The sequence below is a fragment of the Canis aureus genome, chromosome 26, assembly GCF_053574225.1.
Source record: "Canis aureus isolate CA01 chromosome 26, VMU_Caureus_v.1.0, whole genome shotgun sequence".
In the NCBI taxonomy this organism is placed as follows: domain Eukaryota; kingdom Metazoa; phylum Chordata; class Mammalia; order Carnivora; family Canidae; genus Canis; species Canis aureus.
In genome coordinates, this window is record NC_135636.1 from 49,538,614 (window position 1) to 49,608,413 (window position 69,800).

The 69,800-nt window shown below is 54.5% G+C and overlaps 1 protein-coding gene and 1 long non-coding RNA gene across 6 annotated transcripts; one reads left to right on the forward strand and one right to left on the reverse strand.

Moving 5' to 3' along the window:
- The first annotated feature begins 496 nt into the window (after positions 1-496).
- EDN3 (endothelin 3) lies at positions 497-30,903 on the forward strand. Of its 5 annotated transcripts, none has more exons than XM_077873769.1 (6): positions 497-638; positions 6,881-7,036; positions 10,090-10,378; positions 25,728-25,901; positions 26,865-26,942; positions 29,251-30,903. In XM_077873769.1, the coding sequence occupies exons 2-6, from the start codon at positions 7,030-7,032 to the stop codon at positions 29,285-29,287; spliced, it is 585 nt and encodes a 194-aa protein (XP_077729895.1). In that variant the 5' UTR covers positions 497-638; positions 6,881-7,029; the 3' UTR covers positions 29,288-30,903. The 5 variants fall into 5 exon arrangements, with proteins under 5 accessions (XP_077729895.1, XP_077729896.1, XP_077729891.1 ...); XM_077873770.1 differs by lacking the exon at positions 497-638 and adding an exon at positions 899-958; XM_077873765.1 differs by lacking the exons at positions 497-638; positions 6,881-7,036 and adding an exon at positions 9,277-9,465.
- Positions 1,390-8,053, reverse strand: LOC144298624 (uncharacterized). Its single transcript, XR_013365573.1, has 3 exons — positions 7,775-8,053; positions 7,076-7,212; positions 1,390-4,229 (listed from the first exon to the last, which is right to left on the reverse strand). It is a non-coding gene; the product is annotated as an uncharacterized LOC144298624 (long non-coding RNA).
- Positions 30,904-69,800: the final 38,897 nt, after the last annotated feature.

The window sequence follows — 69,800 nt, forward strand, 5'->3', positions numbered from 1 at the left end:
GCTCCTGACGGGGGCCCAATGGAAAGTCATTGAGTGAGTAAAGGAACACACTTAGAACCCTTTTAAATGTATTTTCACTGAGCTACTGGTTGACATCCCTGGAAACTAAGAGTTGAATCCTAAGGTTAAAAAAAAAAAAAAAGTCACGTTATTTCTCTTCCTTTCCCCTGATCCATCAGCACATTCGGGCAGGAGAGCTTGCTGCTCTCCAGCTCTGGGAAGATATCAGGTCAAATCCTGCCCTCTGTGCATTTCTGAACTTGAGTTATGACTTCCAGACTCCACAGCATTGCTCTTTTGTTTAACTGGCGTCCTGCTGAGGGTCTTCTCTTGTCTTTTAGAAAGAAATCTTGCCTACACAAGAAAATGTGGAGCTCATTAAAAACCCAGATTGTGAAACTTCTTTCAGAAGGAAATGCGTCTGTGCTATAACCCAAGAGGTTCTGAGGAATCTCTTCCTTGTCTTCTGAAAGTTCTGGAATTGGGGAATCCTGTGGCCCTTAGGACTCTGTCCTGCCTCTCCCCACTCCTTGACCAGTGTTCCTCCCTCACCCCTCGTTTCTCTCCCGAGTCCGGATGGTCCCCAGGTGTGAGGGAGACCGAGATGAGGAGGAACAGTGAGCGACACACCCCAAAAGGTAGGGTCGGCCAGCCTACACATATATTTTTCCTCTGACCCTAGAAACAAAAGCTTATGTATTTCCATGTAAGGGAATGAAGCTAAAAAAAAAAAAAAAAAAAGGGAATGAAGCTAGCTGTGTGAGGAAACCCTCCACAAACTTCAGTGACAATGAATCACCTGTGGTCTACAAATTCCTCTGATTTGATTCCCTCAGATTCTGATGCTTTGTGACTTGTTTGGGACCTAAATTCCTATTCTAGTCAGTTAAGGCATATAGATTCCTCAGGAGCAATGTGCCATCTTATACCTGTTGTAGGATTTCAGTCCCTGCCTATGGTAGGTTTTCACGGGCCCACTTCTTTACAGCTCCCTTACCAGGCCCTCAACCCCATAACCTGGCTGTGCCCCCCAAGGCCCAAGAGCAGAAGTTGCTTTGGCCTCTGGGATGTCCTCAGATGTGGTATGGACAGAGACCTGAGAGGGGTTGGTGTGTTGGGTATTCTCTCTCTGCGACCGTGGAAAGGACACACCTGATGACCTGGGGAGGATGAGAAATGGAGCCAAGCTGAGTCATTTCTTTGTCCCGCCCAAAGTCAACCCAGATCCCCAGACAGCCAGCTGAGTGCCAGCATGTCCAGCAAGACCTCAGAGCTGCCTAGCCAGCAAATGCTCTCGTTTCACTGTCCTTATGATCAGGGGGATGTTTGTGATACAGATAACAAATACACCCCCCCGCCAAAGACTTCTGATCTATCAGGAGAGAAAAGTATCTATACAACAACAACCACAACCACTATGACAGCTGGGTAACATTTATTCAGTGCGTATTGATTTTGTGTTAGGCCAACATGCAATATTTACCTACATTCTCTCATTTAACCCACACAGTGACCCTAGTAGGTAGTCTACCTACTACCATTACTACCATTATCCCCATTTCAAAGATTTAAAAAAAAGTAAGTCTCAGAGAGGTGAAGTGACTTGGCCAAGATCACTCAGCTAGCAAGGGTTGGGGTAGTCAGGCTTTCTATCCAGGTCCATTTGGCTCCAAAGCCCATGAGTGTTACTGTTATGCTTTACTACAAGTCCACAGAGGCCATAAGCAGTTGTAAGGGGGTCAGAAGGTGTTTCCTTTAAACAAGCAAATTAGGTAGAACTTTCCAGAAGGGGCAGCATTTGGGTTCTGAAGTGGCTTTGGATAGGATTCATGCAGTGAGGTGGAGGGTGGAGGGAATGGAGGAGTGCCTTGATGCATATTTTTATTCTGCAAACAGATCAAGCTAGCATTTGATAGCTTCTGGAACCAAGTTTCCCAAATCCAGGGACTGGTTGCATTTGGTGGACACAGGAACTCACCAGGTTAAGAGCTTTAGCAGGATACAGTTTGTAAAAAAATTTCTGTGATAAGAGTCAAGGCTACTTCACGGTGGCTAAAACCAGCAGGTGTGTTGTGGTGTGTTGACTTAACTTGCTCAAAAGCATCTCTGCCACGAATCTGCTAGGATGCCTGACATTCCCACCTTAGGGAGACGCACAGGTGCCCAGTGAAAGCGCACATGTTGGAGATAAGTGGAGAGGGTGTGTGTGTCTGAGTGGCCTGGGTGGGAGCTCTGGGGGAGGGGGGCGGTGGGAGCGGCTGGGACAGGTATGAGTTGGAGGCATCTGAAGAAAAACCTGAAATGCAGGCCCTGGAGTATAGGACAGATTCCTAAACTAAATCTGCCTCTGCCGAGGGCTGGTGCTGTTGAAGATGGAGTCCCTGTGCACCTCCCTCAGGAACTGGTCCCTCCGTGGTGCGTCACTCGGCCAGACAGCCGCGAGGCTCCGGGCTGGCATCCCATCTGATGGCCGTCTAACGTGCCGCTTCAAGGTTGGCACAACCCTTCCTCCCCTCCACACTGCACCGTATCTGCTGGCACAAGAAATGGTTTAGAAAGAGCACTCATGTCTTGTCTGCTAAAAGTGTGGAACCTCAGATCTTCTGGACAAGTTTTAAATATTTATCTTGGTAGCACTTCCCATCCCCTGACCAGGTCAACCGGCACGCCGTCCTGCTGGTGCTCTTGAGACGACCACCAGCAGGTGCATCCATCGCCAGCTGATACCATGACCCCTTACCTCTGCGCCAGCCACCGTCACAGTAAGTTGAGCTGAAACATCGGGATGCTTTTGCCTGTAAGTACCAGAAACCTCATTTGAACTGGCTCAAAGATGGGAACGTACTGGTGGATGGAGGTGAAAAGTCCGGGGTGTCGTGTTGGATCCAGGGGCTCAACGCTTAATCTCAGCTCCCTGCTCGTGTTTTCTACCTCAGTTCTTTCTGTGTTGGATGGATGTTTCCCTCCTGGTGACAAGATGGCTGCCAGCACCTGCAAGCTCCCCTCTGGTCCTCTCAGCAGCTCCATGGAAAGAATTCAGAGTCCCAGGACTGAATCTCATTGGCTCCCACGGGGCCAGGCTTGGCTCACAGCACCGTGTCCCCAACCAATCATTGTAGTCTAGGTTGTGTTAATTTCCTTCAGCTGCTATAATTAATTATGACACACTCAATGGCTTAAAACCACACAAATGTATTATAATTCTGGAGGTCTGCCTATCTTAAAAGTGACGTGATGCTCTGGTCAGTCCACAGACATAACCCCAGCCCTGGAGCCCCACACAAGCTACACAAACTGTGGGGAGAGGTGGTTTCTCAAGGGAAGATATAGTCCAGACCTGAAGGAACAGGATATGGAAGGGGTAGCCATGGAAAACACAGGAGGAACTCTGGAGTTCTTTTAAACAGTTTTTGCTAGACTCATTGTTAGATTATTTTTTTTCTTTTTCTTTTTCTTTTTCTTTTTCTTTTTTTTTTTTTTTTTGAGGTGAGGGGGATCAAACCAATTTCTTTTAGCCCTTCAACACATGTAATTGGCAGGGCTGAAGTTTGGAATACATTGTGATAATTTTATTTCATTGGGAACTTTATATACAATTTATGTCACTCAAAGCAGGGAATTTGGAGCCTCATACCTCCTGCAGTGCATCTCACAATGAGCCTCATGCTGACGAGGAGGCGCACAACTAGGACTTGGATAACATAGAAAAGCACTTAATTATCTGGTTTCTGAGCAAGTCCAGGGTTCTGCTGGGTAGGTTGGGTGGGAGGAAGAAACTCCAGGACAATGGAATAGTACATAATGTATTATGTTACTCTCACTTAAATCCTCTAAATTTAAAAGAAAACAATCTTCAAAAGAGTCACAAAGCACATGAAGAGGCAACTTGAGGCGATGCTTATCCAGATACATCACAATATTCTTAGCGGTTGGATTTTGATTCAAAAGTGAAGTGAGAGGTACAGTCTTAAAGATACAGCCGCACATCTGCCAGCTTGGAAGAGGTGGCTGGAAAGTCCACAGAACGACCCTGCCACGCACTTGGCCAAGGCCCACGACCGGCCCGAGAAATCACTCTGCTGTGGGGTGCATTTGATGGCAGAGGCGGCGAAAGGTGATCATGGAGGGTTGGCAGACCCTGGAGGAGGAGAGAGGCCACTCAGTGTCTGCTGCAGAGGAGACAGGGTCCTTCAGGCGACCTTGCATCAGAGAGCGTGGGAACAAGGAAGCTAGACAGATGGAGAGGTGAGCGCTCATCAGTGGTACACAGGAGAAAACAAGTATCATTACTGACCCCAGGTGTGCGTTTGAGAGGCAGCTGCCTAGTGGTTATGAACCCTGCCCCTGGAACTGGATAATACTGAATCTGAATCCTGGCTTTGTCACTTTAATAGCTGTGTGACCATGGACCAGTCATTGTGACCTTTTTGAGCCTCTAACCATTAACCTTTCTTCATCGGGAAAATGAGAGTAATGATAGCTCAGGGTTTTTTGAGTTGTTACAAGGGCAAAACCCTCACCATTGGCTCACGGTCGAATCAAGTGAACTGTTCCCTTTGCATGCTGTGTAGCCTGAAGCCCACAAGGGCTGGTACTGTTCTAGCCAGGATTTTTTTTTTCCATTGCAAATGACAGAATCCCAAGTAAGCTTAAACAAAAAAGAAATTATGAGCTATTACAAATGCAAAGTGTAGGGAAAGCATGGATTTCAGGCCCAGATGGATCCAGGGGCTAGAAAGAGAACACCAACCCAGTCTCTCCAGCTCTTGAGTCCACATTGCTCCATACTGGGTCCATTCTCACAGGGTCTTTTCTTTCTTCGTGGTGGCAAGGTGGCTACCAGTAGCTTCAGATACATTTCCTTTCTTCTCCACAGTCCCAGGGAATACATTCTCAAGCATTTTAGCTAAAGTTCTGAGACTGACTTGCTGGTCCAGCCTTGCCCAGCCCTGAACTGATGGCTGTAGCCAAACAGACAGGATCTCTGGATTGGCCAGATCTCAGTCACAAGTCACTACCTTTGAGTCCTAGACCCACTGACCATGTGGACAAAGGATGGGTGGGTCCTAAAAGAAGAACCAAAGTGCTGTGACCAAAAGTCAGGGAGGGGATGCTGGGTGGAAAAAAGTAACCAATATTTCCCACAGGAACCTTCAAAGTCATGACTAAGGCATCAATCAATGCACCATTAAGTGGCCAAACAATCCAACAGAAACAGGACTCCCAGACCACTCCTGATTTTCTCAGGTCCTCCTTTCTCCACATACCAAACAGCTGGATCAAACCACAAGAGCCCAGAGAGAAAGCCCTTGGATTTCCCAAGGCAGCATCAATGATGTGGAGAGGGGCATTGTCCTGTGCCTTTTCCTTATTATAGGACAAGTGATTTGGATTTCCAGAGTTCCTCTGTACCTTCAATTTGACAAAACATATATATGTGTTTTATTAATTTCCACAGATTTTTTTAAGAGTAATTTTCAAGAATGATGAGATTTCCCCTTAACAGGGCAAGGAACAGTTCCCTGCTGTTGTCCACTGTTCTCTACGGATTTTGCAGTCAAAGTGCTCTGCTCCTCATCCTCCTTCCCCTGTCCTCCCTCCCCTTCCTGGCTACCCCCACCCCTCCATCTTGTCCCTCCTCCTTGCCTAGTTTAATGAGATCTTTCCAGACCTCCATTATGAGCAAACCAGCTCTGGGATTTTCTAAGTCTCCAAACCACCTATACAATGACTACTTCATATTTTAATTCAGGTTACTTTTTTAAATTTAATTAATTAATAAGTTAATTTAGAAAGGAATTCTATTCACCATCACACATGGAAAACCAGTATCGCTTGCCATAAATAAAAGATAAATGTAAAATTAAATGAAATACTGATGAATTATTGAAAACCACATCTGAAACTAGTGATGTACTATAGGTTGGCAAATTGAATTAAATTTTAAAAAATAATAAATTGGGTAGTAAACAAAAAAATTAAATGCAATTAAAACAATGTTACCAAATCCCAACTACAACAACAAGAACAACCAGATTCAATACTGGGTGAAGAACTTGAATAGACATTTCTCAGAGTAAGACATACAAAAGGCCAATAGACACATGAAGAGATGTTGGACATCATTAATCATTTGGGAAATGCAAACCAAAACTACAATGAGATACCACCTCACCTCATGCTCATTAGCATAGCTACTATCAAAAATCAGAAAAATTTAAAAAATAAGTTCTGGTGAGAATATGGGGAAAAAGGAACCCGTATGCACTGTTGGCAGGAATGCAAAATGGGACCTCTGTGGTAAACGGTATGGAGGTTCATGCAAAAATCAAAGCCAGAGTCACCATGTCATCCAGTAACTCCAGCCCTAAAGGATTGAAAGAATGCTCTGGAAGAGTATTCACACCGTCGTGTTCATAGCTGCATTCTTCACAACAGCTAAAACATGGAAGCCACCCAGCATCCGTCAGTGGATGGTAAAAGCCAAGTGTGGTCTATACCTACAAGGGAACACTATTCGGCCTTAAAAGGGAAGGACATTCTGACACCTGCCACAACCAGGATGAACCTTGAGGACATCATGCTCAGTGAAATAAGCCAGACACAAAAGGCTTGTCCTGCTGCGGGGAGGGGGAGACGGGGAGTTGGTGTTTTCAGAGGGATAGAGTTTCAGTTTTATAAGATGAAAGAGATGTCTATGGAGAGAGGTCGTGTTGGTGGCTGCACAGCGATGTGAATATATTTAATATCCCTGAGCTGTGCACTGAAAATGCTAAAGAGGGTAAATTTTATGGAATACATATTTTACCACAATGTAAAGAAAGAAAGAGAGAGAGAGAGAGAGTAAGAAATCCTGTCTGGATTCTGTGTCCTGCCCGAGGTCTCCAAGCCTGTGGCCTCTGTCTCTCAGCACGAAAAGGAAGATTATATGAGACATTCTTGATGGAGGTGTTCTCCCGGGAGTGGTCAGAGGCCAGAGGAAGAGCGGAAAAGGGGAGAACATTCTCACAGGAGAGCGGGTGTTGCTGAATGTCAGGTGAGTACCCACTCCAATCATGGGGTTCAGGGGGCTGACCTGGTTGAAGACCAGTTAAAATTCTGCCCCCACTGACTGTCCACCTGGCTGTCAACTCTTGTCTCAGCTCTGCGTGGTGTCTTCTGGTCTCAGCAGCCTATATCCTTGGTTCTCTGGCCCAGACTCCCTGCTCTCACCTAGATTAGAAGACCCCAAGAGGTGGGCCAGTGCCAGGCTGGTCTCCTGCAGTGCAGGTGCCTCCCGAAGTGCTCACCCAGGTGTGCTGGTTTTGTCCAAGCTGTGGAAGGCAACGGACTCGGGGAGTGGTCCCAGCAGCTCAGACACCTCCTGTGTCTGGGCACACCCAAAGACCACCTCCTACCCCTTTCTCTTTTTAGCTCATTGGTTGATCTTTCTCTTTTTCCAGTCATCCCTCAGTCTAAGACATTTTATTTTGTAGGTGATTGATATGTTAATTCTAAGGGAAGGGATAATGATGAAGTGATCCAAGTTTGTAGCCCAGCAGGAACAGAAGATAATCCTAGTCTTGGGTTTTTCTAATTTTCAAAGCATGGAGCACCAAAAAATGAAGCCGAGCCCCCCCTACAGAGCTTGTGTCCTGCTTGGTGACAAATCACCCTAAAGGATACTGTCTTCCACATCCCACTCCTCTCCTTGACTTGGACTCAAGGACTGGGCAGGATGGAAGGGGTGGAGTGGGCTGGAGAAACTTCCCCAGCGTGGTAATGATTTACCCACCATTGACTGCAGCAAATGACCCTCCGTGGTGCTCCTGGGTTCTGTGGGCCACAGGGGAGGGGGCTGGCCTGTCCTCAGTGGCAAGTCTCAAGGCTGGGGCTCCAGTCACCTCTGGGCTCACTTCACGTGTCTGTGGTCGGCACTGCCTTTGCTGTGAGGCCTCGGGTTCTCTCCCTGTGATGGCTGCACATAGGCTCACTCAGGCTTTCTCCTAACATGGTGGCTGTGTTCAGAGGACCAGTGTCCCGAGGGAGGGAGCCAGGTGGAGGTTGTGGCACCTTTATGACTTCTGCTGCTTTCTATGGGAGGAGACAATGGGGAGAGCGTCAAAGGATTTGGGGACCTGTGTTAAGGTGACCACAGTGCCCTGAGACTTGCGCAACTCCAGGGCTGCAGGTCTGTTTACCACCCTCAGTGTGGCCTGGCGTGGGACCTGGCCGTGCCTGAGGTTCCCTGGGAAAGCCAACTCCAATCCAGCACAAGTTGACGGGCTTGGCAGTGGCCCTGCGGGGACTGCCCAGTGCCATCTGGAGCACTGCCTCTGTGTATTGTCCACCCTTCTGGTCAGAGAGCTCTGGTAAGGGCGGGGCTCTGAGGCTTTCCAGGTATTCTCAGAGGTCAGCAGTCCAGGGCCAAATCATTCGTTCATTCATCCGCTCACCCACAAATCTTCCTGGAGTGCTTCCTGTGTGCCCAGGCACCATTCACAGCTCAGATGGTATTGGTCACCACAAAATAAGGCAACCCCTGTCTTCTGTGCTGCTCAGGGCAGAGGACAAGACTCAGGTGAGCCTCCACACATCACACGTGGACACTTGGAAAGCCTTGAAGGGAACGGGGGTCGGGCGGGGGGGGGGGGGGGGACTTACTGAAGCCCCTCTTCTGTGCAGGGGGCCCAGGCCGCTAACCTGCTTCTGGCTTGACTTTGCTCCCCTGCCACTGCCCACACCCACTGGCTCTGAGCTCCTGGGAGAGGCAGGGAGACACTGCCCGTGCCCGTGAGTCACGAGTGTAAAGTACGCCCAGGGCCTTGGCAGGACGGTCTGTGCAAGGGCAAGGTGTCATTAGGCGAACATTGAGAAATGTTGCTTTCCCATGGCCCCTGAGATAAAAGCCAGCAGCCTCCGAAGCAGCCTGTTACCGCTGGCATTGCTGTGGGTGGGAGCTGCAGGTCCAGGGGCAGCGAGGCGGCCGGGTGAGAGTGGGAGCGCGCGTGTGCGTGTGCACACGTGTGCATGTGTGTGAGTGTGCGCGCGCGTGGCCTCGGGACAGCTGCCCCCGCCGCACGGCGCCCACCGCGCCCACCGCCCCCGGCGCGCCGCCCCCGCTCCCCCCCAGCGCGGGGAGGCGACCCCCGGCGCGCCCCGGGTTCAAAGGCCCCGCGCCGCGGCCCCAGCCCCTCCGGGGGGCGGGGAGCGAGGGGGTGGTGCGGGCGCCAGAAAAGCCCGAGCCCACAGCCGGCCCCGCGCAGGGATGGGCAGCGCGCGCTCAAGAGTGTGACCGCGGCCGGGACGCAGCGAGCGAGCGCCGGGCTCCGACCCCGCAGCCGGAGGGCGAGGCCGCTGGGCCGGCCCGGAGCCTTCTCTCGGCCACAGGCGTCCGCGCTCCCGGCCCGGTGCCCCGCGCCCCACCGGGGTTCATGGAGCCGGGGCTGTGGCTCCTCTTCGGGCTCACGGTGACCTCCGCCGCAGGTAAGCGGGCGGGCGGGGCGGCGCGCCTCTCCCGGCCGGGCGGGCGCACACAAAAGGACCCGGGGCCGGGGGCGCGCGGAGGGATGGATGCGTCGGGGGAGCAGCCGCGGCCGGGCTCGCCACCCCCGGAGGCGCCTGGGGGCGGGCCGAGGGGGCCGGCGGGAGCGCGACTGCCCGGGGGGGCTCTCGAGGTAGCAGCCCACCGGCAAGCCAGAGATGCTGCCCGCCCTGGTGGCCGCGGTGAAGGTTTCAGACAGTTGGGAGCTTTTCAAAGAAGTTTGCCAGCTCTTCCGAAACCGTGCGAAAATGATCGCGAAGTTTTCAACGGGGGCGAGTACCTTGCAGACTTTGCAGAAAGTGAAAATAGCTCGCAAGCTTTCCACCAAGTATGCACATAACTTGTGCAAAGTTTTCTTGGAAAACTGTGCAAATTTTTCAGAACGTATGGCAGAGGTTGCAGACGTAACAGAAAGTGCAACTGGCCCGCAAACTTTGCAGAAAGTTTGGTTGTCCCCTTCCCCCCGGGTTTTTGGGAAGGGTGGTGGTGGTGTGTGTGGGTGTGTGTGTGTGGGGGGGGGTCTGCACACCCAGGAGCTCAGGAGCCTCTCAATCTGCCTCCTGCAGGATTGGTACCTTGCCCCCAGCCTGGGGACGCTGGCAAAAGCGGCGTGCCCGGGACCCCCCCTACAGCCAGATCTGAGGGGGACATCCAGGAGCCTGTGGCCATGACTGCAGTGCAAGGTCCAAGTCCCAGAAGCCCCGAGCAGGAGCAAGAACCAGGTCGGTTTGGGGAGCAGGCATCCAAGGGGGGTCCTGTGCACGGCCGCGCCAGGCGCTGTACCTGCTTCACATACAAGGACAAGGAGTGTGTCTACTATTGCCACCTGGACATCATCTGGATCAACACTCCTGAGTGAGTCAGCCTAGCCCTGGGTGGTGGGAAGTGATTGGGAGGGCCGGCCCACATCTTCGCTCCTGGAGGTCCTCATCCCACCCCTGCCAGGTCAGCCCGGAGCCGACCCTGGCACAGCCTCCAGCTCTTGCTGGGGCCTCCTGCCAGCTCAGGCCTGGTCTGCAGGTCAGGGGTGTGGCTCCCAGCCCCTCTGAGGGCCTGGCCTGGGAGAAACCCAATCTCAGAATTTCTGATCCGGTGGAAGGGGGAGCCCTCCCTCTGAGACAAATGAGCTGGCCAGAGGGATTAGACACCTGAGAAGTCCTTCTTGGATGGAGGAAAGTTATCTCCTGCCCCAGGGGCTGAATGGGCCCCCTGCCCTCGACCCTACCAGGCTCCAAGGAGTTTCAAATTCCTTGAAAGCAGCCTGCTCTCCAGAGAGTGCAGGGGTGGGCTTGACAGGGCCTGGTGGAACCTTCCCAGGAAATGTGAAGTCCCACAGGGTACCAGGCTCCTATCCTCCCAGGGCTGGAGTGCTGACTGGTCCTGCCACCGGGCTGACCCCTGTCACCCATGTTGCCCACTGCCACCCACTGCCACCTGATGCCACAGACGGTCTCTCCTCCTCCCTTCCAGCCCCTGAGAACTCTTATTGTGGGACCAAGGCCAGTGCCACCTGGAGTCCTGGGGTCTGCCTCGCTGTAAAGTCAACCTTCTTCCAATACCAAGGGGTCGAGAGCGCTTGGTGGTGGGAGGATTTGACAGTGTCCCCCATTCACTTACTCCATCTGGGAACCTCCCTCTGCAGAAACATCACCTTACAAACAGGAAAGAGGGCTTGACCTTGCTCTGGTTACCTGCCCTCTGGGCTTTGCCATCCTGAACTCTAAAATCTGGGACTTGGACCAGATGTCTCCATGTTCCATTGGAGACACCAACAGGTGTTCCTGGGACCTCGTGGGACTCCTGCTGGTGCCCTACTAGGGATTCTTATGGAGGAGCTTTCCCTGGGAATGGCAGCTTTGCTGTTATGTTTGGAACCACCTTGATTCATGTCCCCATGGCTTCCTTCACCCTCAAACCTCTGAGCACAGTGGGTGACAGCTTCGACAGGCTCCCTTACCCACCTTGTTTCATGAACACCTGCAGAATGAGGGGCCAAGGAGGGTATCCCTGAAGGGTCAAGTAGCTTTCAGACCAGGTGACAGCATCTCGAAGCGCATCTGGGATAGATTTGGAAAGTGACCCAATTACACCAGAATGGCAGACAGGGCTGGCTTCACTAAACCACCTTGACACTTGCTCAGGGTCCAGGCTCAGAGGAACTCATGCTCAGTTTAACACTATCCTGGAATTCTTAACTCTTTTTGAACCGGAGGCTCCAGTTTGCATGTCCACGCAGAGTCAGCCCAGGGCCAAGAGGATGCAGCCTCACCTTTGTGAGGAAGAAGAGTGTGATGTGCAGTGGGGGTGGGGCTCCTTCTGTTCTCAGATAATGACCAGAGTCTCCTCTTCTTGCAGCCTCCATCACCCTGACACCTGTCCTTTCTGATTCCTAACCCCCTGGCCTTGTGACCTGACCAAAGTATCTTCTCAGAATCCAGGACGCAGGGATTGAGTCTCACCTTTGCTAGAGTCTCAAGCTGTCAATGTAGAAGGAGAAAGGAAAGCCAACTGAATTAGGGGCAGGGGGGCTGGGGCAGAGGAGAGAAGAGAGGAGGAAGGAGAGGGTTTGGAGTCTACTTCCATACTCTGCTTGTTGCCAGGCTCCTGGCACCAGCTGGAGGACTGACTGCTTGCCATGTGCCTGAGAAGCTCAGCAAATGCCCTCTGATCTGTTTGAAGCCCTAGCTCATAATTCCAAGTTGTCTTATATGAATCCACAGACCTTTGACTTTTTCTAGGGCAGCCAACTTGCTGACGTCCCCCTCACAGTTAGATTGACCTCCTCCCCTCCTTCCTGACCCTGATTCATTGTAGACACTAGGAAAGAAGGATTAAATATGGTGTTGAGAGTTCTGTGTGCAACAAAAATGACAACAGCCAGATGAACATTTTGAAGTTAGACAAGCAAAATAGTTTTAAAAGGAAGGTTTTTCCAGATGCTCTTTCTCTTTTCTTCCTCCCTCCCACCCCCTGCCCCATGGTTGCCTCCCTCCTTCCCTTTCTTCCTTTCCTTCCAAAACTCGATAGATTCATAGACAGATCCATTTGCTATCTTTAAACATCTTGGACAAGATTGTAATGTGAGAAAATGGGCTCTAGGGACGGAGAATGTGGGCCTTTGGAGAAATGGCAGGATGAAACATCGCTGAATTGGGCTGAAAGTGGAGAATAACGAGCTCTTTTCTGGGTTCCCGTCTGTTTCCCTACCCACTCCCTGTTGCAGACCCTCCTGGTCTGTGGAGACTTCTCGAGCGTGTAATATGCATCCAGGCCCTGTCTCACAGTCCTCCTCTGCCTGGGAAGGACACCTGCAGGGTTGCAGGTCACTTGCACTGCATGTAAGGACCTGCAAGCTGCAGGTGGGACATGCAAAGTACTGCCGAGACTCTTTATGTATCTTCTGTGGAAGGTCAATATCCAGTGAGGGCCTGAGAGACCAGGGACTCCTGAAGTGTCTTGTGGGTGTAAGAGCTGAGGTCGCTGGCTCTCTCTCATCCCCCTATGTGCTTACTTCTTCCAGACCTCAGCTTGGTCAACCGTCTCTGCACACATCCCGTGTTCAATAATGCTGGTTGGCTTTTGGTTAAGCCCTGCTGCCTGGAGGTTCGTCCTTTTCCTCAGTGTCACTGAGGTTCTGATCTGCATGCTTTCTCCCAGGAATGAGGCTTCTTGTTCCAGAGTGTGTGGATGCTAACCAGAGGCCCATACAGCCCAGCAGACACATGTGGGAATGTGCATTTTTTGAGGGGTGTTGCCCGTAACTTCCGCTGTAGCCTCCAGGAAGTCTGTGGCCCCAAAGAGGAACCAAATGTGTCTTGGACGGCTTGCACTTCCTAGGCCTGTGGAGGCGGCTGAGGCCACAGCTGGTCCGTGGCACCGTGTGGGTTTCATGACTTTCTTTAGCCATGTTAGGGAGCTCTCCCTCTCCCCCCCAAGCAATCCCACCACTGCCAACAAAAACAGAAACAAAACTCCAAATCAGAGAAACACAACCCATCTTATGATTGTGGAGAGTTTGCCAAGAATAAGATAACTAGGGAGAAGTAGTGAACAAGTAGTCCACGTGCTTACATGCTTGTACACCTGGGGCTGTTCGCCATGATGCTTGAACACCAGGAGTGTCCTAGGACACAGTGTGGGATTGTATTAGTCGGGTTCTCCGGAGAGACAGAACTCACAGGATGGCGTATGTGTGCATGTGTGTGTGCAGACATGCCTGTATAAATACACACACACATGTACACACACAGCAGGTGATGTTGCAGCCTCAACTCTGGAGGCAGAACTCCTCCCTCTTCAGGCACCACTGGGTTTTTCCATGAAAGCCTTTGACTGATTAGACAAGGCCCATCCACCTCCTGGAGGGTAATCTGCTTTACCCTAAGTCTACTGATTTAAATGTTAATCACATCTAAAAAAAAAAAAAAAAAAACTCAGCAACCTCTAGATTGGCATTTGACCAAATATCTGGCTCTGGTGGCCCAGCTAACTCGACACATAAAATTAATCCCTCTCTTCCCACCACCATCCACCTGGCTTGGGAGTGAGCCATCCATCAAATGGCCGGTGGAGCTGCAGGATACCCAGCAAGGAGCTCCTCTGTGTTCCTTCCACTTTGTTCCGGGAACTGAGAGAACCTGCCATCTGCTAATCCGGCCAAGCACATAATGAGGGAGAGGCATTGTGTACTGTGATGATGGTGACCATGTTTTCCAAACAAAACTCCAAGCCATGTGATCTCATGACCAGGAGGAATGTATTTATGAAAAGAATGGTGTGCATGTTTGCAGTCTCAACTGTGGTGGAAAATCTAGACTCTACAACCCCTACTCGTGGGAAGGCGCCAGACCCAGGCGCTCTGCTCTGTGTCCTGGCTAGCTGTGTCACCTGGATGTGTGGGGCCTTCTCTCAGTGTCCCCTGGGTGAGACTCCAATGCCAGTCTGACTCTGGGATAGTGATCTCACAAGATGACCAACCTGCCACCCTGGCTTCTTCAAAGCATGCTTCACTGACTCAGTCCAGCAAGAATGACATTTGTTTTGGGTTCTTTTACTCCCCAAAGAAGTAGAGTAAAAAAAGAAAAGAAAAGAAAATGGTAATTAAAAAAACATTGAAACTTGTATTTTAATGTATTTTGCCACAAAAGGCAGCAATACCACAGATTCATCTCTGTCCCTGTGTTGTTCAAGAAAGTCATGTTCACATTTCCAAGAAGAGGCATTCCAAATGTTAGAACGTTCCAGTGAAATGGATGGATCCAGAACCCCAGCCTCCTGCTGATGTGAGGCCAGCTGTCTCCCCTCTGTGATTCCCCCGACCCATGACCCATGCTGGAGATGCAGGTGTTCAGGCATGGAGACAAACTCTTCCTGGCCCTCTTCATAATCACAGTGCTAAGGAGGAGGAAGAGAAGGAGGAGGAGGAGGAGGAGGAGGAAGAAGAGAAGGAGGAAGAAGAGGAGGAGGATGGCCAACGTTGACACAGAGTGAGGATGTGTGAGGAGTACACCAGAAAGGAGATGGGACATGGAATCTATGAACACTCAATATAGTGAAGACATGACCATCAGGATAGCTGTGCCACGTGGGGACTGTAAACCCTGTTGGGGATGGTGGCCAGGGCCCATCCTGCCTGTCGTACCCCATTCTGTGGTTGGCCAGTGAGTACAAGGTTCTTTCTCTGGCACAGTGGAGGTCACCTCCATGGACCATCCATCCTGGGTCTTGCCCCAGCTCCTGAGTTGGAGCCGCACTGAGCGAGCTGCACCCTTGATGGCCAGGTAGGCTGTCTATTAGCATTCCATTAGAATAAGGTGTATGGACCTGGGGTAAAGGTGTGCCTGGCTGCCTCTGCTGCTGATAAGTAGCCTGATAAGGATGCTGGCCAAAGGTTGTTCCAGGCTCAGTGAGACTTGGTCCCGCCCTTTCTACCTCTCCTGTTTTCTATTGCTTCCCTCTACCCTGGAATGTTTGGGGCTTGGTGTCCTCTGGAGGCGCTGACCAGAGGCTCCCTCCGTTAGTGGGGTGGTGCGGGCGGCCACTGGGCTCTGGCCTTTCGGGATGATTTCACTGATGAGTTTAGAACCGGTTTGTTAAGTGCTTCCTGGTGAGGGGTCTGTCTGCATGCTCCTGTGCTCCCCGGAGCGAACATGGAGCCTTGGGGTTTGTGGACAGAGGACCCTGCCCAGGCCTGGAAGGCGCCGCCAGGAAGCGATTCCTGGAGACACTCTGCACACTGGTTTACAGAGAACCACTCTCGGTGCGCCAGTGAGCAGGACCCGTGAGAGAAGCTGCTGTTGGCCAGATTGGACGTGAGTTTGGACGTGGGGTTCTGACCCATGATGGCTTTGCTTGACTTTGTGTGAGTTTGTCTCCCCGTGTAACTATTTCTGCATCCTTTGAAATCTTGTAAATGTTTAGATCCTGGTTTTGAGTTCAAGTTGTGTATCTCTGAGGAGGCAAGATAGGTCTTTAGAAGTAGAGGGCCCTGGGGCTAAGTCTCAGTTTCTGGAAGAGGCTGGTGCACACCAGGCAAGCCTACCATAGGGGTCACAGAGACTGAGATCCCCCTTCTGTGCCCCAGGGGAGGTGTGAGGAGGCTAAGGTGGTGGGAGCAGAGATGGGGTAGGCCTAAACACAGCCAAACCCCACAACGAGGGAGTGACTTGAGGCGAGGGGCAATTTGCTTTGTAGCAAGAAGGTTTGGAACGAAGGGCTTGACCTGGTGTGACCCTGGGGGGAGAATTTGGATTTCTGCTAGATGAAAGGGACCTCACAGCTGGGAACTTGGCCTTAAATCTGAAGGCAGGTGAAAGGCTCTGACATCTCTGGTGTGGTTTATTCCTGCAAGAATTTAAAACAAAGGAAGCTGGGAGCAAACAGCACTTTCCTCCAGGAGGCCCTGCGGCTGTGCTGGAGGCCAGCCCCACTCTCTGCTCCAGCGCCCTGGCTGGCCCCGACCCCCAGCACCTCCACGCACCTTTCATACCTCCAGGCAGCCCTGGGGAAGAAAGCACTGCTTAGCCTGCCACGTTGAGGAGGTGGCTGGCTCTCATTCTGTGTCTTGTTTCCGATAGAAACAAAGTTCCTTCGAATTGAATGTGCACATACTTTCCCCTACATGGGATAGGAGCCTGTCTTACAGCGAAGGAAGAGCTGCTCGTCCAGACACAGTTTGGGGTGCGTCTAAACCCCTGTGTCCCCAGCAAGTGCGGCTCAAATGGACTGACAGCAGAAAAGGGTATCCAGTTGCCCTTCTCAGCTGCGCCAGCTGGGAGACTTGGGACACCAGAGCTTTTGGAGAACTTGTCTGAAGGCTGAGAGGCATAGGCCTTCTCTTCTTTTACGGCCTGCTCAGAGCTGACTTAGCAGGATGACTCAGTGGGCAGTAAGCCCTGTGTCCTGGCCCAGTAACTTCCAAAATGAAACAGATTCATTTCGGGAGGCCGTAAGAGGCAAGGAAGCCCAAAGTGACAATGGCACAAATGGCCCTGTTCCGCCTATGACTCGGGAAGTGTACAAGTTCTGCCAAAAGTCGGAAGCAGGTCAGTGAGAAATCAGAGATGTGTGTATCTTTCCTGGACTGTTTTCCATGGGTTTCTTGCAGGGTGGAGGCTGGGGTGAGGCCAGGGACACACTCCCTCAAGGGTGTTCTTCAGGGATGTGCCCAAGAGTCTGTAGTAAACATAAATGGGATATTAAGGCAATATTTTAAAAAAATTAAAGCAGAAAGTTCATCATTAACAAAATACCAACATTTGTAGTATATGATCCCACACCATGCCTGCCTCGCTTGCCTCCCTCACCTTGCCCAGAGATCCCAACATTGGGTTCTCGTTTGGGGGTAAAGCCTGTATCCCTGCAGGGACTCAACTATTGTTAGTTTGAGGCGAGTGACCAATGCATCAGAGCTCCCTGAAGGACACGACCCAAGGACGCAAACAACTTGATTAGGAAAAGCAGTCTTTGTTACAGTCGAGCTGGCGAGTGGGTCTTTGTTCAGTAGCATTTTCCAGCCTTACAGTGAAATCTCTTCAAAATTAGCAAGGGTGTCTTCTCTGGCTTACTGTGGATTATTTAAAGGATGTATGATGGTGTCTGTATTTTCTTTTTTTATCCTCCTGCAAATACCGCCACCCCCCATCCTTAAAAAAAGTACCTGCTCCTTATTTTACCGCCACTCTTTCCACGGCTGGGAACTATTTTGAGCCACATCTGTCTGCAGCTTCGCATAAACTTCTAATGAGGCCATGCCAGACAGACGTAGAATTGCCTACATTCAACCTGGAATCCGTTAGGGTCACGGGGGGGGCTGGGGGAGAAACTCCAGCCTTCTCCCCATGCACGCCTTTGGGCCGCGCCAGATGGATGGAAACCAGCTAATCTGTAGGATTTTGTAGACGCTTTCATTCCCCACATAGTGGTGGTGTTTGTTTCCCTAACTTCCTTTTTGAGCCGTAGCTCCTGGCGATCTCACACCACACTGCAAGCAAGGAGCTTTTTTCTGTTCCTCTTTCCTTTGACCCCTTGTGCCTCCGTGTCTCCTTTAGTGGGTGTGTGGCTGTGTTTTCGGGAGGGATATGCCTGTGTTCTAGGGAGCTGGTGGCCTGAAAAGGCCAACAGACTCTGAAAAAGTCTGTGGCTTTGGCGTTACTTTTAAGTTTGTTTATATGGTAGTGGGACATAACAGTATAGGCAGAAGCGTTACATGTACAGGTGTTGAGCCCCGGAGCCTCTTGGCTTGGGGGGCAGGGACCCCGCATTTAGCTGTGGTTTTATTATTGGAGTGAGGCATCATGCCAGCTCCGGCAACCATGCTGTTTGGAGACCGAGGGACGCAGGTGTTGGAGAGTCTCTAGGTAGAACGTGGAGCTGGATGGACATTTCAGAGACCCAACGGCCCTTTCCTTTCTCAGGCCCGGAGGGAAGGTGGTCACTGGGGACCCTCACCGAGCTAGTCTTCCGTTTGGACCAGAAATGCGGGTCTTCCTAGTGAAGCCACTCGTGTCACTTCTGGTGTCTCGATCATTTGTGCAATCTGGTTTCTCCCTCATGCCAGTGGTGTGGCTGGCAGGAGCTTCCAGTACCTCCCCCTCCATCTCGAGATGTCTTCTCTCCGGGAAAAACCCTCTAAGGCTGGCCAGTTGAGGGCAACAGTAGAAATCCAAGAAATCAGCCAAGAAACCAATACATGTGGGAGATGGGATGTGGGCCAGAAGTAACAGGTAATTTAGACCTCACTCCTTCCTTCCCTCATTCATACAACACACAGTGATTGCTGAGATACTGAGGTATTTCTGAGCACAGCTCTGAGCCAGACACTGCCTCCACTGCCCTGGGTGTGGAAGGGAACAAGGCAGAAAGGGTCAGTGGCTCCAGGTGGAAAGGTCTGGTGTTGCCAACCCCAGGGGACAAGAAGCAAGCCACATTACAGTAGAGTTGTGGAATCAACCCTCATTCTTGGCTCTGATTGGTGGGGGTCAATGCTCAACAGACTCTGAACATGCCTATGATTCTGGTGATATTCCCAAACAGTTCAGTCCTGAATGAACCCAAACGTCCCCACTCCCTGGCCTTTGGTAGGGTAGCATCCTTAAAAAATAAAAATAAAAAAAATAAACTACCAACACACAACACATTGCTCACTTTTGATGTTTTCAAATACTGTAGGTTCACTGGCTGTTTGGGGGGCTGTAGGAGGAGGACTTTCCACACGGGCTGGTGGTGGGGCAGGCAATCTCTGTCTTGGGGTCTTCCAACTTTAAGACGCAAGGATCTTCTGCAGTGGAGGCAAAGCTACAAATTGCCAGTTCACTTTACATTGTTTGTGAGCACAGGGCCTCTGTAGTCGTCTTTAGAACCAGAAAGCATGTGTGTGTTTTCTGCTTGTATAACAAGGTTGCTGAGGAGCTGTATTTCCTGGCCTGTTTTCTTTCCTGGAGACTGGAAGGGCCCCCCGTGGGTTGTCTGGCATGAGGCCTGGCCCGCAGCAGACTTGCACAAGCGTTTGAGGAGTGGACAAGGACTAGTTCGCTGGAGGGTGAACCTTCTGAGGTGGTCAGCCGACAGTCTGGGGCTGGGCTCTGAGCATCTTGAAACGGAGGAGAGTGAGTGGTATGCTTGCTCTCACCTGCCCAAAGGACAGTAGGAGCCAAAGCAAACATTTTATAGGAGAAAGGACTGGGAAGAAAGGACTCCAGCCAGCTTGGTTTGCTGGGTTTTGTCCTGACTTTGAACCCACTCTTTTGTGTTTTGTGGCAATGAAGAAAATCTCTGCTTGTCCCCCGCAACTGGGGACTCTCTGGGTCTTCCTATTAAATCTGAGAGATCACGGTCACTTCCGTCTCAAGAAAATGAGTTCTGGATCAGCTAGCCATCGCTGGTCACAAGCCATGGAAAACCTAGTCTAGCTAACATGATGCCAGAGACGTTTGTGGAGAGGACACAGACAGGAAGAAGCAGTGCCAGCAGCGGGAGAGGGACTGGGACCAAGGGCCCCCAGGGCACAGATGCATGGACACCGCGGGGCAGGGAGCAGCTCCAGGGTACTTTCAGAGGTTGAGTTGCCCTCACCAGGCGTCTTGGGAGAGACAGGGTCTCATGTGCCCAAGTGCGGTCACCTTATGAGTCTTTATACAGGGGCAGGTGAGGGACATTGACGGAGGGTCTCATGGAGACCTCACACAGTGGGGAGGGATCACCACCCCCACCCCAGGAAAGAGAAGCACTTGGATTCCGGGAGATGAGGCAGCCAAGCTTGGCCTTGGGCTCTAGAGAATTCCGGGCTATCAAGTCCTCTGACAGGGGTGTTCCCATCTCCTCACCTTTGTGCTTAGCAGGTGCTCTGGGTGCTCGTGGAAGTGAATGGCCACATCCTGTAGTGAGTGAGCCTCCTGTCGTGTGGGTCAGAGCAGAGCGCTTACCTAGCGCCTCTTTCTGGCTAAGGTGACTGAGGCAGGGAGTGAAGGTGAGCCACACTTTCTTCCTTGCCCAAGAGGAAAATTCTAAGCCTGGATGAGCGGGTCAGTGATGCCTGCTGCTGAAGGAGTTTAATAAAGTCTGAAATGGAGCCGTCGTTGGAGACCATGCTGGGCTTGAGAAGTTCTCAGGAGAGGAGTCACAGGTATCCAATGGCTGCAGGTGCTGGCCTGCCAGTGGGTGGTCGTTCGTGTCCCAGTCCAGGGGCGGGACGGGTCTGCGGATCACGCCCTCTGTTCGGTACGGCCCCAGGGCCACAGGTGAAACTGCCTTTGCTTCCCATTTCAGCAGGGGGAGTGTGAACAAAGGGAATAGGTCATCAAGTTGACTTTCTGACCAAAATGAGACAATCTATTTTTTGCGGAGACGCTCAGAGGGAACACGGACTTTTAAAATTGTGAGCAACTGTAGTTATAAAAATTGTATCAGGTCCTCATTTTGTCACTCTGTCTTGTGACCTGTGTGGCTTTGCTCTATGAGACAAGCCGCCAGACTGGGTGGTCAGGTCAACTCAGATGCCCCCTGAAGGTCAGGCAGAGAATAAAAGTGAGCAAAGCAGGGAAGGTATAGAAGCACCGGGAGTGGCAGGGACTGGGGCAGAATGGAGCCTTTCTGCCCCATCTCTGACTTTGTGGCTTAGCTCCAGATGATCATTGTCATGGTGGAGAGCGGGGTTGGCGTTAGTATAGCTTCTAGTTATTCAGGAGAAGCTGAGAGTTGGGATATTCATGTAAAATTTTCAAATTAAAAGAAAAAAACCAACCCTCTGTTGATTGGTTGAAACCCATAAAATGCTAATTTGCTAACCCTTACAGTAGATGAAAGCTGTGTGGGTATGTAGGGTCACTTGTCTGTCTTGTTCATCGATGATCCCCCTGAGTGTCATCTAGTGCCTGCGCATCAAAAAACATTCGACAGATATTTGTTGAATGTCTCTCAATGGAAGGAAGTAAAAACCGAGTTTTCAATGACAGTCTCATAACTTTCCTCAGAAATTAGATTTTGACCAATGAGTCTCCTTTTGGCTGGCCTTGGCGAATGTCTGTATCTCTCCTTTAAACTTCAGGTATAGCCACCGGTTTCCTGACCAGAAAGATGGAGGTCACTAATTCATTTATGAAAAGGCAACACTGAATTTAAAAACAAAATCTAAAAAAAAAAAAAAAAAAAAAGCCAACTTTCCTTATTTAAAAACTTCTTGCTGAGAGAAATCAAGTGCTTTCAGTGCGATATACAGATGAAGAATGAATATGGGGGATTTGGAAGTTTAATATTTAATAACATTTATATATGACATTTGGGAAAAGCGGTAAATAAGGAACACTGTGATAAATAAGACTCTGGCATCACCATCACTGATCAATAATGAATGTAGGTAGGTTGAGGGACAATTTATTACACAGAGACACATAACGCTAGACGTCGCATATGTAGGTATGCTGGAAGACTATTTTGTTTTGTCTAAGAGCATTTGGATTGATCTTCTCATCTGCTTCTCTTTTGTATGGAGCTCTGTGTTACAACTGAAACATGAGCAGATGGAAGAGCTGCCTACTTTTTACAAAGAATCGCATTCTCCAAGCCCTCCTGTTCAATAGTAGCTACACCAGTTGGTTGGAGAGTATGCTGATCAAAGATTCTCAGCCAATTGGACTTCATTTTTGTGGTTCCACCATTAGGTCCTTCCAACTCACTGTTGAAGAAACATTAAAACATGAGAAAGGGGGGGATCCCTGGGTGGCGCAGCGGTTTGGCACCTGCCTTTGGCCCAGGGCACGATCCTGGAGACCCGGGATCGAATCCCACATCGGGCTCCCGGTGCATGGAGCCTGCTTCTCCCTCTGGCTGTGTCTCTGCCTTTCTCTCTCTCTCTCTGTGTGACTATCATAAATAAATAAAAAAAAATTAAAAAAAAAAAAAAAAGAGAAAGGGCACCAAGACAAATGAAGTCCAAGTGCTTCTTAGATGGGCCGTGCAGATGGACAGAGCAGCCAGGAGGAAGCGTGGCAGAGAATGGCATTGTTGTGCCATATGGCACTCTGGCTCCTTTATTACTTGGTCACACATCTCAAGTGCAGGCCGAGTAGGTGGGATTTTTCTGCCTGATGACAACTCACTTGAATTCCCAGGCCACATAAGCAACAACAAGAGCTATCATTAATTTACCGGTAGCCCTTTGCTAACTATTTTACATGCAGTGAGGCGCATCAGTCTGGCCAACAGCCCTTTTGTTGATCAGAAAGCTGTCGAGAGGGTGGAGTGACCATCACATAAGGGCTTGACAACCCAATAATGGAATCACCAACTAACCTTTCTCTGTGCTCTGTGTACCTTGCACATACCTATATATATTGGCTTGTAATGTTTCTTCCACCTGGTTTCCTACCCCAGGAGTAGGACATGAATCCTGAAGACCTTTCTATATCCCCATCACACTTAGACTAATGCTAGAGACATATATATGTATATGTATATATGTATGATATGCTCGGCAAATGTTGGAGATTTCTTTGTAATGAATTTTGTGGCTGTTGAACTTTACAGGTTAGAAAGAATCCAGTCTTACCAGACTAGATTATCTCACAATTACTACCAGCTCCTCAGTCAACAGCCTTCATTGGCTCAGTCTCGTGCTGGGTCCATGGCAGGTACAAAAGAAGAAGACCAGCCTTCTACTCTTGAGGAGCTGGTGATCCGCATTTAAGTCTAAACAGTGTAGTCCCCTGTCCTGGGCTGTGTGGGTTCGACGGCTATGTCTGACCTTCTTCTGGCCATGTCTCCCACTCCATGGGATTAAAGCCCCTTCTAGAACGTGCTCCAGGTAATCAGGATCCTGGAATCCTTTACCCAAATGTCCCCAAGCCCACTCCCAGGGCCTGTGCAAGTAGGTATGTTCCAGAGTCTGACACCAAGGGATAGGACAGGGCTCCAGGCACATCTAAAGCCCTCAGGGTGGCCAAGGGGTGGATGAGGCCCCCTTGGTGTAGGACAGCGTAGGGTGGAAGAGAGGGTGCCAAACCTCCTTGGAATGGCCACATTGCAACACTCCAAGGAGACCCAAGATTCTAAATTCAAGGTTGGACTTCCAAGGTGTTTTAAAGCTATATTTGTTCAGGTAGAAAGATAGAACTGTCTTATTTAAGAGCTTATCAGATTGATTTAAAAACTTTGAACCACTGTGTTCGCTTTGGCAGCACATATACTAAAAACGTTGACCCATGGAAGATGGGCCTCCATTGGACCTGGCTCTTTGCGGTCTCGGGCACCTTCTAAACCTTCCAGTTGCTCAGCTTCTGTCCTTCCCCCAACCCCGGCAGAAGTCAGCCCATGGGAGACCACACTTGGATGCCCAGGGCTTGTAGCAGGGGTTTCTCATCCTTCCTGTGGGGAAGAGGATGGGGTGCTGTGTCTCTCTGTAAAGTAAACACTCTTTGAAAATCATGAGGGCTCATTTGCATACGAGCCCTTTGCACTTGGCTGCTGAGAAAGCCTTCGCATTTCTCTATTAACAAATACCTCGTTGCCTCCTTTCCTTAGTTAAAACACTCTGGAGTGTTTTCACTGAAGTCGAGTGGCTCTGCACACACAAATGCACAATCAGCTGACAGCAATTTCAAAATTGCAGGTCTTGCTGTTGATGGAAAAATGGGAGCTTGGTTATTCCTGTGTGTAATTTTCACCAAGAAATGGGGACTGGGTTTAATGTCAACGCTTTGAGGTCTAATGCAGCCCAGTTACTGGACAAATACACCTTTAGCCAAATCCTGCCTTATAGCAGTGTCTGTATATGTCTTGTCCCCATGTGCCCGCCCCTGGCCCTGTTCCTGAGAAGAAATGGGGTGTCAGCACATGTTCAGCTCAGAACAAGACCAGACCCTGCTTCCTTTCCCCATCTTGGGGGCACAGACTGTTCAACTCCAGGCCTTCCTCAAGGGCAGGAAGAGCCCACCTTCTACTGATCGGGTAGGAACCCACCACAACGCAGAGCATGAGAAAGGAAACGGGGTTGCGATGCCCCTTGTTCTGGCCTCCAACCCAGCAAGGGGAAGTTGGTTCAGAGCATCAGGTCACGGAGAGTTGCCCCCCCACCGCCACTCGGCCCCCACCACCCTAAAAGGGCTCCATAGTGTGTTTCGAATTAAAGTAAATTCAATTTTATTTTATTTTGAAAACGCAGAAAGGATGTCAGAATCCCCTTTGAGGCGGATGATTGGTGATACTCCATGGGGCTCACAGAAACCAAGGTGGTTCATCTTGGAAAACCAGGCCCTATTGGAACAGTAACTTTTGGCCACAGAATTTCCTCTGGTAATTAGCAATTTGTCCCCCAGTCCTGTTCAATAGTGCTAATGAATTAAGTATATGCTTTTAACTTTTTCCACCACACTGCCTCCGGGCAGTCTTCTTCCTTCTCTGGAGAGCGATGGTTTGGATGCACATGAGCATAAGAAAGAGACAAATGTTAATGGTTCCAAATGACACCATCACCCTCCTCCCCGCTCCAACCATAAATGAGATTGGTAAACAGCTTTAGACTTTTTAATAAGACTTTTTAAATAAGCCTTTTCCCAAGGCCAGTTCTGTCCTTGGCTGTGTCTTACAGGGCGCAGGGGGTCCTCTGATGTTTGTGTTTTCTAAGAAACGGCGTTGGGGCCAGGACACGTCTGTAATTGCATTTGTGTATTCCCGTCAGAGCAGACAGCGAGGCGAGGCGACGTGCGCACAGAAGACACTGGGCCTTGAGCTGACAGGGTGCGGCCGGCGGGCCTTGGGCTGGGGGCTGGGCAGGCCTCTTCCGGGTACGGAGGGCAGACCCAGGCGTGGGGCACCAGCATGTGGGTCATCCGGCTGTCCTTGCACAGGGCTCAGGAACAGGGAGACACCCTAGAACTGCCCAGAAGGGGGCACCCTGGACATGTGAGAGGGTGGGCCCAGGGCAGTGCCCACCTTTCCTCCCCCACAGCTCTCCACCTCTCTGGCCCCTCGGCTCCAGGGCACTTTGGGGTGCTTGGGGAAAACAGGGCTTAAGATTGCCTGCAGAGGCTTCCTAAAGCCCAAAGCCTGGGGGAGCATGTGGACGCCAGTTCTGGAAGTGTGGCTGCACCCCATCACTCCTGTGGCGGCCAGGGTCTCCCAGCCGCGGCCAGCTCTGTGGAGATGCCCCCTGAGTGGGGAGGCCAGGCGGGCTTGTCCACATGCAGCCCTGACGCTGCTCTGTCCTTTGCAGACAGACTGTGCCCTATGGACTGTCCAACTACAGGGGGAGCTTCCGCGGCAGGAGGTCCACGGGGCTGTTCCCGCAGAGCCCACAGCCCTCCAAGTGGACACAGCGCTGCGCTTGTGTGCAGAGCCAGGACAGCGCCTGCTTGCACTTCTGCACCCGCACCCTGGCTGTCAGCAGGTATGACGCTCATCTCCCGGCAGATCTGCAGCCCGGCAGTCTGCTGCGTGGGTCGTGGGCAGGGGTGCAGGGTGTGGGGTGGGGCACGGGGTCTGGTGGGGCTTGGCAGGCCCTGGCTGCTGTGGTCCTGCAGGCCTCCCCGCAGCACCTATGCACCCTCAGCTCCAGGAGGGTAGGTGGGCACTGTGTGCAGTCTCCTTGCTGCCTTTCAGAACGGAGCCCGCAACGTGGCCGCGGCTGTGTCTGGTCTCCAGACACACTTCTGGACGGCCCAGCACTTTGCCAAAATTTGAATAAGTTGCCAACATTTAAAAATTGAAGAATTACCCACCCCTGCCAAATGTGTATTTTTAGCTTCTTCAAAAACAGCAAATGGGACCATCTGGTCTTATGGGGCCCCACGTCCCCTCCTGGCCAGTAGAGGCTGGAACCGAGGTGGGTGCCACTCACATCTGAGGGAGACATGCTGCATGCGTTCACCTGCGTTACCTGTCATCTTACTTTGGGGACCCCAGGGGCCCTTGAGTTTGAGACCCTGTAGCCTACTCTGGCTGCTGAAGAGAAGTTTGTGAGTCTGTGCAGACCTGAATAAATGAGCACTCCCCAATTTGGAAGACCCCTCTCCAGGCTTGACCCAGAGAGGCCATTCACATTGGCATTCACTCAATGGGCAGGTGCCATCGTGGTCAGGGACCCAGGACTGCTGTTGGAAACCCCAGTGCCAACCTCATTTCTTCTTGGCTTCCTAACATCTGATGAATAACTGAGGAACAAGTTGACATTGTGCTTTGGTCAAAATCCACCCACTGTGTGCTCAACCCTAGGAAACTGCCTGAGACGTGGTCCTTGGGGAATGCTGCTAATGTGCTCGTGGGTGGGGAAGAGGAAGTCCTAGTTTGACACTGAAAAACCAGCCACATGGAAATGCAGGTTGATTCATTAAAACCAGCTCTCTCCCCACAGGAATTCAAGGACAGCAACAAATCCTGACAAAGAGGAAGAGCCAGCCAGCCGTGGCAACGGGGGGCTGCGTCCAACGAGGTGAAACTTCCTTCTGAGGCATCACACCCTTGGGGACATGGAGGATGTGAGGGTGGCATGTGGTCTGAGAGGTCAGCCAGCGGGAGTCCTGGCATGCATGGGACGCTGCATCACAGGGGACTGGGCGTTGGGTAGATTGTCTCTGGGGACAAAGCAGGCTGAGGCTAGGACAGTCACTGTCATTGCCCTTCCCCTAGCCAGTTGACCCCTTGCATCCCTTGTAGCTTTAGAGCAGTGACACCTGGCTCTGCATTTTGCTGGGCCCAGACACAGCTAGCTGGCCACTACTGCTTAGAGACCACCCGACCCCACCCCACCCCTGGCTCATCTACCTGGGCCCAGATGTCACTTTTTCTGGAAGCAACATGTGGTCGTTCCACAAAAAAAAGAAATCATTTATTCTTTTCAGCAGCTGATTCTGGACAGAAGTGAATTATAGCAGCTTGGCTTGGCAGCGAGCCCCCCATGTCCCCCCACTGGTGTTATTTTTTTTAACCCGCTTGTCTTCTTTGTAGGAGAGATTCTGAGGGTTTCCTGCAGCCAAACTGGGTTTATTTGTCATTCTATCAATCAGAAATTGTTATTAATGGCTCGCCTACACATCTGCAATGGGATGGTAATTTATGTCCATAATAATAGCCTGGAGGTGGCTTGGGTCCCTACAGGGACTGATCAAGGGAAGATTAAACCATGCTCAGTATACAGGAGGCTTTCCAAATTGGTGGCAGTGGCTTCCAGGCATCCAGAGAGATCCGTCAGCATCCATAATACAAATGGAGAGGAGGGGGCGGGTGAGGCGGCCGAGAGAGACCCCAGGAGAGCACGAGCCAGGCTCCAGCTGGTCCCTGCCTTGCCTTTTTGGTCTTTCTCCTTTTTCTCTCTTCTCGCCCCAAACCCACACTCCTCTCAGCGAGGGCGGGATGTGATTAAAGCCATCCATCCTTTGCATCATTTATTCATCCACTCATGCATTCATTCAGCAAAGATGCGTCATGCACCTGCGTCGCGCTGGGCACTGTTCTAGAAGTCGGGTACACAACGGGGAAAAGGCGATAGGTCTGTCTTTGCAGAATTTAAACAGAGGGAAAGCTGACAGCAGACAGATGCAGTCGTCCCCTGATCCACGGCCTGTGGTGGACACCTGGGACCACGGGCACCATCGAGCTCTGTCTGGACTGTGTTTTCTCCTCCACGGACACACCTATGGGAAAGTTTGATTTATAAATTGGGCACAGGAAGGAGTGACAATAACCCATAATCAACTAGAAGAAGCATCACAATCTACTGTAATAAAAGTTACATGAATGTGGTCTCTCTGTGTCTCTCAAAACATCTTGGTCTGTGCTCACCCTCCTGGTGATGAGGGGACACGATAAAGTACTGCGTGAAGCGATGAGGGAGCTGGATACACAGGCCTGTGACACAGTGTGAGGCCACTAGGGACCTTCTGACACTGGGTCAGAAGCAGGGACGTCTGCTTCTGGGCCGCAACTGAAACCACATGTAAGAGGGGGCCCCTGTGCATACAACGGTAGAGTGAGATGCATGAAGGAGAACAGGAGGGCAGGGTCAGGATAGGACGTGCAGGCGGTGGTTGCTGTTGGGGACTGGGTGGACAGGGTGGTCTCGCTGAACAGGTGTCCTTGGCTTTGGGACCTGCAGGAAGTCAGGGTGTGAGGCAGGGGGCTGAAGAAGGGGAGGAGATTTCAGGCAGGGAGAACAATAAGGGCAAAGGACTTATTGTGGTAGGACTGTGCTGGGTACGTCCAAGGCAGGCAAGAGAGCCCTGCACAGAAAAAGCATGAGGCTGCTTTCACTGTCGCTGCTGTTACTGTTCCGTTGAACGTCCGAAGGACGAGGAAGGTAGCACAGGTGTCCTTTCGGGGCCTGGAAAGGTTGTCCTTCCAGGTCTTTACTATTCACATAAAGCTCCTGTAGGAACTTTATTTGGGAAGAAAAGTCTTTTTCTTATAAGTCATGGTCTCTACCTTCTTGCGAGACTCAAGTGAGTAATTTCTAGTCTCCCGTTCTCAGAGTGGAAGCTGCCCCCACCCCGAGCTTGCGATAATCAAAGATGTGACCAGGCTGCGGGGCAGCTCCCAGCAGTGGCGTCTACCCCGTGTGACTTATTCACACCTTCCCGGGCGGGTGGCAGGCTCTGAAATTGCCCAGAGGCGCCAGGGTGAGAAGGCTCAGCACGAAGCAGGGAATGGGGCTGGAGAGGGAGCGGGGGAGTCACCTTTTTCAGGTGGGAAGAACCCTGCGGCATAACATCCCCTTTTGTCTTGCGCCCCTTTCTCCAAGTCAGGTTGAAGCCAAGGACAGATGGAGGGAGCAGGCCCTAGGCCTCCAGCACCAAACGCTTGCCCGGCAGCGCCCCCCGGCCCCCGCCCCCCGGCCTCCCTGGCACCCTGCTGGCCTCTCTGCTGTGTCAGGAACCCCTGCTGAAGCAGGCCTACAGCACCCCATCTCCGGGTCCCTCAGGCCCTGCTCCTTCCCGCTTCCCGTTCCCACCTCCCAGAGGACAAGGAATCAGTTGGGCCCCAGGGTGGGCGGCAGCGAGAAAAACCCACCCGGAGGGTCACTTAACAATCCACCCCGACCCCAAGAATGCCCCGGTCCCGACGCCCCGGTTTCTCTAATGGGTAAAATGATCCCAGATGTGCCCCGGAGCCTGACGCCCACGGCTCGGGTTTCAGGCAGGAAATTGTTTCTGGAGCGGCTCGGCCCGGTGGAAAGCCACTGGCTGGCTGTCGGCTTCTCCTGGAGAATACTTGGGTCCAAGCTCACGTTGCAAATGCGAACACGTGTTCCCGGTGTAACCGACGGAGCGGGAGCACGGGCACGCGACATCCGCGTCCCTACACACGACGGGCACGCGGTGTGAGTGCTGAGGGCGCCAGCCGGCGATTCTGGAAGCCGATCGTAGCTACAGGGGAGTTGAGGACTTTGAAGCTTCTAGGATGTCGACAGGGATTTTCAGCTGTGCGTGGCTCCCACTGGAAGAATGTCACCTGAAAAAGAGAGAGAAAAAGAGAAAAAAGAAACCTTGATGGTTGTGCCCAGGAAAGGAGTAAATGAGAATCCGTGGGCCTTGAACCCGGGGCAGGCGGCTGGGAGCCTGTGCCCGTTCGGGGACTGGCTTTCTGTGGTCGTCGTGGACAGTGAGGCCAGGGGACCCCAGGCCTTGTTCCCGGGGAGCTGCAGTAAAGGCAGCCAGCTGCAGCTCCAGGCTATTTGGGCGAATATTTGCTTTCATGAATAAATGTGGATCTTTGGGGAATGGCTTCAAAATAAGCCACAAATGCAAACTCTTTGTAAATTATGTAAATTCCTATTTATCTATATAATTGGCAATCACTGGGGATTGTAATGCCCGGCAGTTCACGATCTGTTTCAGCTGTGCTTTTACGGCCAGCGCAAGATTATGGTGCATATCTGACGGAGCGAAGCCGTGGCCCCGTCACCGCTGGGGACAGGCCACCTCCCTGAGACCCCCCTGCCCCCCGCCCCCTGCCCCCCCGCTGGCAGAGAGGCAAGAACCCGCATTTGAGGCATGCCCGGGTCACCACGCAGAGAAATTTGAGGTGGTGGGTGACCAAGCGTTGGCCTTGACCAAATGTTATTATAGGTCTAAAAGTGAGGATCGACCATGAGGAAACCGAAGGGGCTGGTTTGCTGGCAGGATTGTGTACAGTTTAGAGAAGCAATTATTTATTGTGAGACTTGACTTCTTTACTTCAACTCCTTTATGTGGACCTGTTCAAAGTAAAGCCGCTGCGCATAGATTTCAAGTTGTGTTCTGGATCCAAACTCCTATTCCTTAGAGCTTGAATCACATTTTTAAAACGCACATGCAGTGTTTGGCTCTGTGGCAAGATGGTGTCTTGGAGAGAAGTTCATTCGTTGTGCTAACACTCAGAAAATACTGTCAAATGCATAATAAAAAAAAAATCTAGAAGTTTGCTCTGATTTGTGGGTTTTTCTCGCCGGTGTTATATGCATGGTTACACATCGACTTTTCATGGACCTCTGGAGAGGATGGAGGGAGTTATAGTCCAGGAAGTAGAATCCATCCAAAGTCAATTATGGAGGGAGGTGAACGTGGGGCTGCTTGAATTTTAAGGAAGGAGCGGGATTTGGGGACCTTCTGAGGAAGATAAACAATTCAAGAGAGTCGGAAAGAGAGAAATCTGGGGAGAGACTTGGCTCCTTCCCCTGGCACTGTCCCACTCACCTTGGTGGCACCACAGGGCACATAAGTGCTAGAGCAGGAGTCCGGGGACAGAGCAGCTACTGGTTGACCTTCTCAGCCCTTCAGATGGTCATTTTGCTTTGTTGCTTACAGTTCTCGAGAATTAGCAGCCACAAGTGACCACATTTTGTTTGATCTTCTCCATCAATTGCAATGGTTTTAAGCCTTGAGGACAATGAGGGCATCTTGGGGGTTGGAAGTGTCAGGAGACCTGGGTTTCTTCATTTTCTTCCTCCTCCTTTCCCTGTTTTCTCCCTCCCTTTGTTTCTTTTGCAGCAGGGGTCCGAGACCACCCAGGGCAGGGACAAGGGCAGAGGCTCCACTGAAGAGCAAAGGGAAGCCCAGTATTTTGAGTGGGTTTGATCACATCCAATCTGAGAAAACCCAAGAGCCTCTTGTTTTCACTAAACTCATTTTCGGGAATTTTGACTTTGATGAACCAGTAGCATTGGCACTAATCCCCACTACCCCCCTGCCCCCGCAGGCCATGAAGCAGCATAGCAGTGGCTGCTGGGGTCCAGGGGAGGCCCAAGCAGGACCCGCCCGTGGACCGGTGCCCAACGAGGTGCTGTAGGCCCAGAGGGAGGAGTTCCAGGAGCTGGGAGCCATGGAGGCAGGAGTGCTGGGCGCTCCTGGGATTGGGGTGGAGGAAGGGAAGGGGAGTCCACGGAGCTGTGAGCAGAACCAGCTGCAGGATGGGCAGGGCCTGGTGCATCCTGCCAGGCCGTGGGCCGTGAAGGCCCACAGGAGGGCCGGCTGCATCCAGAGAGCTGGCTTTGCCACCAAATCACCGAGGGACCTAACCTTAAGCCAGGCCTCAGTTTCTTCGTTTATAAAATGGGTGTGATGATCCCAGCCTGCCTACCTCATTGCTTTATCCAGCGGTCCAACCGGAAGAATCTATGTAAAAGTTTTTTAAACCCTCAACTCACACAAGGCATGAGACACAGCCTCCAAGTCTCCCAAGTTTGCCCTGAACTAGCCACCAGCTCCTATTTGCACTAAACGTTTCTCATGGAAGCACATCTTTGAATTTGCACTGTTCCTCCAAGTAATAGGATTTGATTTATAGAAATTGTCAGAAGAGTTGATTCCCCCCCTGCCCCAGAAGATACATATTCTCTAAATCCCTAAATTCTTTTATATGAATTCTTAAGTATCTCAAAGCTTGAGCCGATCGGTTACCTGTTATTCAGGCCATTATAAGCCCTCCTGGGTCCCTCAGTCATTGGTATGTGATCTCTTTTTTCCTTCACTGGCAGGAATGCTCAGAACTGTTGGGATCTGAGTGGTATTTAGTGCGGGGAAATTTAAGAATCGGTTGCCGTCAGGGGCCAGGAGGAATGAATGCAACCACGCTTGCTCCAGGTGTGCGTCATTAATCCTTCCAGAATGATGTACCGAGAACCCGGCAACAGGTGAAGTGATAAACAGAAGAGGCAGAGGTATGGGGGGGGGGGGGCTGCCCTGCAGCAGAAGGCACCCTCCGTGACTAGGAGGGCTGTTGGTGCAGCCTGGGGGTGGAAGGAGGGCTTCTAGGAGGAGGCTCGTGAGGTGCCCCGGGTCAGGGGCAGAGCCTGAGCAGAGGCTTGGAGAAGACCTGGGGAGGCTGAGGAGGCACAGGCCACAGTGGGGGGGAGTGGGCGTGGGCGGAAGGGTGAGCCACGAGGAGCCGCCACCGCCTTCGTGACACCAGGAGCGCGGCTGCCTCTGGCCCCCCATCCCTGTGCACCTGGAACGGGCATCGTCGGAGCAAGCGGCGCGTCCCCAACAGGTGAGAGTCAAAGGGGAAGACGCTTGTCTGGGCTGAGCCTGGTTTTCATTTTGTTTTTAGCCTCGCCCCCGGCCCACGTCCCCCAGCACTGGTGAGAGACAAGAGGGGCGCTGCCCGAGGGCCGGGGGGCGGATGGTTTCCGTCTCGGCGCGCGATGGGTCTGGGCACACGGTGGGGTTCGTGGGGCTCAAGCTGGGCGAGCAAACACGTCAGCGTGGGGGCCCAGAGGGCAGGCAGCCCTGGGACGGGTGCGTTCGGCGTCGCGGGCCCCCGGCCACCCTGCCATCGCCACTGCGGCCGTCGACGGCCGCACCTGCTGTGTGGTCCGGGGCGCTCGTGCGGGGACGGGCCGTGGGCTGGACTCGGCCAGCGGCTGCCCCCGGCCGGCCCCGGGACAGACCACCGTGGAGTGGAGACTTCCGCAGCCTCGTCCATCTGAGGATGTGATTGTGTTGATGCGTCCGGGTGCTAGTTTGGTGGACGTTCGGGGACGTTCATTCCCTCCCGAGGTCAGTGCGGCCACCTGGAAGTCTTCTCTGGACCCCGCTCCCCGCTCCCCCTGCCCCCTGAGTCCTCTTCCTCCGGCGCCTTTAGGACTTCTCTCGCTCTCCCTCTCCCTGCTGGCTGCGGTTTCAGTAACGAGTGTCTGGGTGGGATCTTTGTTCCCTCCAGTCTGTGCCATTAGCACTTCTTGAAAGGACTCTCCCGTCTGAGGATCCTCCTCCCCCAGACCCTTCTTTTATTTTTTATTAAAAAAAATTTTTTTTACACTTTTTTTTTTTTTTTTACACTTTTTTTTTTTTTAAGCTCGCTTCCCAGCACCGCTCTTCCCTGTGCTCTGCTTCTTCTGGAGGGCCTATTAATGGCACTTCATTGAAAGTACATTATTTTCTCCCTTACCTGAATATCTCATGTTCTCTACTTCCTTCCTTCCTTCCTTTTTTGAAGACTGATTTATTTATTTGAGAGAGAGAAAGAGAGAGACAGAGACAGCAAGCGGGCACGGGGAGGGGCATAGAGTCCACACCCGGCATGGACCCTGAGATCGCAACCTGAGCCGAAACTACGAGTCGGAGGCTTCTTTGACGGAGCCACCCAGGTGCCCCCTTTTCTTTCTTATTGTAAGTCTGAATTCAGTCCTGAAAATCCACACCTATCACTGGACTATTTTAGGTTAACCTAAAGCAAGCAAGTCTTCCCAAGAAGCTGGCTACCAGTCAGTCCACACCTGTTTCCAGGGGGTTCTTCTCGTGCAAGGCACCGAGAGGGGCCCAAACGCATGCTAAGTCCTCCCATTTGTCCAAAGTTATGTGTCACTTTTGTAAATCTTCAATATGATTCCACAATATAGGTGCTGTCATCATTTTCATCTTACAGATTATCAGGAAAACCAAGGCCCAGGTAGGTCACTAGCCCGCAGTTCCATCACTGGTAACTAGCCCTCAGCTTGGTACAAAGTGCCCACTCGTCCTAGTATATGACTAGTTAGTGGCAAGACACAATGAGGACAGAAGGCTCATAATACTCTTATGAAGTTTTTTTTTAAATTAAAGCATTTAATAAATGATAGTCTTCCATGATTCAAAAATTAAAACTACCCCCCAAATTGGCCCACCCCTGCTCCTGTCCCACTTGGCTGGAGGTGATCGCGTTTCCTGCTTTCTGGTCTACCTGCCGCTGTTTCTTTGTGAAAATATGGGCAAGTACAAGCACACCGTCTGGCTCTTCTCTCTTCTTTCTGCAAAAGTTACTGTTCAACACTGTGATTTTTTTTTTTTTGTGATTCCGCTTTTTTAGATTCTTTTTCTGACACCAAATATGCATCATTTTCTACCCCAATTCTCCAATGCTGTGACACCAGCTGGGTGTCCAACAATTCAATTCAGTTCTGACACTACCTACGCAGAGTGAGCGTCAGATCCTCCAGGCTGGAGGCTCAAGTCTGTAAGCCTGGCCCCCTCTTCAGACACTGGTGCAACTGGGGTCCCCTGGTGACCCATGCTCCTGCCCAGCTGACTACAAATTTGAGGGTTCACACAACCCTTGCCCCCCATCAGTTTCGATAATTCACTAGAGTGACTCAGAACTCAGGAGAACTCTCCTCCCATTAGAGCTTTATTGTAAAGGGCACGACTCAGGAAGAGCCGAATGGATGAGATGTGGAGAGGGGGCTTTAGGGGGAAGCGGGTGGCAGAGCCACATGGAGCTTCCATGACCTTCCTAAGCCAACACCTTCCCAGCACATCCAAGTATTCATCAACCCAGAAGCTTCCAAACCTCACGAGGGGGTTTTATTGAGGGTTCATTAGGTAGGCACAATCGATTAAACCCCTGGCCACTGGTGATTGATTGAACTCAGTCTCCAGCCCCTCCCTCCTTGGAGGTCATGGGGTACAACTGAAGGTTCTAACCATCTCACCCTGGCTTGGTCTTTCTGGCCCTCGGGTCCCCATCCTGAAGACGTCTACCCTTCCCCCATATTTATTTTTTCTTATATCAAACCCACACTTTCTTTGACCTTGCTTTTTGGCTTAATATATCTAGGAGATGAGTATAGCATGGTGTATCCAACGGTACTCATTGATGGACAGTTGGGTTACTTTCAATATTTTGTGATGATAAGTGATGCCACAGTGAATGAGGCCCCAGCGTGCCTGCATGCACGGGCACCTCTGCCTGTGGGATACGCTCCTAGACGTGAGACTGCTGTGGGAAATGTACCTGCTTCTGTGGTTTGGGTAGATATTATCGTATTTGAGGAATATATCATTATCATTTCCACCCCTCAGGTAGAGGAGTCGTCTACCTGAGGCTTAAAAAGGAGAAGTCATTTCCCCAAAGTGAAGTAGCGAAGGAAGAGGTAGGAAGGACACAACTCATTGTGTGGTGGGGTTGGACAAGTGTGGTGGCTAGAGTGGAAGACGCTGTTGGGGGAGAAGTGAGACCAAGAGGGTTTAGGAGTCAGAATGTTAGGAAAACAGCCGGTGGGATGAAGACTGGACCAGAAGGAAGTGGTTGCCATTGGAGGTTGTTGAGAACCATCCCCTTCCTCATCATATTCCTGAAGGTGATGGGTTTCTTTCTGGGATTTTGATAACACTGGGAAGCAGTGGGAACCATTAACAACACAGTATGTGTGTTCCTTTGTCCTTACTGTCACTTCTTTCCACATTGGGCTAATTGATTGTTGAGGTCAGCAGCCATTTGCAGACCTGCCCTCTCCCCACCGTCTCCTAAAAATAGCTTTTGCCTCCTTTCACCAAGATGGGAATCTTTTCCTCATTGAGAATGTGAAACACAAGGTCTGTATCCATGCATGCCAGGCATTTTGGGACATCTGCAAAGCCCATCTGCAAAACTTACCTGCACCCCCAGATTAGACCTCTGTGGCTCAGTTTATGCCACAGAACCCCACTGCTCTGCCATATTTTGTTGGACCAGGGCTGGAGACTGAACAAGCCGTGGGCCAGGAGCTTACAGTGTGATGGTCAGATGTTAGGGTTGAAGGACCCCAAAAGGGGCTCCCTTTTCTGCTGTCTACACAGAGTACTGAGACAGATGGGCTCAACAGACAGACGGAGGAGCAGGGAAGGAACACTCCTGAAAGAGCCTACCATCCCCGAGCCTGGTTCTTGGTGACACTTTGTCTCTGATTCAGCTTCTTGTGATGACTGGCTGTACTTGCTTCGTGGATTTCATGCACTCACATTTTCCTTCCTCTCATAATCCCTCCAGTTCCTGAAGCTCATGTAATGGGACAAGAATTCTATGGTCGGGTGCCCTCTCCTAACCTACCAACCAGAATGCAGTGGTCATGAGCTCTTACCGCTTCAAGTCCAAGGGAAAAGGGAGGGAGCACTGTCCCCAGTTGCTCCTGCACCTACCTGATCCTGGCTCCATTGTGATTGGGCCAGCCTGGGTCATGTGTCCACCCCCAGCCAGTCACCGGGCCAGGACCATGCAGTGTGAGGACAGGCCTGGGCTCTGATTCTTAGGAAGTCCTTGGACCAACGGAAGTTTGGGTGCTCTTCCCAGAAGCAGGGAAAATGGGTGATGGGCAGCAAAATCCACAAGGGCATCTGCAGGTGCCTCGTGGTCCAAGGCTGCTGGGGAGAAGTGATGATTGAGACATCATGCCTGTCTTGAATTAAGTGAATTAAGTGCTTCTTCCAAGTGAAACCATGGTTTTCATCAATCTCCAGCCCGCCAATATGAAATGCGTCTTGACAGGCTTGCTCGGAGACTTCTTTCCAAGCACACATCTCTCCAGCACTTGTCACTGGAGAAGACCTGGTGACATCTTTATTTCTCTCCATGTCCCTTGGCCCAAGCACCAGCCTAGTGTTATAAGTAGGGCGAAGAGATCGTTCAAAGGGAAAATACACATTCTTTTAAAAATAGTGTTAGAAGAGGCTTCCTCCCAGTTGCGATGCAGCTACGAGTTTGAGGCCAATGAGTGTGAAACTCGTTGTGGGATGCCCGGGAAACCTTTGCCCACAACCATATCCCCGACAGACCCAGGGGCAGAGCACCCAGAGTTTCAAAGCTGAACCTTCGATATCTTAAATATTCATGCACTTAGTTACTTGGATCAAAAACCAGTGCAAACATTTTCCTACTAATTAATTGACTAAGCTTGGGGATTCAGGAGCCCTAATTACAGGGATAGGTTAGAGATCAGGAAACCACTATATGTTAGAATTGCATTGAATCTTCTCCAAAGTTATTTGGTAACTAATGCTGGCTCAGGCATTTTAAATGTGATGCTGGGTTAGAAATGGGGTAGGATAAGTTCTAAGAGGGTTTTCCCTTTCTCTTGGTTTATATAAACATTAATCCAGCATTAAAAAACAAAACAAAACAGGGCAGCCCGGGTGGCTCAGCGGTTTAGCACCGCCTTGGGTCCAGGGCCTGATCCTGGAGACCCAGGATCGAGTCCCATGTCAGGCTCCCTGCACGGAGCCTGCTTCTCCCTCTGCCTGTGTCTCTGCCTCCCTCTCTCTCTCTCTCTCTCATGAATAAATAAATAAAATCTTTTAAATAAATAAATAAAACAAAATTTAAAAAAAACCCTAGTTCCTAAGAACTTATTTACCAGGCCCCTTCTCCCTCTACACTTCCCACGAGCCAGGCTTCCCCCAGGAGCCACTTGTCCTCAGTCCCTGTCCCCGCTCCTGGCTCGCAGAGGCCCTAAGGCGCTGGCCTACGTGAGTTCCTCCTCGGAGCTGGTAGGACAAGAAGCCAGAGGGGGAGGCGAAGGTCAAGGTCAGAGACCTCAGGTTAATTCGGTTGATTCACAAACAGCTTGTCTTGCACATAACTTTGTCATTTTTGCTTAGTGCTTCTTCCTCCCTTTGCCTCCCTCGTGAGGGTGGAGCAAGTATCTACCGTGGTTACTGCCATAAACTCAGTACTTAGCCAAGCACTTGGCCCTTGGTTGCATTCCTCGGACATTCGTCCAGTGAATGAAGACACCACGAGTAGCCCAGGGTCCCTGCTTTGGCAGTCTCGCAGGCTGCTGAGCAAGCAAGCACACGGATTACTGGACCAGGGGCTCGGTGACAGGTGGGACGCTGAGAGGGCAAAGGGGAACAGGGTCCCCTCTTTGGGAAAGGACACAGACAGAGGCCTGTCAAGCTCGGTGGTCCTCCATGGGTCTCAGCCTGTCTTGACTCAGGCCGGTGCTGCCTGTCTCCTTGGGGGAGCACCCAGCCTGGCCAGTCCTCCGCGTGCCTGCCTGGGCAGTTGGGGTGCCACACCCCGAGCCGTTGGCAGAGACCCGTAGGTCCGGCCACTGTGGCTTTCTGAGGTCTCCTTGAATACACAACAGTGCTCACCCCGCCGGTGCCAGACCACTTGGAGGGACTGTGTGTTTCTGGAAGGCTAATTATTTTCCTTCAGAAATTGATGTGGAATTTAGCTCAGTGAAAGAGATAATTCGAATTTTCCTATGATTTTTAAGAAACACTGGACTTTATTAAGAAAAATTATTATCATTCATTTGGCTTGGTCGTGTTAAATTTTACTTCACCTGCATGATTACGTATTAATAGGGTGGGGTTACAGTTGACCGGTTGACATAATACTAGTTTTGAAGTCATTTAATGAAGTGTTTGTCATTTTGTTTTGCAAGTTTTTGTTTGTATTTTGGAGCCCGTAGACAAAGCTTCCTGAGCCCCAGCCCTGCTCCTGCAGGCTCGTATGATGACCTCAGTGGGGACCTGGCTCTGGCTGTGTAAACGTGGGTCCAGGTACTGCCTACGTTCAGATGACCAGTCTCGGGAGACAAAGCAGCCTGCTGCACACTTTGTTAGTCTTTTTTTTTTTTTTTTAAGATTTTATTTATTTATTCATGAGAGACACAGGCAGAGACACAGGCAGAGGGAGGAGAAGCAGGCTCCCTGCGGGGAGCCCGATGCGGGACTCGATCCCAGGACCCCGGATTCACGCCCTGAGCCGAAGGCCGGCGCTCAACCACTGAGCCCCCAGGTGCCCCGTTTCTGTTAGTCTGTGTCACGTAGCCATGGCTCTGTAGCAGACCATCACAAAATTTGGTGGCTTTAAAAACTAGCCATTTATTTTTCCCCGCAAGCCCACAGGTCACCGGTGCGGCTCTGTGGCCCCGGGCCGGGTGCAGCCGAGCTCAGCGGGCTCACTGGGCTGGGGGTTGGCTCACGCCTGGCTGCTGTGGCACGGCCTCGGCGGGGGGGGGGGGGGGGAGGGGCCTCGGCCCGGCCCCACGGGACACCTTGACCCCCGGCAGGAGGGCCTGGGCCGTTCTGGCGGCAGAGCGGGCAGCCGGAGGGAGGCGGCGGCGGTGAGAGGACAGGCGTGCGGGGCTCCTGGGTGGGCGCCTGCACCCCTGCGTGCAAAGCCAGGCCGAGGCAGCCCGGACCCGAGGGCACAATAATGAGCTCGGTTTCTCGGGGCAGCGACTGCGAGATCACACTGCAAAGGGCACGGCTGTAGAGGAGGTGGAGGATGGAGTTGGTGTTTATCACAGCTGAGCAGCAAATCTGTCATTTGTTCTTATTTCAGGGAAATATTTAGCGCAGGCGAGATATGGTACTTGGTTCCACCCAAACTCGGGCTGTGCCAAGCAGTGCCATCTAGGAGCCTCCACCTTATGTCAAAGAACAAAGATGCAAAAGGCACATTGCTACGCTGATCTTTCCCAGCCTCGAGCTGTGGGGCATCCACGTGTGCGTGTTGGTGCGGGGTTTTACCGGAGGTGGTGAGGCCTCGGGCTGCGGGGTCCGTAGCTCTGCTCTCGGCTGCCAGTCATCTGACTCGGAGCAAGGGGGTTAACCCCTGTGTCCTCTTGGCCTTGTAAGCCGGGATGGCAACACGAGCCGCACACAGGGTCGCAGGGTCTCAGGACCTCACACGCCTCAAGGGCCTGGCGTGCCACCGGGCCCACTGAACACACGCAGTCAGCGTGAGCTGCCACTGTCGCTCTTACGGGCTCGCGGGCCCAGCACCCAGTCTGCGTCCAGCGAAGTCTGTTGAATGAATGAGTTAATGGTGTGAGAACCATTTTTCCGAGAGCAGAGAAGTGTCTCCATGGGTGAGGGAGAGAAGACAGGACGTGTGGTCGGGCCCTTGGGGTCCCTTTAGGATCAAAGGGGCTCCCTGACCCGTCCCCCGGCCCAAGTCCCAGGCCTGGGCTATTACCTAACGAACAGGTGACCAGCCCGAAACTACTGAAGGACGGGAAGAAGGCTTTTTCTAAGAACTTTAAAGTGTCCTTTTCTCTACTAGAGTGGCAAGAGCATGATGACAGCAGAGGATAACAGACTATTGCTGGAGAGGGTCCAAGCCCCTTGAGCCGGGTGCGGATGAGGGACTGGCTGGAAGCCCTCTCCTGATGGACTTTGCTGGAAGGCGGATCGCTGCTGGAGGCGGGGGCATCCGTGGGAGAGGGTTAGAATGTTCTCAGGCGGAGGACGGTGCATGTCTGTAGACGCTGGCCACATTTGAAACGGGACACTTTGGCTCAGGAGGAACCTTCCGGGCATGGGAATTCCTGAGCCCAGATGGTGGGAAAATCCTCTGAAAACTTCGGGATTTGGGTCTGTGCAGCTGGGCAGCAGCTGCGGGCCTGGAACCGGAGCCGACCCCAGGTGGTACCACCTGCTCCACTTAGCGCATTTTCCCACCCTGGTCGGGGCGGCCGGGCCTCTCTCACGGCGGAGTCGCGGGGAATGCGGAGAAGGCCCAGAGACACTATTTGTCGAAAGGATCAAGGAGACGGGCGTCCAGCCTGGGAGCCTCCCGGAGGCTCGGGGTTAATTACCGAGAAGGCCCAGAACGGCAGAAATCTGCGCTATTTTCCCCGAGGCCTCAATTAAGTCATCCTCTGACGTCACGGGCTCTGCACCTGCAGAGTTGTGTGGTCAACACTTGGTAATGTGGACTCCATAAATTGAGAGTTTATAATTGTTCTGACAGGCCGTGGATTGGATCCTCTCTTTGAATTATCTATGAAAAAGCAAATTAAGAGTGTAATCCTGATGGCATGGGACATACCTAACCTACTTACAGGACTAAACTCCATGCTCTTGCAGAGCATCTGTTACTGTGTCATAAATTAATAGGGTAATTGCCAATGCCTGTCTTTTAGGGCCACCAGAACTCTGGAGGGTGACATTCTCTCAGTTCTTGTTGTACTTGAAGTCACACACGGTAGCATTTCAAGTGGCTAATTTCTGTTTCCTTTATGATGCACACGGAATACTTGTACCCACACTGATACCCAGAAGGCGCTAAGGGCTTATGTCTGGAGTCAGGGGGCCGGAGGCCCAGCCCTAGCTCTGCTGCCTGCTTCCCTGGTCAGTTCCTTAATCTGAGCCTCAGTTTCCCCAGTTGTAAAATGGGGATGATAAAAGGACCCACACCCTGCCAGCGGTCTGAGCCAATGTGCCAGGTACATGTGCTGACCACCTTGGAGGCGGGTCCTCCGGCCCCAAGGACGGCAACCCGGGCCTGCATCCCGACCGGAACTCTAAAAAGCACCAGAAGCACGCGGCGGGCACCGCTGCATTCCTGACTCAAACTTTTAAGATGAGTGCTTATTGTTGTAAGTAGAATTGGGCTGAAAATAATAGTACCAACCTCTGGGGTCGTTCGGAGGGCGAAATGAGTCAATGCAGGGACAGTACATAGCATATAACCTCGGCGTCTGCTAAGTTCTCACAAGTGATGGGGACAGCGGGTGTGGTGCCGGGTTGCCAGACTGGGGACGTGAGAATACAGGAGACCCGGTTCAATTTGAATTTCAGATCAACAATAAATAAAATTTTAGTAGAACTATGTCCCGTGTGACAGTTGGGACACACTGTGTTGAAAATTACTCGTTGTTTATGTGAAATTCAAATTGAACTGCGTGTCCTCTAGCCTATCTGGTAATCCTAGATCGAGGGGGATTTACGTGCTCGGATTCCAACAGATGTCTGTCTCTGGTGTGGTTTATCCTTTTATTCCCTAATTGAAAAAAAAAATAGCAGTTTCTGAGCACTAAAAGTTATTTTGGCAATCACCAAACCTGGCAACAATGCAGAAGAATTGTCATTGTCTTCGCATCCCGGGAAAAGTGTAAGCTGGAATGCTCTCTTATGTAAACAGTTTGTCAAAATGATTGAGGAACTTGAAAATGTGCATGCCCCAAACTTTAATTACAGAAGTGTTCATCACAGTGTTACCCAAAATAGCAAAATAGCTGGGGAAAAATAAACCCCATTGCTTAAATAATGCTAATAATATGAAATTTCCCCCGAAGTTTTCCAGCAAGGAGCGAGACATTCTCGGGTGGCTGTCACTAAAGGTTTTGGTGGAGTGACACACAAATGAGCAACAAAAACGTAGCCAAACGTAGGCGTGGCCGTGGTCGGCGGGGAACAGACGCTTCGGAGGCGCCTGTTCAGCGGCACGGGGTGTGCCCCCGGGGGTGCGGACGCGGTGGCTCACAGCCCAGCCCCAGACAATCGGCTCCGATTCCTTGACCAAGGGCCTGAAGCTCAGTGAAATTGGAAGTCAGAGCGTTCGTTGAGGCCTCAGGAAGCACATGGAATTCAGACCAAATCCCTCTCCCAACGCCGCGTGCCAGGGCTACCGTCGTGGCCAAAGTGAGGCGCTCCCGCCGGCGTCTGGGGTGGCGTGAGGGTTCAGAAATGTTCCGCACAGACCGCTGTCCTCCTGGCTCGTCCTCTCTCTGCAGAGGTGGCCTCAGCGTTTGCTGGAGCCTTAGCGGGGTGCAGGGCGGCCTGGCCAAGCGCTGGCCACAGGTCACGGCCTGACGTCTGGGAACAGGTGGCATCTGTGGGCATGACCGACACCCACAGACCTTGGGGAGGGGCGAGTCTCCATGAGACTTCCTGGAGGGCAGGGTGTGGGAGGGTTGGCAGGGCGCCCACCCTGACCTGCTGCTGCTGCCCACCCACCCCCCCCCCCCGGGAGAGGGGAGCAGGAAGGGGCTGCGTTTGCACAGGTGCCGGAGACGGGGCTCGAGCCGCCCAGTGTCGTCGGGGCCCCAGGGCGCGCTCCCTTCCTCCGTGGCAGGCCCAGGGCGGCTTCCCTGGGAGCCCAGGGCCCGGGCCCGCAGCACGTCCAGGCTCCTGCAAACATGTTGTGACTTCTTATAAAATCAGAAGAAAAATGACTATTATAATCATAATTAATATCTGATAACAGATCCAGCCCGGATTGCATTCGTCTTCCTAACAGCACAGTTGTAAAATATACTAACGCTTTATATGGAGGAAGGGGACCGGGAAGGCGAGGGCGCCGGGGGCCCAGCGCCCTGTCAGCCGCGACGTCTCTGCAGACGCATTTTTGTGTGCAGCTTGGGAGGAAGAGGGAGGGCCCGGGCCCAGCCCGAGCGTGCGAGGGACCCTGCAGGGGCCTGGCAACTGCAGAGAGGCTGGGTGGGGGCGGCGAGGGCGATACCCCGCTGGCATCCGAAGCAGGGGGCCGGGGTGCAGCGCAGGTGCGCCAGAGCCTCTTGGCCAGTGGTGCCGGGGCGGCCCGAGGGGGACGGGCTGGGAGCGGAGCCGCTCCTCCAGGTGGTGTGGCACGTGCTCTGACCCCCTGCCTTGCTTCCCTGGGAAGTAGGGGTGGTTCGTGCTTGTCTCGGGGGTTGGCTGTGAGGCCCGAGGGGGTGCGGCCAGTAAGCGCTCAGAGGAGTAAACGTGACAAGGGGGGTACGGAGACGAGGCATCTCCGTGTCAGCTACGAAACCAGGCCCAAGGCCTGCGGGGCACGGCGACCCCACCTGGTGAGGCGCAGGTCCCCTTGGGGCCCTTGTCGGCCTCTGGAGGGTGATCCAGCTGGAAGGACCCCGGGTTATTGGAATGTGCGCCAGGCCCCCCGGGGGCTCCCGAGTGCTCATCTTTCCAAGGAACCACGTTGCATGAATAGCAGAGACAGGGCGCCAAGTCGTGGGGCGTCCCCTGTGCCAGCAGAACACGTGCACCCAGCGCACGAGGGTGGGGTGTCTGCCGGGAGCGGATGGGGTGACAGGTGCCGATGAGAAGGAAGGGAAGGCCAGCCCTTTAAACAGCAGGAAGGACGCTCAAGCCGGGAGTGGAAACCGTTGTTCAGAACCTATGGGGGGCAGGGCTCTGGGCTGGCCCCCACCTTCTAGAACCTGGTCCCAGGGGTCCTGGCATCCAGGGAGCCCTTTGTAGGGCGCTCAGAGCTCTGAGCACCAGGCACTGCTGGACCCTGGGGTGCTAAGCCATTCTAGAGACTGTGGGGTGGCCACTAAGTCTGCTGGCCCAGAGCTGGGTGTGGGTCCCGGCTCCCCGCTTGTGGGCTCTGGGACTCAGGGCACGTTACTCAAACCCTTTGTGCCCCGGTCTCTGTATCTCTGGTTTTCGTGGGAGCGAAATGAAATACTATGTCTGAGTGTTTTGAAAACTGGCACGGGGTGCGTAGTGACCAGGAGGGCTTCTTGGAGAAGGCAGCCTTTGAGTGAGGCCTCGCGGCGCGCCCGGCAGGTGTGCTCATTCCGGGGAGGGAATTTCAGGCCGAGGGCAAGGCGGGGTGCGAGAGCAGACGCGGGGGCTGTGGCCGGGATGTGTCTGCGTGCAGGTGAGTGTGCACGCTAGCGTGTGCACGAGTGTGTGAGAAGGTATGTCTGTGCATGTGTGCGGGTTTGCCGAGTGGAGTGCGGACCTGGGCCTTGGAGACGGGCCGGGGGGCAGGGGGTGAGGGACTGCGGTCCTGCAGGCTCGAGGGGGCCACGTGAGGGCGGGCGGGGCGTCCCCCGTAGGTCTCGGGAGCCACGGCGAGTGGGGTCACATGTTAGAAAGGGCACGTGGGGCCCCAGCAGGGGACGGAGTGGCCCAGAGCTGGCGGGCACTGTCGCAGCCCCCCAGCCAGGCAGGAGGCGCCCGAGGCCGGAGGGAGCTGCTGGCTCGGCTGGGCCAGCCCGGGGCCCCAGCACCGCCCAGGAGCATCCTCCCCAGGACAGATTTGAGGCTGCTGACATCTCTCACCCCATCCTGTCCTCGGGGGTCCCTCGTAGGGGGAGCTTGGCTGCAGCTTGGGACGCGTGGAATAGGGCTCTGTCCCGGGCAGCCCCGGGCAGCTGTGGGGACAGCTGTGCCATGTGACGGGGTGGCTGCACTTCAGGGAGGCGCCTGGAGCCCTGTCGTGTGGTGTCCTCCCACCAGGGCCCAGGCTCGCCCCGACAGATGGATGCTCTGTGGAGAAAGCAAATGAGAACAGGGTGTTCTCGGGGTGGCAGCTGGTGGCAGCGGTCGCGTCTGCTTGGCGTCGGGCATGGGGGCCTGCGTGGGGACACTGCTCCTGCGGGTGGTGGTGGGTGTCAGCCCCGGGCCAGGGCCTCGGCTCTGGTCTCCCTGAATTCCCGCCGCCCTCCCAGCAGCAGAAGAGGAGGCAGGAAAGGCAGGGGAAGCGTCAAAGCGGTCTTGGGACCCCGGAGCCCACAATCTGAGCCCCTCCACCACTTCTAGCCCGGAGTTTCCACTGATGTTTTGTGCTAGATCCTTCTGCCTCATGGGGGCTGCCCCAGGCCTTGTTGGATAGTCCGCCCCTCCCCCCCGGTGGTGACCACCAGAGATGATTCCAGACATTGCTGGATGAGCAAAGCCGATCCCAGGTGGTGCGGCAGGTCAGCTTTAGGGAGGGGAGAGGACGACCTCTAAATCCGTCCAAGCCAACCCCAGCGCCCGCCCTGCCCAGGGGTCCGAGCTGCCAGAATGAGCTCAGGCCTTGTCGCTGGCTGGGTGGCCATGCGGCCTGGGCAGGAGGCAGGCAACGATCTCCCAGGGCTCGAGACGTCCACACCTTGCAGGTCTGCATCTTGCTTCACTGGCGCTTCCTCAAACAGAGCCCGAAGTAGCCTTGGGGGGTTTACACGAGCCTTTGGAGCCTTCACGCAACGCTTCATGAGGCCACAGGCCGTCCTCAGGTGACACTGACTCAGGTCGAGGATGTGGCAAGATCCCAGGGATCATGAGTCACCTGCACCGTGTAGGCAAGCGCGTGAGGAGGCGGGTACCACAAACCCGGCTGGTGAGGTCAGAGTGGCAGCCACCTTTCTGGAGGGGTGCTGAGGCCAAGACGTGGCGGTCACGTGCTCTTGGATCCAGCAGACCCTCATGGGAAGTCTCCAGAAGTGCAGGTGTGTCTGCGGAGGGCTGTTCACCGCAAACATTACAGATACTGAAAAATCCAGAGCAACAGCACGCTTGGGGACAGCAGCCTGCGTAACAAAAACCCCAAGACATGTCCCCCCTGCCCCGCCCAGCACCGGCCTCCTTGAGACGAGTGGTAGGTTAATCCTCAGGGATGTGGTATTCTCAGAACGGAGGAGGCAGGCACACCACGTGAGGATGGGGGCAGACACCGAGGGATGAGGCTCTGAGCCAAGGGTCACCAGGGGTCACCAAGAGTCATCAGCAGCCCAGGGGGGCCCAGAGGCTGAAGGGGAAGGCTCTGGAGTCTGGGTGGGTGGGGGCTGCTGGAGGGCTGAGAGCGGGGCAGTGACATCGCGGGATCTGAGCTTCAGGAAGGCCGCGCGGGCTGGAGGGTGGGGATGGACTGCACCATGGGAGGGGCGAGGAGGTGCATCAGGGAACTGGGGCCGCAGATCTGAGGAGGAGGCAGGAGGACCAGGCCTGGAAGCAGAGGCTCCCTGGAAGGGGCAGAGAGGTGCAGGGACGGCTCTGGGGCAGGAAGACGTAGGTCAGAATCGCTGCCGGAATGAGCGGATCCAGCTGTTTCCACTCTCTGCTTGGGGTTCATCAGGGAGGGAGGGAGTGTCCGCTTCTTGGCTGGGGGATCGCAGGGCTCTGGAGTCACAGTTGGCCCTGACGACGTGCGGGTGGGAAACAGGGCATTTCCCCAACAGGATGACATGAAGAGCAGCCGGTGATTGCTGAACCGCAAAAATACAGGGAAGCTAAGTCAGTGGCCGCTCCGCAGACGAAGACAAGACTGCAATGAGCTCTGCAATTCCTAACCCTCCCTGTGCCTGTAGGATGAGCAACATGACTTCGTGGCTTTTCCCATAAACACATTGGCTTCCCCGTCTCTGGAGTAGGAGCTGGCCCGTGGCTTGCATGGGTCAACCTGACGGACACACTAATACTGTGCCAGCCTAGAGGCCCGTGCGTCCGGAGGCCTTGTGTGACTCTGATCTCTCTTGGGACCTGCCTAGCTGCCGATAGAGTGAGGCTGGAGTAGCCCACGGGGGATGAGAAATCCCATATGGGGGAGACCAGTGACCCAGCCACGGCCATCCTACACCAGCTGGCAGCCAGCCAACCCCAAACAAGAGAGCCAGGCAAGATCGGTGGCGAGATCCACCTGCCTGCAGCTGACCATGGATTGAGTAAGCCCGGCTGAGTCTAAACAACTGGCTGACCCGTGGACTTGTGAACAATAATACATGTTGATTATTTCGGGCCATTGACTTTGGGGCTTGTTTGTTGTGCAGCAAATGCTAACTGATACGGACTGAATAGACCAAGACAGAAGACTTGATTTGCCCCAAATCATGCCAGGGTGTGTGTTGGATCCTAGTGTAGATCCAGGGGGAACCAGTCCCCTAGTGACATAACCAGAGTCACCAGCGGCTGGGGGGGGGGGGGGGGCGATGGATTCAATGAGCTAAAAAAACCTTTCCAGGAGAAATAAGCTTCATGTCATGACTGCACGTGGCCTAGAAAGCCTGCAGCGGCCGTCACGTCGCAGACAGAGCAGCAAGACTGCTTCCAGACGTATTTGTAGCTCAGGCCCTGTTTCTTAGCACCTCAGGGGCTCCTGGCTCGTGGGGATGAACATACTGGGCGAGAGGAACACAACGGAGGCAATGATTCCCAACGCAGCCCTGACTCACTTAGTGGGGCACATGGCTGGGGGGTCCTCGGGGTTCTGGAAAGGCGCAGCTTAGCGGGGGGGTGGGGATACAGACACTCTTGTCTGACTCTGCTCTGTCACCAGGAACCACAGCTCCGCATGGCGAAGGGAGGCATGTGGGCAGGCGGGTCCTGGCCCCGACCGGGTGCTCTGCTGGGCGCCCCCCCCCCCCCCACGGCCAGCTTTCCCATCTCTGACGCGGGCGAACAAGCACACGTCCCTGCGAAGAAGCCGGAGAGCAGTGTTGCCGGAGGATGGGAAGGCCCAGCATGGAAAGGTGTGGCATGTCCACGTCACTACCGTGGACGTGGGGGCAGGTAGGGGTCCGCCCCCGAGCGGTGGCGGCCCTCTGTCCTCATCACAGGAGGAACACAGTTACACCCGACCGTGGGAACCAGAGGACAGAGGTTATGGACAGAGGCCGCGCTGAGCCTTTTCAACCCCACACCCCCTCCTCTCAGCACCTGGCAAAGCCTGGCACGTGCTGGCTCTTGGTAGTTGCTGAATCCACTAGAAAACATATAGCACCGATTCACTGAGCACCTGCTACGTGCCAAGTGCTGTGCGTAGAATCCATCAGCGTTCTCCAGAGAAACAGGACCAGGAGGCCACACGGATACGTGTCGACAGCTGCATCCGCGTGTGCGTGGAGGGAGAGAGAGGGTTTTAGGAACTGGCTCACCCAGTTGTGGGAGCTGGCAAGTCTGGAATTTATAGGGCAGGGGAGAAACTCGGGTAGGATTTCTGTATTAAGCTTGGGGCCGAGTCCTCCTTTTTCAGAAAACCTCACTTTTTGTTCTTAAGGCCTTCAACTGATTGGGTGCGGCCCACTCACATTGCTGAGGGGGGTCTCCTTGACTTAAAGTCAACTGCGTTAATCCCGTCTATAAGATGCCTTCACAATAACACCCAGGGGCATTGGCCCAACAGCTGGGCACCGCGGCCTGGCCAAGCTGACTCGACATGACACGTTATCCCTCATCCTCAGAGCCTGGCCAGTGAGCCTGTATTCGGGGCCTGTGGGGGCAGGATCCTGGCGTGGCCCCCAGGACGCCCCTCTCTGCTGTGCCCTGTGTCGTCCCTTCCCTCCAAGTGTGAGTAGGCCCTGGGAACGTGATGGGGTGTCACAGCAGGGGAGCTTACGACGTCCCTGGCACAGGGACGGGGCAGACATAATGAGGCTCTCCATCGCTTGACTGGTAGTCGGTTCAAGGGAGAGCGTGGGGTGGGCCTGAGAAGCCTGTGTCTGGATGTTGGAGGCGGGGCCGGCTTCGGAGACGGAGGGGCCCTCGCGGGAACCGTGGGTGGCCCCTGGAGCCAGCGGAGAAATGGGAGCCTGCGCCCGATAAGCACAAGACGCTGGAGGAGTTGGGAGCAGATTCTTTGCCTGAGCTCCTGACAGCGCGGCCTGGTGAGAGGCCGAGCAGACCCCCGCCCCTCTGGCCTCAGTGTCCCCCCCGCCGCTCGGTCCTTAGGCACCTGTTCCTGCTCGCCAGCCCATGGCTAAGTCACCGGGGAGGACAGTGACAGACCCCGGCGGATGGCCTGGCCCGAGGACGTTCGTTCCGGCCGGGGCTGCTCCCCGAGCGAGTGACCTGTGCAGGGACGTGGGCCTCACGTAGAAGGACCCGCCCTTGACTTAGTGCGTTGCTGTCCCTGTCTCGAAATTCTTAATCATTTTTCAACAAGGGCCCACGTCGCATTTCCGTCTTGCGTTGGCCGTGCCTCTGAGGCAGCCAGAGAACACGTGAACTCACCAGGTTCCAGGCCCAGGGCTCAGCAGACGGTCAGACAGACGAGCCCCTGCCCTCGGGGGGCTTCTCACATAGTAAGAGAGTCAAATTCTCGCCCCAAATCAACATTGTGATAAGAGCTCACTCTACAAGGTTGTGTGAGAGTCTAGAAGAGGGAAAAGACGGGCCTGGGGTCTGCACCCTGATTGGGCGAGGAGGTAACCAAGCCCAGCGGCTGGGGATCTCCAGGCAGAGGCAGTGGCGAGTGCAAAGGGCCTGTGGTCGGGGGCTGTGGGGCATTTGAGAAAGAAGAGTTGAGGGAGATGCAGCGAGGCAGGTCAACAAGCCACACAGGCTTCCGAGCCTGAGGTGGGGGCGTCCCTGGAGGGCGCTGAGTGGGGGGGTGTAGAGGATGGGGGAGCTGCGGAAGGAGCCGGGAGGGAGGCAGGCAAGAGACAGGGGTGCCCTGGGCGAGGGCTGCGGCCGTGGGACCCATCCCCTCGGAGCCCAACCCCATCGTGGTAAATCCCGCAAGCTCCACAGGGCTTTCCACTTTCAAATGGTTGATTAAAAAACAAAACAAAACAAAAAATCAGGAGAACATTTCAAGACGTGAGAAATGGCCTGAGACCCACGGTTCAGGGGCCACAAACGAAGTCGAATGGAAGGAGCCGGGCCGTTCCGAGCAGGGCTTCCCGCTGGGTTCTCGATGCGGTCGCAGAGCCGAGGGGTCGCTCAGCAGGTGCGGCCTTTTACAGGAAAAGCCTGCAGGCGTCCGCCCGGATTCTGGAATCTCCCTGCTGGGGGTTAAGCGGCCCCGCCCCGAGCACCCCGCCTGCAAAGCTCCAGCTTCCGGGGCTCCCTGGGATGTCTCCACCCACCAAGGGCGGACAGCAGGCGCTCGGGGGCCTCCTGAGCCTGGGGACAGCCCGCTCCGGGTCCAGCATGTCCCGGCTTACGTCCCGCCCGTCCTCAGGCCAGGCCACCCCACCTCTGGTCTCAGAGTCTCAGCTCACGCTGCTCCCCGCGCCTGCACGCCCCCCCCCACCCCCCACCCCCACCCCGCACCGAGGCATCAGCGGAGCGTTGGCGTCCGGTCTGGGTGAGCTCCCCACTCCGTGCGGCGGGGCTGAGGCTCCAGGACAAGCTGGTGGCCTGATCAGTCTTCCGGCTGCTGGGACACAGAACCACCCGCTGGGTGACCTAGAGCAGCGGGACTTCATTCTGTCACAGCTCTGCAGGGCGAGGCTTAAAATCACGGTGGCAGCAGGGCCGTGCGCCCTGCGGAGGCCCCGGGGAGGGGCTCCTGCCTCTCTGAGCTTCTGGGGAGCTCGGGGCATCCCGTGGTTGGCGTCACAGGGCCCCTCCCCTGTCCGGGTCTGGCCTCGTGTCTCACCCTGGAGGACGCTTGTCCTGGATGGAGGGTCCACCCGGCTCCTCGAGGCTGGTGTCATCTCAGGCTCCTTAGTGACCTCGCCAAATACCTTTTTCCCAGATAAGGTCACACTTACAGGCCCGGGGATTAGGACCTGGCGTCTTTGAGGCCATCAATCAGCGCACTACAGTTTCCTGGCTCAAAAGTATGGTTGAAAATGACCTTAAAAAATGACCCTTTTATATACTTACACAATTATTGAGAAGAAAGCGCAGAGTGTCCTCATGGACTCCACGCCCCAGCTCCCCTGTCAGTCGGATTTCTCTAGATGTCCTCTCGTGTCCTCTTCTGTTCCGGGGTCCCCCCCAGGACACCAGGTGACAAAGGGCGGCCACGCCTCCGTGGGCTCCTCTGGTCTGTGGCACTTCTCAGACTTTCCTAGGATGTCCCCCAACGTGGGCTCATCTGATGATCATCTCGTGGCTAGACTGGGGTGACGGTTTGGGGTGAGGAGACCACCAAGGGGGGGCCCTTCTTGTCACCTTGTATCCCGAGTCCACGCTCCCACCCAACCCCCGGGCCAAGGTCACACTTGGCAGGGTTTCCTCCCGTGCGGCGTCTAGCCATGCTGTCCTCCGCGGGGAGGCCACCCGCCGGGCTCGGTGGCAGCTGGAGGGCACGCAGGCCGGTTGGGATTCTTCTCTTCTCTTCTCCTCAGTTTGTTTGCTCGGTCATCTCTCTAATCAGCATGGTCCCTGGGTATTTATTCTAACCGGGGGGTATAGCCCAATACCGCTCTATTTACTCTATCGCTCAAAGCGCTCCGGCTTGGGCCACGGGGAGCTCTTCGTTGGCCCCGAGGCCGCCTTGAGCCGGTCCCGCCGCCGGGGCTGCTCGTCGTTACTGTTGCTGTTCACCGTTTCCTCACTGTCCAGCCGCGTGTGACCCCTGCGCCCGTGCACACTCCTGCGCAGAATCAGCTGCCTCGGTGAGGGGCCCGGTGGTAGGGAGCGAGCTCTGGCTGCTGGGGGTGCTCCTTGCTGCGGGTGTTGTTGCTTCCGGCCCGCGGCACAGCGATGCGCGTGTAAACCCACGTGTGCACACGCACCTAGGAACATCCTTGTACCCCACCACCTGCATCTGTACGAAGCTCAGCGTGAGCGCACACTGGTGCCTCCAACTGCGGCACGTGTGCTGCGGACCGTTTTGGCCTCCTCCCTTCGAGTGTCCTGCTCTCGCCACGAGAAAGCTGCTCCGGGAGGTGGGGGGGCCTCAGCTTCTCCATCTGTAAACCACGGGCTTAGGGGCGCCTGGGTGGCCCAGTTGGCTAAGCGTCAGCCTCCGGCTCAGGTCATGATCCCGGGGGGGCCTGGGATGGAGTCCAGCATCGGGCTGGAGTCAGCGGGGAGTCTTCCTCTCCCTCTCCCTCTGCCATTCCCCCTGCTCGTGCTCTCTGGCTCTGTCTCTCTTTCAAACAAATAAATAAAATCTTTTAAAAAAAATCTAAAAAACAAGCAAACAAAACCCCCCTCAAAACCAGGGCTTAGAAGAAGAGACTGTCTACCAGGGCGGACCCCCTAGGACACCAACTTAAAACAAAGACAGATAAATGGTTGACTATACCAGGTCATTTATTTATTTATTTATCTATCTATCTATCTATCTATCTATCTATTTATTTATTTGCATTTGAACATTGCGGATTTTTCCTAGTGGGTCTCAAAATGTGCTCCAGAAGAATCTTTTACCTTTTCCAGGGGTCATGTTGTCACTAAACAAATCTGTAAGGAGCAAAGCACAGACACGATGACATGCAAATATAAGGTGCTCGGGGCCTGCGGCAGGTGGTCGATGGCCGTGTGGACAGACCTCCCTTCTCTTCCCCTGAGGATCTTTGGCCAATCAGGCCCCTTTGTCAGGGGAGCCAGCAAAGCTCCAGGCCCGTGCTGTGGCGGGCCACCCGGGACACAGCCCAGAGATGCAGATGTCCTCAAAGATGGGGCGACTCAGAGAGACACAACATCAGGCTTGCCTGTGGTTCTTTTACAGGAATTCCTTGTGCAGGCTGCCCTTGGAGGGGATGACGGTGTTGACAAAGTCACTGGCTCGGGCCCGGTTTCACAGCTATCAGAGTAACTCCGAGCCAATCAAAGCAAACATTCATCATGGGAGTTGAATCTAGAACCATCTAGGCCTCTCCCACGGCACCGGGAGCCCCTCTACGGCCCTCACCCAGTGGCAGCGGATGAGTAGGTCATGCCCTGGGATCTTTGGGGCTCACCTCTGTCCCCATCGAGACCCGAGCACCACAGGACAAAGCGTCTTCTTGTGCACCATGTAGGTGGCTGAGGCTGTGGGCTCTGTTACCAGGAGGCTGCAGGGACTGGGGTCGTTTTACTTCACCTATAAAGTGGGGGTGATAATAGGCCCGACAGAAATACGATTAGTACTTTCACTTCCGAGACAAGGAACCTGCACGCTAGGAGTTGCTGAGCACGGCTGTGATTACCAGCAAGCCCTCCCTCCTTCCTTCCTTCTGTCCGTCTGTCTGTCCTACAATCACTGAGGACCACTGCAGTGCGATGACCGAGTGATGGTTCTGGAAGTCCTCAGATCGTCACGGTAGGAAAAGAGGAATACCGACATTTCAGTCCCATCAGATTAGGGGCGGTGCCAGAGGTGGGGGGCACATCCCCCCCGCAGACCCGGTGTGGGGCAGGGGCAGGGGGAGGCAGGCCGGAGGAGCCCGGTGGGGCGGGCTCGCGCGTGGACCCGACTGCCCGCAGGAAACTCAAGGGCCTTAGTGCGTGAAACTAAATTTTAAGAGTCAAAAAGCAACAAAAGAGAAATGACTTTCTCTACCCCCCTCCCCGAAATGATAGCAGCATTTCATAATCCTCAGGGCCTGGAATAGTTTAAACTTGCTCCATCTGACGGACCATGGCAATAACAACACTTATCTGGAAATCTTTCATCGGATGAGAGTCAGATGCTCTGCGCCTTTCTCTCGGAGGCGAGAGCTATTTATCCACCTGAGCCCTGACATCCGGGCTCAACTGGCAAAGGAATCTGGGGCTAGTATCACGGGCATAATCTCAGCAATCCTGGTTCCCAGGAGAGGATGGCAGGGCTGATGGGATCTCACGTGAAGGTGAGGTTTCTCCTTCGCCTCCCCAGGAGCCCCCCACGCTGCACCTCCCTCTGGCCCACTGGATTCCGGATGGTTCTATTTCTTTCAGTGATGGTTTAGAGCCCCTGGGGGGGCTCCTTGGGTCCCCCGGCACCTTGGCTCCTTACTGGACCCGCCTCCTCGGATAGCGTAGCTGCCGTTTCTGTAAAGGCCCCTGGGGCTGCTTGTCCTGGGTTCCCTGCTGAGCGCCCAGGCCGCCCCCAGCATTGCCCGCCCCTGGCACCCAGAGGACTCAGGCGAACAAAGTAAATGGGGCAGGTGGATGAACCGGGTGCACCCAAGGCCGCAGGCCCCCGGCTCCCGTGGCAGTGGCCCTCCCGGGGCCAGCCTGGCTGGAGGCCCCCGGACAGCGGGCCCCGCACTCCAGGGGCCTCCGTGTTCTCAGCTGGTGGCGCACGTGCGCGCACAGCCTCCCCACGGGCTCGTGTGAGCGTTCGGGGGGTAGTTGTCATGCCCAGGGCGCGACGACAGCTCAGGAAGCGACTATTTTTAATATGCTCAGTGTTATTATTATTAATAGTGGGGAAGAAGGAAGGGGCCTCGGGGGACGCCCATTGTCACGGGTTTATCGCCCGGCTGCAGGGCCCTGGGGGTGGCCCCGAGAGAACCACAGGGCCGTTTGCCAAGTGGCTCCTGGGATTCAGGAAAGCAGAAGGGAAGTGCTGCCTTGGCCCCGTGACCCCTGCCAGGCTCCCCGACCCGCTCGGCTACTGTGGCAGTCGGGCCGGGGGTGCCGAGTCAGGGCCAGGCTTCCTCTGCGCTGCTCCCATTGTCTCGGGACGAGCGCGGTCCCCGTCCGCCCCTGCTCGCCCTCCCTCCGTCCGCGCTGGGGACCACAGCGGAGGACTGAAGGTTGTGATAGAATGCTGCCTCTCTGCCGGAGGGGGGGCGACTCGTGCGTCCGCCAGTGGGGTCCCCCAGGGGCTCCCGGCTGCTCTGGGGCAGGGGTGTGGCACAGCCTTGGAACCTGGGAGGGGGTCCCCCGGGCACGTCCCCGAGGTCACATCCCGGATATGGCCGGAGCTGGGGGTGAGGTCATCTGCAGCATATTTTACACTGACCGGACGTGGGCAGGCATGTCCCCCCGGCCGGACCTCGGGGGGAAGGAAGGAAGCTGGAGCCGAGCCCGGCCGTGCCAAGCCCTGGATTCACGCCCTGCAGCTCAGCACATCCTCGCCCCATCCCGGGAGGAAGCGGGTGGTCAAGGGTATCGTGTTCGGGCCGGACGTGGCCACATTCAAAGCCCAGCTCCAACACTTAGCCACCGCGTGGCCGTGGACCCTTCTGGACCTGCGTGTGGGTCGCTTGGATGAGTGACTGAGAAAACAGCACAGGCAGGATTTGGGAGGCAGCCTGCACGCGATGCTCTTCTGTCCCTGTTGTAGAAATAAGTCAATGGAGGCCCAGGGAGTAAGGAGGAAAGACGCCCGAGCAGGGGGCCGGGGAGGTGGGGAGGGGAGGGAGTGGGCGATGCTCCCGAGGAGAGGCTCACTCAGCATTAGCAGAGAAGAACCAGAAACAGCAACAGAAAACCACACCGACATCCAGGAAGCTCCAGATTGTACGCTTTAGTCCCAAGAAGCTGGTAAAAATCTGCAGGCTCCTTGGCAGTCTCCCCTTGACTTCAAATCCTGCCCTATCAGCGGTACTGGGTGGCAGTAGGGTACCTCATCGAGCACCCACCATACTTGGGAAGCTTGCCCCTTTCCTGCTGACTGGCGACATTGTTGAGCTGAGGCCTGTGGGGAGATCCTCTGTGATGGGTTCATTGCTACTCCCAGACCCAGATGGTGCCCAGCACTCAGCAGGAAGCTCATACAGGCGATGGATGGATGGATGGGTAGGTGGGTGAATGGACGTGTGGATGGATGGATGGATGTGTGGGTAGGTGGATGGATGGGTGGGTGGGTGGGTAGGTAGATGGATGGGTGGGTAGATGGGTGGATGGATGGGTGGATGGATGGATGTGTGGGTATGTGGGTGGATGGGTGGGTGGGTGGATGGATGGGTGGATGGATGGGTGGATGGATGGGTGGGTAGGTGGATGGATGGGTGGGTGGGTGGGTAGGTAGATGGATGGGTGGGTAGATGGGTGGATGGATGGGTGGATGGATGGATGTGTGGGTAGGTGGGTGGATGGGTGGATGGATGGATGGGTGGATGGATGCATATGCCCACATATCAGGGCCACTCAGTACTTCCTTCTAGGGCATGAGCTTGTTGAAGCCAAAGCCATGTCAGAGACTCATGGAAACAGACCTAATTGGTTCATCACCTGTACCTTTGTTGAGGGGACAAAGCCAGACACTGAAAGGGTGCCCATGTGGCCAGAGCAGACTGAAGGAGGAGAGAAGGCAGCCTGGGGGTCTCGGCAAGGTCTGGAATGTCCCTGCTAGAGCCACACACGTCTGGACTCCAGGGCCAGCCGGGCTGAGAACACCACCTTGCCACTCACCCACGACATTTGCTGACTTGCTGAACTTTGATGAACTTTGTGGTTTCCCTCAGAGCCCCGGGGGGTAGGGGGCAGGAAGAAATACCACCTCATCCACCGACTTCAGAGCTGGTCATGGACATTTGAAATTCAAACAGTTTTTTTTTTTTTTTTAAATGTAAAGTAATACATGTTCATGATAGTGCAAAACAAAAACAAATTAATCAGGATGGAAGGAAACACGACACAAGGAGAACACGTCCCCTCCTCCTTCCCCACAAGGTCATATCTTGCAGTTACACTCACGCGTGTGCATGGATGTCTTACATTTCAGCTGCTACAGTGGATCCTCTCATGTGCGGTTGGCACCAGCTTTTTCTCCTGTGGATCTCCTGGGACATCCTTCCCTTGTCTCTGGATGAGCGGGGTGAGGCCCGACTACCGTGGTCACGGGGTCACACCCAGCCTGGGGTTCCCAGCCGGGGAAAACACTTCCATGGAATTAAGAAATATAGACCCGCCTCCTTGTGTGGAGTCCTCAGGGTGGGACACCCCTTGATTTTTCTTAGGGTCCCCCGACCTGGGGGTGTGGACGGTGGTAACAGGTCCTGCCGGGGAGACATACGGCTTAGACACATGGCCCCAGGGCACAAGGAGGGTAAATTCCTAGAAGTGCGGTCCCTAAGTTGGATGGTGTGAGGTCAGTATTTCTGAAGGATGTTAAATTGCTGACCTGTCAGAGGAGACGGCCAGTCCTTGACTCTTGGCACGGCCTCTGTTTTTCCCCAAAGTCTTGGACATTCTTCCCATGCAACCGTCTCGGGGCTGGGAGGCGCGGAGCCTGGTGAAGGGAGAGGCCTGCGGGGTGGGGGTGGGGGTCGTCTGGCAGCGGGGAGCGGGCTGCTCTTCTGGCCCCCCCGTCTGTAGAGTGGGGTTGCTGGCTGGGAGCACGGGCGCTGGCTGGCAGTGAGACCCACTGGTCCTGAGCCCTGGGCCCTCTGGGGCTGTGGCGAGTCCAAGGGGCATCCATCTGCGTCTTCAGGGAGGGACAGGTGGGATCAAAGACCCTGGGGTCAAACGTCAGAATTCATCCAAACACGGCACTGCGCCAGCGCCGGGGCGCCGGGTGCCCACTGACACCAGCAGCCCCGAGGGCTCAGGATCCTACGAAGGCCGCAGGAAGCGGAGGGCCACTCTGGTGGGTGCGTCGCTTATGTGGACGCGTGGCGGTCACGTCTGGGCCCACATCCCCCCAGAACCGTTGAGGGGTGCAGGGCCCACTGCTCTCGAAGGCCCACCCTTCTTTGAAGTAGTTTCAAATCCCAGAGGTGAGGTGGCCTGTTCCGTTGCCGACAGGCACACAGGGACCCCGAGGAGGCCGCACAGCTCGTCCCCTTCATAGACGGATCTCCACCACAGATACTTTTTTCTTTTCTCTATTTTTTTTTTTTTTTTTGCTTTACACAAAATTTCCTTGTTCCTTTTTCCATGGAATTAGGAACTTTGTCACGGCCCTGGAGCCAGAGAGCCTAGGACTGAGTCCTGACCTGCCAAGCTCGGGGAAGGGGGGACCAGGTGACCAGCCGGTCCCTGTGCAGGTGACACAAGACCTGTCACCACGTGTGGCACAGGCCATGCGGTGCGCACGCAGCCGTGGGCGCCTCCTCCCGAGCCCAGGGCACAGCCAAGACGGGGGCGCAGCCTCCGAGGCCCCGGAGCTGAGCGATGGTCGCGCTGGCTGGTAGCTCATCTCTGCGCCTGACCTTCGCATCCAGAGACGCATTAACGGGCCACTTCGGGTGGCGCTTGGAGTGTCAAGCTTTTAATTAATGTGCTGGACTGAATATATTTAGCTGGACCATTCTGCTTAGTCCATCCAATTACCCAGATTCATTATACAACTTGATTGCGTTTTCCATTACTCAGTGACTTTGCTAAATGGGCGGCCAGGCCGCAGACGGGCCGTCCAGCGCCAATATTGATTAGAGGACACAGTTTATTACCCAGCGGAGGCGCCGCCTGGGGCCGTAAATCTCAAGCTGGACGTAGCTGCCCTGCGGTCTCCAGGTGGGGGACGGAATTGTATTTGGATGAAGCATTTTGGCCATCGACCCTCCTTCCAAACTTCCCCTGTGCCCTGCTTGTGTTTAATTGAATTGCTTTTCCGCTGCCAAGTCTCCCCGTAAATATAATCAGGGACTCCTCCTGCTTTAATAGCGGAAATGGGTGGAAAGTATTTTTCACCTTCTCCGCCTTCCAGAATGACACGACGTGCGACGAGCTTGCCAAGGAGCATCTGGAGGACCGGCCGTAGGAGGACGTCGAGGCGCGTTTTATCCCTGCGGGCTTCAGCTCGGGTCCTGGGCCAGAGCCGCCGTCCCTTGCCTCGCACGGGGCTGGGGAAGAGGTGGCCTCTGACCCTGGGGGGAGAGAGAAGCGGTCGTGAGGCCGCTGGCGACCTGGGGCCCAGACACCTGCCTTTATGGCTGTGACTGTGATCTCGAGGGGACGGGCCTTCTCTGCTCCGTGGCATCAAGGGTGTGCTCCCCACGCGACTGCTTTCATTTGTCACCCCTCAGAGTTGGGTCGGGCTGTTTCTCGGAGACGTCGGGTAGGGCAGGGGGGACACAGCAATAAAAGGGGAAGAGGCACAATGAGTGGACTGTTTCCTTCCGCACAAAAGCCGGGGAACACCAAGTACGTGGCGGGCATTTGTCGTTTGCCAACCCCGGTGCTCAGATAACCGAGGCAGTGCGCGGCTTCGTTTCTACTTTTTATTTTTAGATGACGTCAGACTTACAGGAGAGTCGCAAAAATTCCTTCGAGGGTTTCTGTCAAAGCCTCACCCAGCTTCCCCTCCTGTTCACACTCAAGTGTTTTTCATTGTCTACAAAGAGGAAGCTGAGGCCCTGGGAGGTTAAGGAACCTGCACAAGGTCACACAGCACTGGTGGAATTTGCACCTAGACCTGGGGCTGGTGTGGCCTGTGACGGCTCAGGTGACCGTAAGAGCTGAAAAGGGAGCCAGTGCCTGCCGTGTGACCACAGAGGCAGGAGCGGAGCCGCAGGGCTCTGCAAAGGGCAGTGTCTGTGCCCAAGAACAAAGGTGAAGTCAGCACCTCACGTCCAGGGTGCACCCTGCGTCACAGAGGTGAGAGGGGACACGACCCCCTGGAGGGGAGCAGCCAGTCCTCCGCCCACCGGCCAGTCTCCTCTGCTCTGTCTGGTGGGTCTGCTGGCAGCCCACCCCCCTGGAGCCAATCAGCGACCGGAGCAGCTGATGGGGCCTGCGCGGACGCTTCTGCGGGCAATCCAATAGTGCAATTAGCAACCATTAACCTTGAGAATAATGAGCCATCACAAAAGAGAAAAGTTTCTCTTTTGCCAAAGCTCACCAGACAGCCTTTCAACAAACACCATTCTGATTTTCTGGATGCTCCTAATGAGAAAAGGAGCTGCTGGTGGCTTAAACACATAGACTAATAGGTCAAAAATAAATCCCATTTATTAAGCACCGACCGCTGCCAGACTCGGCGCGAAGTGCTCAGCGTCGACTTCGCTCCCTGAATCCTGTCCAAACCCCGGTGAAACAGGTGTTGTTACGGCCTGAAGAAAACAATTTTTAGATTTTGAAATGATTATAGATTCACAGGAAATTGCAGGAATAGTACAGAGAGGCCCCGTGTACCGTTCACCCAGCTTCCTGCAAGTGGTGACATCTTCCGTGACACTGGTTCCATCCATAGCCCTCACGCAGATAGCGATGGTTTTGTGCACACCATTTGCATGTGTTTTTGTGTGTATGATTGTGCTGTGTTTGTGTATGTTTGTATGCCGTGTGTGTATGTGCGCATGTATAGATGCATGTGGTGTGTGTATATGTGTCATGGTGCTTGCATGTACGTGTATGTGTATGGCACGTATATGCATGCATGAGGCATGGGCATATATGTGTATATGGGCGGCATGTGTGTGCTATGTATATGTGTGTGGTGCACACGCATGTGTGGTGCACGTGTGTATGTGGTGTGTGTGTGTGCACGTGTATACATGTGTGTTGCATGTAAGTGTATATGTGTGGTGTGTGCATGCATGTGCCATATGTGTATGGATGTGTGTGCTGCATGTACGTATGTTGTGTGTGGTGTGTATATAGATGCGTGTTGCATGTATGCACACATATACATGTGTGTAGTGTGGTTCTGTGCAGCTGACACGCCTACTCTCTTTCACAGGTGGGAAAACCACACTGTGGCGCCGCTGAAGGGCCTGGCGCCACGTGACACGGCAGGTAAGTGGCCAAGCCATGTCATAGTCAGATTCCAAAAGTGCACCTGAACCCCCCACCCCACAAGGCTTCCCAACCGCCCCCCCCCCATCCCCACTGGGAACTGAACTGACAAGGGCAGATGACTACTTGTGGGTGAAGTTAGCCCTGGAAACACCGCGCAGCTAGTGCACAGCTGGTGGTAAAAACGTCTTCTCGCTGATTTATCTCCTCCAAAGACGACACACAAAGGGCAGAGCTTCAGAAAAAAGTACGGTGCGAAGTCTCTTCCTGACTGTGCATGGCCCGTGACGCGACGGGACAGGTGGAGAGTTTCAGGCGTGCGCCCGGCCTGGACGCGGGGAGGCCACGGGCCATCGGAAACCACCTCCCACGGCTCGGGCGCGGGGGCCCCACGCGCGGGAGGGAAGGTACTTGCTCTCGTCCTGGGGCTTCAAATTAATAACAAATTGCGAAAGGAATGCACGCTAGGGACTTGCCTTTGTTCTTGGCGCCGTTAGGAATTTAAAAGGTCATTGAGCTACAATAAATAATAATAATAAACTCCTGTTTTGTGCTTGGGAGATAGGGATTTTTTTTTTTTTTTTTTTTTTTTTTTTTTTTTTTTTTGGAGAGGTGGGGGTGGGAGGTGTTTTAATGGCTCTGGGGAGGGAGCCTGAAATCATTCCTTCCCTCTGGGCGGCAGAGTGGGTGGAAACTTGCTGCAAGTTAAATTAAAAAAAGAATCAATAGCATTTCAGGTGATTGTGAATTAGGGGTTATTTGCTGGGGCTTAAGGGGATTCAGGTTAAAGCCTGAAGATGATCAATGGGCAATTACCGCCTCGGAGGAGGGGGGACACCGTCTTTCTGCAGGCGCTCGGCGGCACCCCCGGACACCCAGCGCGCGGCGTGTCGCGCACGTCAGACCCCAAGACAGCCACTCGCCGGGTCCTCCGGCCCTTGGAGCCCCCAGCCCGTTGCCCCGTCTCCGTCCCGCGCGCAGACACCGCCGCCAGGGAGGAAACGGGCCCCGCTCCCCATTCGGATCGGAGCCCACAAAGACGGAGGCGCGGACCCGACGCCGCCTCCGCGCCGATCAATCCTGCGGCTGTAATAACTACAATTTTCTGATTTGAAGGCAAAACCAAATAACCCAGAGGAATAATTCAGGCCACATGCGGCCTTCTTCCTGAGAAGGAGCACAAATTGATTTTTCTTTTATAAGCCCAATTTTGTGCTGCTCATCGACCCCCCTCCGTCATTTCCGAGCAACCTTGCCTCCATTCTGCTTGAGGTACAATTAGCAGAGGATGGAAAGGTTCTCGCCTCCTGTTCTCGCCCTGCCCGGCACGGCGCTGCTCCTGCGCCAGGGCAAGGCTGGACGGTCACAGCCGTGGCCTCCCGGGGTCTTGGTTTCCAAGACCGAGGTGCGGAGGCTGCACCGTCGCCCCCTTCGCCTGAACCCCAAAGCCTACAGAGACCGCCAGCCCTGCCTCGCCCCGGGCCGTGCCCCAGCATCTCCAGGGGGCCGTGCCTCTCTGGTCCCCACACCTACTCTTCCTCAGAGTGAAACCAGAGTTGGGACCGTGGGTCCTCTGTCCTTTGTGTCTGTCTGCCCCCGTGTCACTCTTCCCCCTCCTCACTCCGCGGAGACACTCCGGCCTTCTTTCAATTGGTGGTACTCTCCTGGGGGGTTCCCGCCCCAGGGCCTTTGCCCGTGCTGTTTCCTCTGCCAGGCCCATCACGTCCTTCCATCCTCAGCCCAGCTGCTGCCACCCCGTCACCCGCGCTTCCTATGACATTGTGTACCTCAGTTTCTTCCCGGACCTTACCATGCTCTGCAGTTTCGATCTTTTTGTTTACATGCTGTGATCCTCCTGCCCCACTGGGAACTGCTTCCTCACCCTGCACGACGGCCACACCCAGGCCCCTGGCTGGCACGAAGTAGGGGTTCAGGAACGTCAGTGAGGGAGGGAACGGGTTTTGCGATCAGACGAGTCTGAGGCCCTGGAGCAGAGCCAGACGCTCATTAGGGGCCTTTTGCAGCTGTGACATTTTCTGAGTCTGGGTTCATCTCTCTCAAGCTCCTCATTTTACACATGAGGAAGCAGGAGGTCCCGTGGGGTTGATCGTAATGGGAGGGTGCCTCTGTAGCTATTAGTGGGGTCCTTAGGCTGTCCCTTCTCTACTCCGGGAGAGCTGCCAGACGACTTTGGATCTGAAAAGGTGGCTGGTGGCAGGTGGCCTCTGAGTCCAGGGACGGGACTACCCGACCTTGGTGGTGACCGGGGCCCCGATGCGAGGAGCTGAAATCGGGGCGGGGAGCCTGGCTCCTCCAGCTGGGGCCGTGCAGGTCCCGAGAGGGAAGAGGTCAGAGGCAAAGCGGCAGGTGTGCGGCCGTGGCAATCTGCGGGGGCTCCCCGGGCTCTTGGGTGCACCCCCGCCCCCTCCCCAGCCCATCTCTGTGCACTGGAAATACTCTAGGGACGCTCCTCCCCTCTGGTGGGAGCCACACTACTGGCCAAAGCCTCCGCCGTCGGGCCTGTGGTTAAGGCCGGGCCACCTGCAGCTTGTGGGCCAGAGCCGGTCCCCTCGCACACACGGGCCTGGAGCTGACCCCGCGCCCCTCCCGCCGCCGGACACCAGGCCCAGGAAGACGCCAGCGGCGGGGCCCACACGGCGACCCCTCCGGTGCTTGGTCTTCCTGCGCCGTCACCGGCCCCCACCGTCCGAGCAGGGGCGGCCAGGTGGTGCTCCCACTCTGGGCCCAGGACGCGTCCCGGGAGCTCCCGGCCGCCTGCCTGCGCGTCCCTCACCCCCAAGCGGGGACAGGCCTGCGCCACCGGCTGCTGGGGAGCCACGTGGCCGCCCCCGCGCCACCGGGCCTGCCGTCCACGCCACCGGTGCTCGTCGAGAGTGGGCAGGGCCCAGCCGGGGCGGAAGCATGCTGGCCGCTCATTAGTCGTTATGGAAACGCTCTACCCCGAGAGGTCATTCAGCCCAAAGTATCAACAATTTCCCGAAAGGTTTTAGCGAGATCCGTGGGCGACAGGCATGGGGCATTCCTAGGGGAGAGTGGGCCGCTTGCCCAGCCATGTGGGGCCGGGCCCACGCATGTCCCTTCTGGTCTGACTGGCCTCGGCAGGGGAACAGGGCTGCACACAGGCCTCCCCGGGGCTTCCCGAGCAAACCCCGCTGCGGAGCTGGATGCGGGAAAGCATCCCCGGATGAGCAGCTGTACATTCTGACAATCATCAAATCCTAATAGCTACGTGCTAATAATATATCATCAAGTATTACTGCTTCATATTGTATTATTTAATTATATTATTCATGATCAAATGTGATTAACCTTAATTATTAAAAGTAACATAGAGAGTACCGTTATGCATCAGGCCATCACAGTTTTGAGACCTATAATTCTTTTTTTTTTTTTTTTTTTGAGAGAGAGAGAGCATGAGCGAGCACAAGAGCAGGGGGAGAAGCAGAGGAAGAGGGGAAGAGAAGCTCCAGCAGGTGCCGTGCTGGGTGAGGAGCCTGACTGGAGGCTCCATCCCAGGACCCGGAGATCAGGAGCTGAGCCAAAATCCAAGAGTTGGACCCACGGAGCCACCCAGGTGCCCGGAGACCTATAATTCCACTCCTAACCCTATAAGCAGACACTCATCATCCCCATTTTACAGATGGGCCAACTGTTGTGCTTTCTAGTATCCTTCCATTGTATCAGAAACGTGACTGGGACCCTGTGCCGAACAGGACCTTGAAATTCCCATAAAGGACCATCTCTTTCTTCCAGCGAATATTCATTCATCAAGCATTTACCGAGCTCCTCCTGTGTGTCTCATGTTGCTCTAGAAGGTGGGGAGGCAGGGCAGGCCAGCCTTCTCCTGGATCTCCACCACTCATCCTCCACAACCTATGTATCCTCTCTCCCGAGAAGCCTTCCCTGGACTTGCTGGCTGGAGCCAGGGGCCTCCCTGAGGCACGTGGACATTCTTTTTTTTTTTTTTAATTTTTATTTATTTATGATAGTCACACAGAGACAGAGAGAGGCAGAGACATAGGCAGAGGGAGAAGCAGGCTCCATGCACCGGGAGCCTGACGTGGGATTCGATCCCGGGTCTCCAGGATCACGCCCTGGGTCGAAGGCAGGCGCTAAACCACTGCGCCACCCAGGGATCCCGGCACGTGGACATTCTGCGCCTCCTCAGCATTGAGGGCCACCTGCTTGCCTCCATCTCCCCCTCCAGAGCTGGGAACCCTTGGCAGGCTAAGACCGCATCTTTTGTCTTTGTGTTTTCCATGGACAACATGGGCAACTCGTTGATGATTTGTGGGATTTTATCACTTAGAAAGAAGCTTCAGGAGGGCTGGGTCTGTGTTGTTTCAGCAGCACATCCCCTAAAATAGTGTCTGGTCCCTAATGGGTGCAAAAAGCATGTTTGTGGGATGGCTGAATGGACGGCTCTGCATCTCAGCAGGTGGTTGATGGATGGGAGGATGGAAGGAAGGGCAGGTGGGTGGACGGACGGGAGGATAGACGGTCAGACGGTTAAGTGGATGAGTGGATGAGGTCTGGACAGCTGAATGAACAAAATGCTTATTAATAGGACAGGTTTAGATGATCACATGGTTGGTTAAAATGTAAGCATGGTGAACAGGAGGCTTCCCACCGGCTTTTTTCTTAAAAGAGAGACGGGCCGGGCCAGGTGGAGGGACAGAGGGGAGCCCTGCCTCTCCCACAGCTCCGGCTCCGCTCGGCTCCCCAACTTTGTTGCGCTGGTCACATTGAGGAACCACGGCGCGGAGAGGGTGCCCTGTCCTGGCTCCCCGCCCGGGCGCCGAGCCCTTCCCTCCTGCGTGTGCACACGGCTGAGCAGGAGATCGTGACCCTCCGCCGGGTTTTCCGCGGCTCACTGGAGAGAAACTGGTTCTCGGAGCTGTGACCCCTGACACATGTTATCCTGAGACCTCCCCTCCCAAGCTTGCGTGGCCAAAACGAGCCACTTCGTGGAAACTTCGGGGGTCTTTCCCATGGCTGGGCTGGCGCAACGGTGGCCGTGTTTGCACAGGTCTGGCGTCCACGGCCTCCACCTGTGCCCTGGCAGTGCACCTGGCCCTGCTGCCAGCCCAGTCCCGTTGTTAGGAAGTGGAAAGAGAAGGGGAGGAAGGGACAGAGCGCCAGGAGTCTCCAGGCCCCAGTGGCCTCAAGGATGGAACGGGCCTGGCTGCGTGCCCTCTGCAGAGCTCCCCGGTGTCATCTTCCCGGGAAGGGCCCCTCGACGCTGCGGTGGCCGGGCACCGGCGGGGTGGGCCGGGGTGGGTGCCCTTGTCCATGCAAACGTGTTCCGTGGACCCGCTGAGCCTGCAGCTGCCAGGGAGGGGCGGCTGGCCTGAGCGCTGGGACTTCTGCTGGCCGTGCGGCAGCGCGGAGGGCGTGCTTTCATGCATCCACCATTCACCCAACAAACATCTGTTGAGCGCTGGGCTGAGCTCAGGGCCTCCCCACCCTCTGGGCCGAGCTCCTGAAGTCCCTGCATGGCCCGCATTGCCAGCCCGCCCTGTCTCTGACCTCGCTGCCTCCTGTCCCATCATGCCCCTCCCTTGGCCACTCTGGCCTTCCTGCTCTTCGTCCCCGGCCCCCTGCCCTGGCCCTTTCTCGCCACCCCTTCAATCTGCTCTGAGCATTTAGGACACATTCCTCATTTGCTTAAAATCTCCCTCCAGCGCTGGGCTCTGAGATGCATGAGGATGCAGCCTCGTCTCGCTCAGGGGTGAGTCGTAGGTGCCTGCACTCAATAGACAGTGATCAAGTGAGCGGATGAGGGCAGAGACCAAGGCTGGGCCCGCTCCCTGCCCTCATGGCGCAGGTGGCACAGCAGGGACACAGGCCTCACACAAATACACCAAAGTAAGCACACATTATGCCAAGGGGTCTGCAAGAAGAGGAGGGAACAGCGCCTTCTGGGGGAGGGAGGCTGGTCAGTGAGATCGGGAAGGGGTCCCTAGGGATCTGACATTTCCGTGGATCCTGAATGCTGAGAGCCAGCCCGCCCCCAGGGCCGCGCGGAGCATCCTGCGGTATGTAGGCCTAATCGATGGCCCAAGGCCAAGGCCAGGTATCCTATGCCCAACGGAGCACTCCTAAGTTCACCGAGGGTCAAGTACTAAATATTCATAGCGGCCTTTTCCCCAGGAGCTCAAACCTGGAGGCACCCACGTGCCTGGATGCGTGAGTCGAGGTCCATCCTGGCGACGGGATCCTGCACACGAAGGCTGCCACTGCCCGCTGCTTCTGCGACGTGGCCATCCCGCAGACGTGGTGAGTGAAAGACGCCAGATCTAAGAAGCGCGGCCCAAGGGGTCCCCTTGACAAACTCACAAAACACGGGAGGCGAATCAGTGCTGATCCATCAGGTCAGGGTGTGGTTGCCCTCCCTGAGGGGCTGGTGACTGGGCCGGCGACAAGTGGCGTCTGAGATCCGTGTCGTTGGGTGTTGTGATGTGGGGGCTGGTGACACAGGGCTGTGCAGCCCACACCCCGAGGGGTGGTCTGCCTGTAACGAGGTGAAAGAGGGACGCTTCCCTTCTGGCCACTCTGAGAGGCGGAGCCGTTGTCGTCGGGGCAGGAGAGCCGTCTGCCCTTACAGGGCTGTGTCACCCCTGGGCTGGCCCCCACTTCTCTACCCCGCCGCCCGCACCCCCGACCGGCCACCCCCTCTTACAGGTGGGGCGGGGGCTCCTGACAAAGCCTGCGGCTGCCAGGACTAAGCATCGGAGCCTGGAGAGAACGGAGACAGGCGGGGGGAGCCCCGGAGCTTCTGCCACATGCTTCCTGGGCAGACCGGACACCCAGAGAATGTAGGGAAAAAATTCAAACTACAGTTTTTGAAGTCATTTCAGGCCCGGGGAACCTCCCAGGCTAATTTCTGAGCAAGAGGTGAGCACCTGGCGCTGTGGCAGGTGCCTGCGTTGGGCCCCGGGTGAATCTGGGGGGGAACAGCCAGGGTGCCCGTCCCCCCTACACCCCCAGCCTCAGAAGATCCCAATCAGAGGTTCCCCCACCTAGCAGGCGCCTCTGCTCCAGCCCAGAGAGGCCCCCCAGGAAGCTTACTGTTAGTTATAGTCCGTTTCTGTCTCATTGTTGTTATTAACTCTTCCATTCAGGGTCAGGAATTTGCATGGTAAGGACTTTCTGGAGTCTTCTTCCCACGTAGGGGAGGGGTGGAGAGAGCTGCTGCCTTGCAGGCTCAGCCTCACAGGGCCCCCCTCCTGACAGCCTCTCCCAGGAGGTCCGGCCACACATCTGAATGCAGTTTTGTATGTAGGGTTGACATTGTGAAATAAAAGTTAGCATAATTTTTAATTTATAATATCAGGAATCCAATTTACTCATTCAATCACTTAATGATGTTGGCTGCTTGAAGAGCACGCTCTCGTTGCTCCTCTGTGGGCCTGGCAGCGCCAGCCAGCTGTGATGGCAAAGGCAGGCCTGCTCCGACCCAGCGGCGAGGCTGCGCCACTCAAAGGTTGGTGTGGGGCTGGAGTGGAGGGTGCAGCCAGGTCTGCGGAGAGCTGGGCTTGTTGTCAACCCACCGGCCTATTTCCCATCCAAAGGGCAGCTCCGTTCTGCAGCATCGGGGTCCCCAAGCAGATGGATTTTTTAAAAGTATCGAGGAACAGGGGTGCCTGGGGGGGCCCCGTTAGTTAAGCGTCTGACTCTGGGTTTCAGCTCAGATCATGACCTCAGGGTCTTGGGATCAACCCCTGTGTCGGGCTCCATGCTCAGCACAGAGTCTGCTTGTCCCTCTCCCTCCCCTTCTCTCCTCCCCTCTGCTCACACACCCTCTCTCTCAAATAAATAAAATCTTAAAAAATAAAATACCAAGAAAGAAAAATAGTGAACAATCCCTCCCCAGGGGCCGGGGACCCAGCATGGGTTCACCCCCGGCCTGGCTGGGGTGCGTCGGCTGTCCGAGCATCCTCCAGCGGCCCCCTCGGGGACGGCTGTCAGCCCCTGAACTTCACAACCTAAGCACCTGCCGGAAACTTTCTGCTGAGGGTCAGGACCCGAGAAGCCATTCCAGAGCCACCTGCCGCCGCCCTCCCCCCCGCATGGTCCCAGCCGACAGCTGGGAAGCTATACTTGAGGGATAAAGGTATTTCACTGTGGCATCCTTGGTTTCGTAACACATCTTATTGTTTGATTCTGGGGATGCAAACAGTCGATAGATTGATGAAGGCAAAATGACCTTGCAGGTGAGCAGAAACCTTGGACCTCCTCACCCTTCGGTAGCGCTGCCTTCACCCAAATGCTAATGATTGTCCTTTCAATTGATTTATGCAGGCCCTCCCCGGTGTGTTTGCACTGCACGGGGTGTTTGACATTTCATAGTCTTGCCTCGCCAGCCTGGGATCTAGGCTCAGCAAGCATGCTTCCAG

What these genes read in the sequence shown, in the direction of transcription:
- EDN3 (XM_077873765.1), top strand. Translation starts at nt 9,414, where the DNA reads ATGGAGCCGGGGCTGTGGCTCCTCTTCGGGCTCACGGTGACCTCCGCC. An exon ending in CACGGTGACCTCCGCCGCAG is followed by an intron (nt 9,466 to 10,089) that starts GTAAGCGGGCGG and finishes TGCCTCCTGCAG; the next exon opens with GATTGGTACCTTGCCCCCAG. An exon ending in CGCACCCTGGCTGTCAGCAG is followed by an intron (nt 25,902 to 26,864) that starts GTATGACGCTCA and finishes CTCTCCCCACAG; the next exon opens with GAATTCAAGGACAGCAACAA.